This window comes from Narcine bancroftii, chromosome 6 (genome assembly GCF_036971445.1).
Source record: "Narcine bancroftii isolate sNarBan1 chromosome 6, sNarBan1.hap1, whole genome shotgun sequence".
NCBI lineage: Eukaryota > Metazoa > Chordata > Chondrichthyes > Torpediniformes > Narcinidae > Narcine > Narcine bancroftii.
Genome location: NC_091474.1, coordinates 213,399,586 through 213,471,674, shown reverse-complemented (window position 1 = coordinate 213,471,674; position 72,089 = coordinate 213,399,586). Strand labels below are relative to the sequence as shown.

The window sequence follows — 72,089 nt, the reverse complement described above, 5'->3', positions numbered from 1 at the left end:
TCCTGTTTGGAGACAAATCATCAAAAAGTTATTTGGAAATATTAATGCAGAAATGTGGTACAATTATTAATTTAGAATTGATCCCAACACAGTTTCATAAAGTTGTTATGAACTTTTCAATAAAATTTGGTACTTATTATATTTTTACAGATCTAAAAACGAGATCTAGTTCAGTGGCTCTAAACCTTTTTCTTTCCTCTCACGTACCACTTTAAGTAATCCCTGTGCCATCAGTGAACTGTGATCCGTAAGGGATTGCTTAAGGTGGTATTTGAGTGGGAAGGGAAGGTTGAGAATCACTGCTCTAAACTGAATTGTGTCTGAAATATTTAGGTTGAGAAAAATTGTGATTGGCCCATTTCCACTGGAGTTATTGAACCGTGCACATAATGAGTCAATTAGGTACGATTAATACAATGGTTTGAAACTTTTTCTTTACACCCACATACCACCTTAAGCAATCCCTTACTAATCACAGAGCACCGACGGTATAGGGATTACTTAAAGTGGCATGTGAGTGGAAAGAAAAAGGTTGAGAACCACTGACCTAATGTTTCCCAGTTTGGAAATCATTAAAATGCAGAAATAATGTTATTTCCAAGGTAAAAAAAAAAAGAACATATTTAGTTGTTTCTACTGAAATGGTATTATTGAAGATTATATTAAATATTTTTTTTTGATGTGTTGCTTTACGAGACTGACAGGAATCCTAATAACACATTGAAACTGCCTGCTATCACTGGTATGATGTTTGGGAAATGCCTAAAGCACTGTTGAAAATAATGCCTTTGGCACACCTTGACTCTTCCCCTCACCCATTACAACAGATGACAAAATCCACAATTGGAGTCCCACTATCAGCCAACAGCTCAGTCTCTTTGGAGCCAATGAATTAAACAGTAGGTATTTTTTTTCTTCTGTAGGGCAAGCAGACCATTTTAGGAAAGCACTAGAGGATAGTTGGAACTTGGAAGCATGAGGTAATTTAATATTTCATATGCCTTTAGAACATAGAACATCACAGTACAGTACAGGCACTTAAGCCCTAAATATTGTGCCAACATATATTCATACCAAAATAAAAAATGAAACCCTTCCTACCCCATAACCTATTTTTCTTTCATTCATGTGCTTGTCTTCCTTTTTCTCTTTGGCTTGGCTTCGCGGATGAAGATTTATGGAGGGGTAATGTCCACGTCAGCTGCAGGCTCGTTGGTGGCTGACAAGTCCAATGTGGGACAGGCAGACACGGTTGCAGGGGAAAATTGGTGGGTTGGGGTTGGGTGTTGGGTTTTTCCTCCTTTGTCCTTTGTCAGTGAGGTGGGCTCTGCGGTCTTCTTCAAAGGAGGTTGCTGCCCGCCGAACTGTGAGGCGCCAAGATGCACGGTTGGAGGCGAGATCAGCCCACTGGCAGGCACCAAGATATTTCTTTAAGCAGTCCTTGTACCTCTTTGGTGCACCTCTGTCTTGGTGGTCAGTGGAGAGCTCGCCATATAACACGATCCTGGGAAGGTGATGGTCCTCCATTCTAGAGATGTGACCTGCCCAGCGCAGTTGGGTCTTCAGCAGTGTGGATTCGATGCTGTCGGCCTCTGCCATCTCAAGTACTTCGATGTTGGAGATGAAGTCGCTCCAAAGAATGTTGAGGATGGAGCGGAGACAAAGCTGGTGGAAGCGTTCTAGGAGCCGTAGGTGATGCCGGTTGAGGACCCATGATTCGGAGCCGAACAGGAGTGTGGGTATGACAACGGCTCTATATACACAAATCTTTGTGAGGTTTCTCAGTTGGTTGTTTTTCCAGACTCTTTTGTGTAGTCTTCCAAAGGCGCTATTTGCCTTGGCGAGTCTGTTGTCTATCTCGTTGTCGATCCTTGCATCCGATGAAATGGTGCAGCCGAGATAGGTAAAACTCAAACGGCTTGTCTTAAGAGTCTCTTAAATGCTCTAATGTTTCAGCCTCCACTGCCACCCCTGGCAATGCATTCCGAGCCCCCACCACTCTCTGTGAAAAAAAAAACTTATCCCTGATGTTTTCCCTAAACTTTTCTCTCTTTGCTTTGTAGAGAAGTCCCCTGATGTTTGCTCTTCCTGCCCTGGGAAAAAGGTGCTGACTGTCCACCTGACCTGTTTCTCTCAGAATCTTTTAGATCTCTATTAGATCACTCTAATAGAGTGATCCTTCATCACACCAAAGAGAAAAATCCTAGTTTATTTTTCAATCTAGGCAACATGCTGGTAAATCTTCTTTGAACCCCCTCCGTAGCTTCCTAAAATGAGGTGATACCCTTTGTTCATTAAAGTTGACATAATCAATCTGATAAACTCCTAATTACCTGAGACATGGACCTTTTTCAGATTCTCATCCGCAGTCTTTACTTAAACAGACAGTGGCCTTATTACTGCGTGGAATCACTGAATTTATTTGGTGTCTATTATACTGCTCTATCTCTTTGTATAATTGATAAAGAAGAAGGACTCAAATGTTGTAGGTACTTGCAAAGTAATCTCAACTCTCAGCAGAAGCAAAACTCACTATACATGATACTGTTTGAAATGCTTGCAGGGCCCACTGGAGTTTTATCAGAGGGCCAATTACATCGCCTTCACCATATTTCATACTATGAAATATTGTCATTTGGACACAGTCCCTAACTACCTCTGGTGAATAACAAGCATTTTTATGACGTGTTTCTGCACACCACATGCTTCTCCAGATTGCTCAATTTAATTAACCTCCGCCCTAACTTAAATACAATAGCAGTGGATTACCCACCAAAAAAATAATCCAACTATAAGGCAATTGATCAATGTTCCTCGTTCAAGCATAGGAATTTAGAACTTAACTATACTGCAGATCCAACTTTACAACAAAATAATTATCCTGCAGATAAACACATTCTCTTGAGAGGGATGCTCAAACTTTTTTTATAATGGCCTGGCTCAAATGAACGTATGAAAATTGTATTGATAGATTTTTAATCATTAATCTTTAGTGCTAAATTTTCTAACAGAGTGCAACATCCAATCAGAATACAGGACATATGCTTTGAAATTTATCGTTAGCTCTTGAAATTCTGTTCATTCACTGGCAGGCAGACAAAGATTGAGCCATTTCAAATGTGCTTTCTGATTTTTAATAACAGGCCAGCATAACAAATAATCAATCATATTTAATCCTATATACCAATATGTTTTTGCTCTGTCAGATAGGCCACAGCACAGGGCACCCCACCTGAATAAAATTCACCCGTCTCTCTTGATCCGTGGTGGACATCTCGTTTTCATTGGACAGAGCGGATCAGGTAAGAATCAATTATTTCCCCCCCCCCCAAACTCTATTATATTGCCTTAGCCATAAACTTGGGTGGGGGGGAGGGGTGGGGAACACTCTCAGATTGTATTAAATTACAACCCACGTGTTCTGTGCCGTAAAAAAAGAGATAAATCCAACAAGGAAGTTGAATCACGCTGTGTATTCTGTGCCTTGCAGCTGCTTTCAAGCTTACAATGTGAAGTGTGTGCTTTTACTTGCAATTAAAATAGTGCAAAAAATAAATGTGTGTTTCCATGGCGCATTTTAATAGGGAACAGCTGCAAATTCAGCAAAAGACTGAATTAGTAACTGCCATGTGGGCAGGTCCCGACTCAGATTGGCATTGCCTTGTGAGGTAAGGCAGCAATGCTGGGCCCTTGTTGTACACTGATCGACAAAATATGGCTCTCTAACATATTTCAAGGATGCTTTGAGTTTGAAAACGACTTAATGATTATCCAAAGTTTCAACCTAAATTTTCTGCTCTACTGTGGGTCAGAAAAATAATTGAAGAAGGACGAGGTTTAAAATCTTGATATTAATTCCAAATATCAAATCTACAGTTTTTTGTAGTGTTATGGAAACTTTTCTGGGGGCTCTTCTAATTTGTGCAGCGAAATGCCAACATTTATTTGCAAGTTAGACGCTCCAATGCTGGTTGGTACATATGGGGTGTTTGACACATAGCAGTAGTCTTGTCTGCGTCAGGGAACTCCATTAGTCAAATTATAATGGCCATAAATTGTAAATCAGCCGCATCAGTTAGATTAAAAGAAGCATTTTACTGGACTGTTTCCTCAGCAGTGGGTGTGAATATGGCTTAAAGCAGGCCTGTTTCACCCCAGATCACATCCTGCTGAAGTCTTTTTTTCTAATGCTGATTACTTCTTCCCTGTACGTGCCTTCAAGGCTTAGAGGAGGTGATGTTTTCTTTCCATAGCACCTTTCAGGGCTTTAACTCAGGACTGTCTAATAATTGTGCATTTAAAGACGACTGGGTAACTTCACAATACCCATCAGAATTAAACGGAAAGAATTTGTAAATAATAAACTATGTGTGTGTTGGAGATCATCAATGGCTTTCTTTCTTTTTCTTCCCCATGTTTCTCTTCTTCCCCTCTGAAGTCACTTTTGCAAGGCCAGGGTGCCAGCAGTCATCCAGCACCTCACTGAAGTGCTCATTTTTCATCCGTGAGGTCAGACATTGTACTTGGCTCATTTGGTAGCAATCTTGCCTCCAAGTCATTTGGATGTGAGTTCATCTCACTCCAGAGGAATGAATGTACAAGCAAGGCTACAAAACTACAGAAATGAATGAGTTCTGTACTGCAGGAGGCACGGGCTGTCAAATGGCCTGTTACTCAGGTGAATGACCCCCCTGACACAGAATTCAAAGAACATGGAAATCCTATCCAGTCTGAAACTGACCCTTCAAACAGCTTTAATTGAAAAACAAACTATTTGGCCATATTGTGGTTTCTTGGACATTACTAAGTGAAAATTGACTACAGTAGTTCTTACATTATAACAGTGACCGCACTTCCAAATAATTAATTGGCTGTGAAGTGGTTTGCAACATCACGAGCATGCAGATTTTTGTTTTAGCACATTTTTGGACCATGAAAGAAATATTTCATGTCAAAATGTCTCATTGCACTTCATACAGTGAGCTACTTTTGACGTACAAGGATTGTCATTGCTCCGTGCCAACAACATCCCACAAACAGCAATGTGATGAATAGGCTGTTAATCTGTGATATTTTGGTGATATCAGTTGAAGTTGAAATGTTGGCTGGGCACCAGGAAATCTTGGTATTTGGCTTTGTACAGTTTAAATGGCTGGGTATAAAATGAAAGACAAGAGACAATCAGGCTGCAAGAAAGATCAAATTCCCTTCAGCTTATGTAATTGTTAAGATTGATATGCCCTGATCTGTAGGTAGGATAAATTGTTGAAAAAAATTTTGTGTGCTGGGTTCACCTAAAACATATTAATTTTATTAACATTAAGATATTCTGAGATTTGAAAGTGTTAAAATAATGAAATTCACTAGACCAGGGCAACAATTTGCCTGGCATTGCCTAAATTAATTACTCTTGGTTCCCAGTATTGCTGAAGTATAAAAGGCATAGAATTTCTGTTTCCAGTGGTCACAGGAGGCACAATAGCATAATTGAAGTTTATATCTTCTATTGATAAAATCACATCTCAAATAATACAATAGCATCAGAAGAAACACATAAACTGCTGATGCAAGAACCGTGAAAAACAATGAGGTGCTGGCAAAGCTCAGTGGGGAGACAATATTTCAGGTCTGGACTCTTCATCGAGACTAAGTTTCAATAAAGGGTCCTGACTGATGATTTCTATCCACCATTGCTACCAACCCACTGAGTTCACTGGCAGCTCTTTTATTTTGTTCAATACAATACAAACTATGTGGTAAAGGATAGCTCTGTAAAAAAGCTATTAATTCAACATTCTCTAAGTTCTTTTTGTCCACTTAACAGTGACCTTATCGTGGGCACTCAACATCTCTTCACTTGTCAGAAAGCCATAGCAGCAACTGAACTTCCTGAGAAGACTGAAGTGGGCAAGGCTAACAGCCACCATTACATCAACCTTCTATAGGAACTCTGTCGAGAGCATCCTGGCCAGATGCATTACAGTTGTTTCAGAGAAATGGATTAGAGGACCATAAGCATGACAGAGGGGATCAATGGAGTCTCCTTTCCCCCCCCCCCCTCAATCAACATGATCTACCTGGATCGTTGTCTGAAGAAGGGATGAAAAATCATGGGGATCCTTTCCTTGTCACACACAGTATCTTTCAGCTCTTCCCATTGGGAAAGAGATACAGGAGCATCAGAGCCAGCACCACCAGGCTGAGGAACAGTTTCTTCCCACAGGCAGTGAGAATGGTGAATAACCAGAGAATGCTCACACTAACCATCTGAGTCTCTCATATTCGCGAAACAACTTTAGTTATTTGCCTATGTGAATAATTGTCCTGCACATGTATTGTTTGTCTGTATATGTGTTATATCTGGTTGTGCGTGTGCGTCTGTGTGTTTTTCACCAAGACCGGAGAAAGTTTTTTTGTCGGGTTGTACTTGTGCAATCAGATGACAGTATACTTGATTTGATTCCCATTCTATGATATAAACTTTGTGCAGCATTACATTTGCTTGAGCAGTTTTTTTTTGTTTTGTAAATCATTTTCTTATTGTAAATTGACTTAGAATGTATATTTATATAGTGACCTTTACCAACTTGGCCAGGTTTGAAGTGAACATCTTACTGTAAGGACAAATATTAGAACATGGCTGCATTAATTCAAAGGAGCACCATGATTCCACTCAAAAGAGACTTCCCACTCTTATGGAATCTGTCGTCAAGCACACAAAGTAGAAGTGTTAGAAAAGGGACACCAGTGATGTACAAAAACAAGTTAACAAAAGGAACATCCTGATGGATTTTTATGTGGCCAAGCCAAGAGGGACTGAAACCAAGAGAGGGAAAGATCATCTGATTCAGCACTGTTTGCCCATTGAATCTGCACACTCAGGATAGCAGCAATTTCATTTTAATATTAACACTTGGAAATGTTTGACGAGACCTTGAAGTGGCAAACAAGAAATCTGCTGGGGACTACATTCGGGAAACCGGACACAGATTGGAAGATCATTTCATTCAGCACTTTTGTTCTGTCTGCTGCCACAGCAAGGACCTCCCAGTTGCCAACCACTTCAATTCCACATCACAGCGCCACACTGAGATGTCTGTCCATGGCCTCACACGCTGCCCTGCTGAGGCCACTCATAACTTGTATTTTTCTCAGCTGATCATCAATATCAACCTACAAATACTGGCAAACCCCTTCCTGGTGTCTCTTTTGGCCTCATTCCTCCATCTCCCTTCCTCCAGTGCCCCTTCCCTTCCTTCTCCTAGCAGAGAGCTATCTTTCTTAGCCCTCTTCCCTCTCCCCCATCACTTCTCAACTTCCTCTTCCCTCTCCCACCTGTATTCACTTTTATCTGCTAGCTTGTACTCATCCTCTCCCACCACCCCCCCCCCCCCCCATTCTTTTTGTTCAGGCAACTGCCTGATTTCAGCATTCCTGAAGAAGGTCTCAGGCCTGACGACTGCCTTGTCCTTTCTATGGATCCTGGAAGGCTTGCTAACTTTCTCCAGCATCTTTGTTTACTGCACTATTACCTTGAATAATAGTTTTGGTTCTTAATGATTTAATGAAGTCTTTAAATACTACATCATCCCCAGTCAGCCCACTATTTAGAAAATCCCTATGGTTGCCAGGAAGACATGTTGAAATTATTTCTTCATTCTCTGCATTAATATACTTGATTAATCCAATCACATTTGGATGAAGATCAGTGATTCCAAAAAATATGAATTGAGAATTTCCTGTTCATCTCATCAACATTCCTCAAAGAGAATACAAACCACAGATAGCAATGTTCTCACACATCTGTCTGCTGGTTATGTCCTGATTCTGTTAAGACTAGAAGATGGATAAAAAGCTGTCAGATTTATTGTAAAGAAAAGGGATTTAACTTATATTTAAAGATCATTTCCTTTTTAATATCATTTCAAAATTGCTCTAATTCCCCTGCAAATGGTTGACAAATTTGATTTCAGATTTCAAAAACATACTGGGGGCTGTAGATTAATTGCATATAATCAGGCAACACAGGCTCATGGGCCAAAAGTCTAAAAATTACTAAAAATCATTTCTGATTTATTGTCAGGGTACATAAATGATATCATATACAATCCTGAGATCCTGTAGGCGAGGCAGAAATACCACTTACTGATAGTGCTAAACACCGTACTCATCGCACACATGTAAACAAAAAAAGAAATGTAAACAAACTGCAATAGAAAGAGAGAAAACAAATTAATATAGTTCAAAACTAAGAGTCCTTAAATGAGTCCTTGATTGAATTTGTTGTTTAGGAGTCTGATGGTGGAGGGTACCAGCTGTTTCTGAACCCAGTGGGGTACGGCTTGAGGCATCTCTACTTTTTTGATAGCCTCAGCGAGAATGGAGCATGCGCTGGGTACCATGGGAATCCTTGATGATTGCTGCTATCCTGCAGTGGCAATGTTCCCTGCAGATGTACTCAATGGTGGGGAGGGTTATTTGAACTTATTTTGTCATGATCATGTGCTTTCTTTGCTTATTGACATTGAAATATTTTATGCTATTAAATTTGTTGGTGATAGAAGATTAATTTACTTTCAGTTTAAGAGAAAGCAATTGACTTCCCACTATTACTTAAGCTCTCGAGCAGAGCAGCTCTCACCAGAGCAGCAGTTTGAGACCCATGGCAAGTTTCATACTACTTCATTTAAAGTCACTTTCATGGGCTCCCAATACACTTTCTAAATGCACCGACACTAAATGTATATATTATCCTCGTGCTTCCTGCACTTTCTAAATCTTTGGCTTGGCTTCGCGGACGAAGATTTATGGAGGTGGTAAAAGTCCACGTCAGCTGCAGGCTCGTTTGTGGCTGACAAGTCCGATGCGGGACAGGCAGACACGGTTGCAGTGGCTGCAGGGGAAAATTGATTGGTTGGGGTTGGGTGTTGGGTTTTTCCTCCTTTGCCTTTTGTCAGTGAGGTGGGCTCTGCGGTCTTCTTCAAAGGAGGTTGCTGCCCGCCAAACTGTGAGGCGCCAAGATGCACGGTTTGAGGCGATATCAGCCCACTGGCGGTGGTCAATGTGACAGGCACCAAGAGATTTCTTTAGGCAGTCCTTGTACCTTTTCTTTGGTGCATCTCTGTCATGGTGGCCAGTGGAGAGCTCGTCATATAACACGATCTTGGGAAGGCGATGGTCCTCCATTTGCACCGACATTAAATGCATATATTATCCTCATGCTTCCTGCACTTTCTAAATGCACCAACACTACATGTATATATCATCCTCATGCTTCCTGCACTTTCTAAATGCACCGACACTAAATGTATATATTATCCTCATGCTTCCTTTTTAAACACTTGAACCAGAGGAAAATTATGTTCACACCTGCACAGAACTCTTCTCTGGATAGAAAAGTATAAGCATTGGTCAATGCCACAAGACTCATCTATACAATTACTAGTTCCAGTGGAAAAAGTTCAATCGAGTACCATGGGGATTAAAACCTACAGCATCATTGCACAGTTGTGCAGAAGTTCAATAAACCATAACACCATAGTTAAATTGTTTTAAGATATCATGAGGCAGGTTCCAAATTCCAACCGGATTACCACGCGGACAACAAGGAATAACGTTCTTGTTCTGTGCCAATCTTCCATTAAAGTGCAATCTATGGATTTTAACTGTCTGGACCACGACCTGAAATTATTTATTTGGGCGCAATATAATATAGAAATGTCTGCTGGAAGAACCCAGCTCTGCAGGATTCCCCATTTTTAGATTCACAACAATGTATCTCAATTTGTGACATTTACACTGTTGGAAACAAATATTCCTCAGTACAGGGAATAAATGCCAATTCTTTCACATACATCAAACATACCAAGCTTTAAAGGCTCACCGTCAGAAATGTAATCACTTCTGTAATCTTTGACATTTTTACTAGGAAGGCTCCCATTTTAATGTGTATCATAAAAAGTGCACACTTTAGAAGATAACTTTCAATCGCAAAATAAAAAGTAAATTAACAAGCACGTTTAAAGTATATAATATACTTGACAAAATTGCGTTTACTATTCATTCTTAATTCACGACTGCCAAATAAACCCCTCTTTGTGAACAAGCATATATATTCCTCAGCAAAAGAGGAAATGCATTTTTTTATGTACAATGTTTGACTCTTGCTTCGTGGAAATAAGCTTTCAATTGAAAGAAGCGATTCTGCCAAGATTTGGAAATAGTTCCCCTTCAGTCGTTTCCTTTCTTTTCTCATTCTAAGTTTAAATGTGATCATTTTAGTCGATTCAAAATGCATTGCACGATCCTGCCTGAAACCCCGTTTTTCTGGATCGTGCTACATTCATCAAGAAATGGATTCCTGTTTATTTGCCAAACGTTCCATCACTAACAACTATTTAAAGCAGCAGGAGTGGTGGCGATTAAAAGGGAAACTCGGTAAGAATAAATTATTGATCAATTATGTAAGCAATAAAATGAGTTTACGCTGGTTGGTTTATGAAATTCCGGTAGCAACTTTTAGATCCAATTTGATCACATATCTTTGCTGTACAGCGACAATTGCCCGTCTTGTGTATCTAGTTATAAATAATATAACCAAGCTGGTGGCATTTATCTGATGTAAACTTGCAGCGTTGACCGAGAATCTCTTCGGATCCACAAACTGGACTCTCGATGTCTCTTCAGGACATCGAAAGCATTTAATAAAGGCGTCACTTTTCCCGCCGATCCGCTTGCTACCAGTCCCACGATATTTACGGTGGCAATTTTCGTTTCGAATTTTGTACATCTTGTAAGCCTCGACGCAAGAAGTTTTAATATTCGTCGCATTTGATATAAGGTTAGCGTCAGCCCGGATCACTGCATAGATCCTCAGATCATAGAACAAGACATGGCAAAAGATGACCTCTCCGTCAGATTGGTTGCTGAGGTCCGTGGGGAAGCGGACGGCCGCCGTGAGTTAATGTTATCAACTATTTATGTTGTTACATTAGGAATGACTCTACTCTGGATGAGCTTCATGATGTAGCGCCTATCAATAAACGTGTTATTTATAGTGTACGCAGTCCTCGAAATTATCAACAGTTTGTAATGCTCATATCCTTCCAGGAAATGTAAACATAAAAACAAATTCAACAATAAATAAGAATCTAATTACAAACGACGCCTTCCAAAGAGGTACAAAGAGTGCGGCTTTGTGGCGTCTGATTTCCTGGCACGCAACTCGGGTTGCTTCAGTCGCCACGAATTACCTGAAGACAAAAATCGGATCAGTCTTGATTATTCTAAATAAGACCCAGAATACTAAGGTTGGTCGCTGCAACAAATGGATTATAGAGTGACGAACTATTCTCAGTTGATCCACCTGTTTCACTAAATTGCTGGTTATCAGTTGCTAACGAGGACGGTTCACATTTGACAGCATGAGCAGGTTTACATATTCGAGGAGTGTGTAGTTACTAACGGACCCTTCTAACCTACAACAGCTCAAGGCTGAAGTGAAGTTGTTTTCCAAAAAAAGTAACTGGTTCTCCGTGTTCAAATGATTTCTTGAATGTCATTTGGCAAGATTTTGACTTTAAATGCTGAATGTTAAAAATGCCAAGTCAAGTGGTAAGGAAAGGGTGGATTTTTTTTTATTTTTAATGGTAAAGAATCGAAGACATGAAGAAATAAGATTGCCACCTCCATAACAAATGGTGCGATTAAATTTCATTTCTAATGCAATGGATAAATTATCCGCAATAATTCAATTTCCATTTACACAGTGGACACCAAATGTCTTTGTGTTTATGTTCTTCGCGATCAAGTTTAGAATTGTGAGCTATTTCCAGCGAGATTCGGCCCGGAATATGGGCCAAGGGGCCTTTTTATGAAAGGGAAATATAAAATAACTAAATAATTTAATTAGTTTCCATAAATGGATTGAAATGCGGCTCAAATTCTAAGTCGCAATCTCATCAGGTGCATTCTTCTGTAATCCTGGAATTTCTTTTGCCAAATTTTACCCAAACTCTTCGAATTAGATAAGATTGCGTTATATCAAAAGATATCAAAGGTACACCAGGAATCTACCATGGTTGAAGTAAAAACGTAATACTGGAGAAACTCAGCAGGTCGAACTGCATGCTTTATAGAGCAAAGATCACCAACGTTTCGGACTTGAGCCCTTCATCAAGGTATAACAAAATATCGGCTCGAGTTTTAGGTCACTTCGGTTGAAAATTGTTTTGGGGGCTCACGGCAGTACTTGTCCTCACACAAAGTAAAGCACAAAACCCTGCAGACCGTGAGTGAAGTAAAACCTCAAAGCTGGACTAATCCAGCAGGTCAACCAGCGTCCTTTATACAGCAAAGATTAAAAATTAAATCTTAACGTTTCGGGCTCAGCGTTCTTAGTTACTATTTGACTCGTAATATTTCAACTTGCCGAAGGTTTGATAAAACGGTTTTTAAAAAAATGCTCTACATCTCTGACAAAGAGAAGGGAGCAGAGGTTTCATTACGCTGGGAGAGTAGCGATCTCCACCAAGTATCACAGGAGTCTTTTTTTTTTGCTCTACCAATTTCGACCCTACGGTGTAAGAAAACTTGGCAAAAGATGGAATGTGAACAGATAGTAAAATGACGGTATCGGAGAGTCAGCTCCAAAGTACAGTATAAATGATCAACTCCACAAATTATCGAAATTAATAATGCTAAAACATTCCAATTCCTCATTAAGGTTTAAAATTGAGAAAGACCGGGCCCCAATTGTGCATCTTTTGAAAGATTCGTTTCAAGTTTCGTTATTCTATATTAAACAAGGAGTACGGGCTTCATTAAGGTAACTATTAATTTTGCAAACTCTGAGCTGCCGCATGTGGCGAGAGACTAAAATGTAGCCAATATACATAGGTTCCGTACTAAAATGTATCCAGTTGCAATTTCCACCCCCCCCCCCCCCACCCCACCCTCAGTCGAAATTTTCTGGAATAAATTTATTACTTATTTGTGGGGCAAGAAAGCTGGTTAAAGGTCAATGACTGGCCTATGGGTGGACTGATGTCAGAGTAATGCATCAGATCTCAACAAAAGTGGACACTTGTTTCCAGCTCGACTCTGATGGAGCCCTGACACCCTTCCATCACACTGCGCAGAGTAAATTACCGGAACACTCTCATTCATGGACAGCTAATTAAAATGTTGTTTCCCCGCGTAAAAACATACTTGAAAGTTGAAACACTTCAGTAGCACTGATTGCTAAGTCCAAAATTATTACTTTGATATTCAACTACTCCAGTGTTGATTTAATAGGGAAAATTCAGTTTCCTGTCAAGGCAAAGAGGAGTGCCTCGATGTTAACAGTAGATGGCACAATGGCCACTAACCCATTGCAAGCAGCAACTGTGGACATTGCTTCTTTTATTGGATTGATCTGCAGAGGTTGTCAGTTTCGTTGGAATGTCGTTGGTTGGGGGTTTTTTTTCGTTTAGGGAAGCTGTAAAATTGTAATGCCGTGTGGAGATATTAAAACCTGCTGAAAATGTTGGGCACCGCACTACCCAAAGGTGGAAGGTGCTGGAGAAACTCAGCAGATCACGCAACATCGCACCCATGGAATCAGTTTTCTGAAGCTCGTTAATGCCCCTGTCATTTTTATCTCTCCCCAGAGCTCTGTGAAACGTCAAGCAGATGCAATTCCGATTTTATCATAAATTAGAGAATATATTGCCTTTCTGAGAATTCTATTTCAGTAAACTGTTATATCCAAATGTCCATGGAAGGGGGGGGGGGGGGGGGGAAGCAACCGCACGTGGGACTGGAAGAGTTAATCGGACCGACGAACATATCTGGGAATTCTGCAGACTGGCATTGTTAGAACAAGTGGAAAAGGCAATCACGGGACGATACTGAAATGTATCTTTTATACAGTCATTAAAACGAGGCGCGCTAATCGTTGAAAACGTGCTGTCAAGTTGATGCGATTTAAAGTATGATTTTAAATTGGTTTCTTTCGTATTTGAATGTGGCACGATTACGTTTCAGATCTATAGATTTGGATGCAAATTACGTTTCAGATCTATAGATTTGGATGCAAATTACGTTTCAGATCTATAGATTTGGATGCAAATTACGTTTCAGATCTATTGATTTGGATGCAAATACGATAAACACATGCTTCCACTGTTAAGTTTAAATTTCTTTCTTAAAGTAGTTGAACTACTTCCGCACAACAAGTAATATCAACCGTGGACTTTACACAGAAACAGGGCGTGAACGAGAATCTATTGGCAATCACAGTGTGAGGGGAAAGAATAGCCAGAGAGAAGATACAGCTCAGTTTATCCCAAATCTTTTCTGATTTGTGGCTCTTCCATCGAATTATTTCGCCGTGGTTGCTACCCGGGATAAATCTTCCGTTTATCTTTGTGAGATATACACAAGCAAGAATTACTTTCTTGCATGAACATCATCAGTGAGAGCTGCTCTCCGTTGTTCACTTGAATTTACAGATTATCCACCGGTTTCGATTTATTCTAGTAAACCAGATGCTAATTTTCTCCTTTACCCCCAAAATAAAAAGGCTGATGGCATTTTATATGAAGGCTTTGCTTACATAACGAAAATCAGAAAGTCTGTTGTTCGGGTTCCAACTGGCGATAGCGAAATCAATTTAATTAATTGAACCATTATCTACCGCGACACTAAAATAACGCGTATAGGATGAAAATGGATCAGCGACGCGACATTTTGATTGGACAGTTGCGATGGAATAAATAACTGAATTTAATGTTTACGGTTGCAAGGAGTGTGCAATGCAAATCTGGATCATATTCAGTAATGCAGCACAAAGGTATCCCTCGTACTATGCATGATCCTTCATATAGTATATCACATACTATACAATATACTGCATATATAGTCTTTAAATAGACACAATTTAACCAGATTTTCAGTTTTAAAAAATTAACTATTAATTTCTGCGTGTTGATTTAAGGCAAACTCCAAAGTAAATACTCTCAGAGGATGGAGTATATATCCAGCATCTAAATGTTACTCCCCTCTAATGGACTCCGATTGCATCTCCTGCTGCTAAGAAAGGCGGCTAATATACTGAAGGACACACTCTCTTTTCCACAAACCGTTCCCACTCGAAACGCTGACCAACAATTTCTACCCATGGATGCAGTCTGACCAATTGAGTACGTCCAGTAAATTTTTGCTCAAGATTCCAGCATCTGCAACATTTCTGTTTCTCAATTCTCCTTTCTTCCATCTGGGAAAAGGCTTGAGGGTGAAAGCACTCACCAACGAGTTTAAAAACAGCATCTTCCCCCGCAAACATCAGGCTCATGAATGAACCCCATAACAGTGATATCATACTGTCCTTGCTTGGTGCTAGTTGATTTCTTTTTTCATTGCAATCCTTTATTCTGAAATGGTGCTCTTTACACATAGAACAATACAGCACAGTACAGGCCCTTCGGCCCATGATGATGTGCCGAACCCACTTCAATCTCCTCAACAAACTAAACTTTTCCTACCTCAAACCTTTATTATCTTTCTTGCTGTATGGGTGCTAGAGATAACCTACATTTTGTTCGCAGAGGAACATTCTCACCGTACTAGGTATTTTGTCACAAGAAAACCTTAACAGAGGATCTGCATAGCGTGTGGATAAAACTGCAGAAAATGGAGGAGATATTTGGCAACCAATAAAAATAAATCTGATCGTTATTCGCAGACTAAAATCCGGCCATGCATCTCTGTGGCGGATTGTGAATGCTGGGCTATTCCTAATTTACTTAGGTTGGGCGGGAGGGGGTGGTTTTAGTTTGTTGCCTGTCCTGTTTTCACAGAGTTCCACCATCTGGAGCTGACAACGGCCTGGTCGCCGCAGAGGTGTTAACGTCGCTTTGAAGGCTTGGGAAGGTGAGGCAAACTTGAAGGGCTTTGCAATTAGCGAGTGTTGGTGGGGAACAGGAGACCAGAGGTGCTGAGAGAACGAAGGATGGAGGGGGGGGGGGTTGGGGGGAGGGGGTTGGGGGCGAGATAAGGGGGAGGAGAAAATATTGACGGGCAGACGTGTTCACTTTTGCTATTTAACTTTAATGGATTGGCTTTATGCAACTAATTTACAACACCAGCAACGGGCTGTGTCCTTGTCAAATCGCTTTTCAATTTTCAGTCACAGTCTTGAAGTCATAGGCCTTCGTTCCAACCGGTCCATGACGAAATGTTGGCCAGGGACATTTGAGAGGTGGCAGTCAGGGTGGGGATGGATGGGGACAATGTTGCTGAATGTGGAGGTAAGCAAAATAAAAAATAAATAAATACAAAGCAAGAAAAAACGGCAGAAAAAAATAAACTTTATCCAACACTGCGAATCTTGCAAACTCAAACTATTTGGATGAACTTTTATTTGAGAGACTCACAGTAGACTGCAGTTGCTGGAAATCTGAAGCTCAACAGAATCTTGAGGAGAACCCGCGGAATTCTTCTGGGAGATTTTGTTTAACTTTTATTTTAATTTTGCACTTTATCTTGAGTATACAAAAGAAAGAGAGCTGCATCTTATTACAGTTAATTATGTTTGCAAACAGTTATTGGTCTCCAAAAACTGAATTGGAAGAAAACTTTAAAAACACTGTGAAAAAAAAATTGAAAATCAGTTTAATCTGTGTAATGTACATGCTGAGAAATATGCCCCCCACCATTGCGCCTGGAAATCGTATAAAAGGGCAAATATGTTGGAAGTCAGCAAAGATAGGTGGGTCGCAAGGGTCATTAATTTACATGGTACACGACCGGAGTGAGGTGAAAGTTTAGGATGAATATTCTTTGGGTAGAATTCAGAGGACATTGCGGCGGAGACCTCGCGCCTTTTTTTTAAGAGAACTTTTTGAAGTAGTGATATATACTGTGAGGGAGAAGACGGCAGTGAGAGCAGTTTAGCAATGAGCCAGCAAAGGCATCGTGATCATATAGTGTCCGCTGTAAAGTAATCTGGAATATTATTATTAGACAACTGGAAATGTTCACAGACACATTAAGATGTTTTACCCTTATCAAGTTATCGGACCTGAATTAAATTCCGATATGACTGATTTGGAACTCTGTAATATTATCTGAGTCCAGCTGAAGGGGCTTTAAGCATTAAATTATGGGAGCTTCTTGAACAATAGTTCCTGAAATATTTCCAACAAACTGCGGTTATGTTAGGTTGTGTTACAACTGTGACACGGTGAGAATTGTTAGTAATTAAATGGAGTGGATGCAGATTGATTTGGACTCCATATGGATCGGGATTTTGCATTTGCCGTTTGCAGGCTCCATGCACTCAGGACGGCGCGTTGAAAATCAACGGATGCCTTGGCTCACCCCGTGTCTCGTTACTGGTTTTGATTTAGATCACTGCACACATCTATACAAACTCGTCCGCTATCCGCGGAAAACATAAATGCCAATACCAATCATATTGCCGTGCCTGGTGACTTTTTTGTTAATCAGTCTGATTTTTTTTTCCTGATAATTGGTTTGCCACAGACCTTGATTACTCCCCATATTTTGGCGCTATTCCGTAAGGATGGTCCGCTATGCATCTGCCCAGGGATCACGAACGTGCTACTTGATACAGAATGAAATCCTTCTTAATTCTTACCTGGACATTAGTTTCCCCAAATGCCATCGGTATGTATCAATTTAGAAGACTTTGGGGTTGATAACTGGACGAAGCCCCCCCCCCCCCCCTTTGTCCCTAACTTAACCAAAAATCTGTTCTAGTTATTGGATTTACTTCAGTGTAATGTTCGTTTTGTTTACACATATTAAGGAATCAGAGTGTGGCCGCTCCTGTCGGTGACTTAAAGGGAAGTAGAAGCAAAGCTTCTTTAAATTGTTAAAACCATTAGAAAATATCCCCCCACCCCAAATAAAACGGACAGCAGCGGAGCAGAAACTTTTGACTGATGCTTTGCCCCTGTCCCATATTCGGACTGAAGTGCCAAATGATAATTAGGTGGGCGCTGACATTGGTCCATGAGAACAATCGCTGCCAGCTGATAGGGCGCTAACGGTGTGATTGACAGGTCTCCGCCTCCTGCCGCCTGTAACTGACACGCGTGGAGCTGGACGGGTGAAGTATGTCCACCGTTCTCCTGCTTGTAAGTGCTGACAGATCAAGGCAACAAAATTCAATTACCAGCCCTAATTGCGCTCAGAGTCCACCCGCGGCGTGCCTTGTCCATGTCACTCCATCTGGCCCATTGGATGAGACGGAACTCTCATTTCTCTCTCTCTCTCTCTCCACCACTCTGAAAACCCGTTGATATTTTTTTCCAGCAATAATCTTCAAGCTGGATTCCGTCTGGGAGTTTGTGGCAAAGAACTTTCTTTAAGAAAAAGCTGCCTCCCACACACACACCAGAGCGGGGCGTGGAATGGCCGAGAAAAGGAGATCGCCGTCTACGATGAGTTTGAAAGCTCACGCATTTTCAGTGGAAGCGCTGATCGGAACGGAAAAGAAGAGGAAACTGGACGACCGCGGCGTGAATGGTGTTGGGATGAAAGATGGAGCAGCGACCCGGCCTGTGAGCGTGTCCAATAAAGAGAGGAACTCGGACGAGGAAAGAAACTGTGGCACAGACTGCAGCGAAAGATCGGGTGAGTTTTTGCCCTTTGATTAGCTCCCCAAATGTCAAGATTTCCTCATGCCAGTGAAATAAGAAGAAACCCACCCGGTTACACATTGAACTGCAACTTTGGCGCTGAGGTTCGGTTAAGTTTTCATCAAGCAAGACCTGTTTATATTTCACTTTTACAACCACCGGTTTCGGGTTATAAACTGTGTGTCGTGAGACTCCCGTTAGTTACTAATAAATCTTTTTTTTTGTATTATCGTTGTTTCTGTCCCCGGCACGTTGTGCGTGCAAATGCAATATATATGCAGTGAGAACATCCTTTAATAATTAACATTTTACTGCGGCATTTTTTCCCATTTGCACCTCAGTCTAATCTCAAACTGATCATGTGTTTCATATTTGCTCCCCCCCCCCCCCCCCACCCCACCCCGTGCTTCAGGGGACGATGCATTGGAGTGCCCTTCCCCTCCAATAGTCACTAAGACTTATGTCCCGTCCAAGAGCGGCCCTTCTCGAGAGGACATTCACGCCGAACTCCAAGGTGCTGACCTGTGGAAAAGGTTTCACGATATCGGCACGGAGATGATCATTACCAAAGCGGGAAGGTCAGTCTGACAGCGGCTCGCAAAAAGTCGAGATGCACTTGTTATTTTTTTTATTTTTTTGCAAATTAGACGTAAAATGCTGGTCCTGACCTGGTGTTTAAAACGTCAGTGTTAACTCTTCCCCCATCTGTGTACTGATCGTTTCAAATAATTTCGCTGGTTTATGTTATTTATTATGTATCAAGGATACATGTTGCTGAGGGTTATTAAACCCACATGTGCCCGCTTGTAAATGTTTTAAAAGAGCTTCATTGCGGATCGGGGAAGAAAAACTGCAATTTAGTATGAGGGAAGCCCACATGTTAGAAGGTTTTCTTAATCTATTTGTGAAGCTCGATTGCTTTGATGAGCATCCTGCGCAGATAGAAGGGAAGTTGTTATTTTTAAATCAATGTTTTGGGTCTGGTCGCTGCGTTTACATTTTCTTCTTCCCTCATTTAGAATGGCGGGTGATGGTTTTGGTGACTTTTACTCGCTTTCCCCTCTGCAACCCAGGGTTTTATGACAGATCGAGGCTGATCGACACTCTAAACAATTTAAATTTTAAATGTAAATAATGGATAGGTATTTTTATTATTATTACCCCCCCCCCCCCAACCACCACCATCCATTGTTGTTGTTGGTTCTTTTAAACATTCCCTTTCCCTTCCAGACGCATGTTTCCAGCTATGCGGGTGAAGATCTCTGGCCTGGATCCTCATCAACAGTATTATATCGCCATGGACATAATTCCAGTGGACAATAAGCGTTACAGGTAATTACTCGAGATCACTGACTCTGTGTGTGTGTGTGGTTGAGAGAGGGGGGGGGGTGGTTATCTGACGGTACTCGTGCATTTGTGACTCCAGCGCTAATTAGAACTGCCAACTAAAATAGTAAAATGCCCGTTCAACTAACGTAAACATTCTAACTATTTATTATTGTTGTAGTGTCATGAATCTGGTTAGAAGACGCGGTTAAAGATTGCAAGATGGAACCGCACTGAGAGAACCAACATGCGCCAAATTGTCCGTGTGTTGTTGGTTATATATCAGAACGTATTTGCCCAAATTCCCCAAGTTCATAGCTGGCCCATTTGCTCCCCACTCCGGGCCACCCTGTGACGTCCATTATCTTTCTCAAAACGTAACCGAAAGTACAAAATAAATAGCGAGAGATAATTTCCACAATACCAGCCCTTCAGCATCAGGATGCACCTCTCCCGATGTTTCTTCCCACCTCTCAACTGTGCACTCCTCTCATGAGCCACATTTTCCACCATAAGCTTTTCTCGGAGAGTCAACATTGAAGCTATCGACATTGTATCCTTCTAACCTTTAACATAAGACAGTCTACAATATGATGAATCCAAACTGAATCTTGCAATTCAGTAATTAATCTGAGCCTCTCTCGTTGACTGCAACGATCAGCAATAATGAACCTCGCCGTCAGAATCCTAAAAAATAAGCCTTTGCAAATTAAATTACTAAGTTTTTCATTAAAAGCGGAGATGCCAACGAAACCTCGATGACAATTACAGAGTTATCTCTTCGCATAATCTTGAAAGGACTTTTGACTTGGCTTCTCGATTTCCCCCTCCCCCCGAAGATTTCGTGAAGATTTTAATAATCATAAATTGTAACGTCGAAACTACAAATCGGGGAATCGTCTGATCATGTTTGATTTAATTCATTTATCATGGAGCTCAGCTTGGACGTGGTGGGCCGAGGTGGCCTATTTCAATGCTGCTCAGACTCTTGTTCTGGCATCTCTCCTGATGCAGGTATGTGTACCACAGCTCCAAGTGGATGGTAGCTGGGAATGCAGATTCTCCGGTCCCTCCTCGGGTTTACATCCATCCCGACTCTCCAGCCTCGGGAGATACTTGGATGCGACAGGTCATCAGTTTCGACAAGCTGAAGCTCACTAACAACGAACTTGACGACCAGGGTCATGTAAGTGCCCACGCCCCGACATCCCCGCTTCCCTTTACATGTAACCGCGGAACAGATTTGGTTTCTCGTAATTCGCAGATCAGGCCGAAGTTGATTTGCAAATCGATTTAGAAATTCCTGAATCAATAGAGACAAATGTCTCCTTGTATTTTTTAAAGGCAGTAAATAAATCTGTTTGTTGCGCTGTTTCTGACGCCTCCTCTCGGCAGAGTTTATTTAAAACTATCTCGAACTTTATGAGATGGCCCCAGATTAGGTAAAATGTTTATTTAAGCAAGGCCAAGCTCATTAAATTGACATTTTAAAAGGATAAATAACTAATTTTGGATCGACCGCTGCAAACAAAGAAGACGAAACGCAAGCTCCGTAGCAGGCAGGCAAAATCGTGAAGTGTTTGGAAATGTGAGAATTTAATTTAGCACATGAATGATAAATTTACACCAAGCAATCGTCTGCAAATGAGGGATATGCAAATTATTTAATCATTAAAAAAGTGATGTTATATTGCTCTATTAATTAACTATTAGAACTTAATTTATTAGAGAAATGTGCCATTGATACGAACATTATTTATGTATATATATGTATATTTTGGCTCTGACCTTAAAAAAAAGGTTTACCGAAACCGACAAGGGTGGAAACAGTTTTATCTCTATTTTTTAGTAAGTTGGGTCCGTTTTGTGGACTAAAACGCGGACTACGGCTCGCCCTGGCAGCTGGCAGCGGGCGCGACTGAACGGCAGTCTGGAGACGGAGGGGGAGGGGAACACGGGGAAATGCAGATCTAAATACGAGGACATTGTATGACTGAAAGCGGCCTGCTATTCTGATTTATGTAGCAACTTTGAAAATGTATGTATCATTCTGGGAATGCGGGCATCGATGGCGAAAATGGGATTTGCCGCTAATCCGTCGTTATTCTGGGAAGGCGGGGGTGAATCCCTAGATTCCCTCGCCAACAGCTGCAATTCTTTGTAGCAGTTTGATATAACTGTGAGTTTCATAGGCCAATTCAGCGAACCATATGGAGGCCAGACTGAATAAAGGTGGTAGTGTTTCATTCCCAAATTAATATTTTGTTTTTGAAAAGTAATCAGTTTTTCAATGTATACATTTAAATTGAACATTTGTAAATTTAAAAATAAGCTAAATTCAAATTAAAATTCCCAACCTCACGTCTTCTGGTTATTAGACTTGCCTCACGGCTGCAGGATTGCGATCTTTTCAGTGCGAATCTTTTTTCCCCCCCAAATTGTAACATTTTGTTTCGGGCCGTCGTGATGTACGGGAGCTTTGAGAACCAGTTTCTGGAGCTGAGCCTAATACAACGCGAAAGAATCCCTCCAAACGTCTAAAATTCACAATTGTAACCACTGAAAGTTAAGGTTTGCTTGAAGGCGACTGGATAATTTCGTTGGGTATTAAAATCACACGTCGCACTTCGTCACCGGCAAGTGTATCTCAGAATTTAGCCTTGGTTTCGGGTTCTAACCCAGTGTTCGGTTGCTATTTCGCACGCAAAAATACCATCATCGCGTTCAATGCACTGAACACAAATGTTTGTTTGGGGGAAAAAAAAACCACATTGCACTAAATTAAAATATAATTCTTGAGGAGGTTTCGTGCATGAACCGGTAACTCTGGTACAAGGTGAGCGCGAGCAGCGAAAAGATTGTATCGAGCAACAGCAGAATTTAAAGGGACACACAACCCGCGGACGTCACGCTGTTTGTTTCACGTCGATGGAAATTCCAAGTCGGAATTTGTAACAAACTGTCGGCACTAGCCTGACGTGGGCATTACTGGCGTCACCGAATGGGAAAGGTAAATTAAACTGGGATCTTATTTGTAAAAGGCACCCGGTTTACTTCAGAGAAACACGCTGGAGATGGTTTGGTCTAAGCGCAACGTTGAACGAAATCCTTAAATACGAAGCAAACAATTCCCCATTCTTAAAACGTGGACATAGATAATCTGTCTCTCCAGGGATCCTGCTAATGAAAGGGTATCAAGGAAGCACTGAGAACTTTCTTCTTGATCCCACCTGAAATAACCATCTCGTCCTTGTTGGTGAAACAGATTATTTTGCATTCGATGCACAAGTACCAGCCCCGGGTGCATATCATTCGGAAGGAGTGTGGAGAGGAATTGTCTCCCGTCAAGCCCATTCCGAGAGGAGACGGGGTGAAACATTTTTCCTTCTCCGAGACCGTCTTCACCACAGTGACCGCCTACCAAAACCAGCAGGTAAGAGGCGAGCTCCAAATTCCACTCCAACCATCACACCGAATGTTCTCCGGTTCCCTCAGAATCACTCTCTGTTCTCTCTCCATTTAACTTTGCTCATTTCACTCTGTAATTGTTTTCTTTTGACTGCAAATCTTTATCGAGCGACTGTGGTACGAACAGTCCCAGTCCACACTCCCTCTGCCATATTACACGTCTATCCTTATTTTAAAATATCCATTATAATTTATCTTATTTGAATAATTTTTCATCTAGGATTTGTTGTCAATTAGCCCATGATGTATTTCAGATTTTAGGTTTGTTATCACAGTACATACATGACATCACATACAACCCTGAGATTCTTTTCCCTGCGGGAATACCACTTATTGGCAGTGCAAAAAAACCCTCAACGTACACATGTAAACAAATTGACTGGAAAAACAGAGAGAGAGAGCGAGCAAAAAAAATCAATAAAGTGCAAAAGTAAGAGTCCTTAAATAAGTTCCTGATTGAGGAGTCTGATGGTGGAGGGGTGGTAGCTGTTCCTGAACCTGGTGGTGCGAGTCTTGTGGCACCTGCTGTATCTCTTTCCTGATGGTAGCAGCGAGCTGGTCTGGGTGGTGTGGATCCTTGACTGCTGCTGCTCTCCGAAGGCAGCCCAACATGATTCCTTGCCAGTTCATGCGAACAGTTAGAAGCCTATTAAACTAGAGTATTGTTTCTCCTTCCGTCACTACCCCGGATCCCCTTTCCAGACATCCACCCTGCACATGGCCTTCTAAACTCCCCCGCCCCCACTTCACAAATGCATGTTCTCTATTATTTCATAACCAGAAAAAAAAGATTCTGACAATCCATCTTTTCTATGGCACTCAATTTTATTTTAATACAGCAAGAATGCAATTGTGATTTGAACTTATGACTGATATACAGCAATCTACAGCGTCTCTGGTGTCCACTCAGCTTCCATCAGTATTGCTAACTATTAGAGATTGGTCTTCTCGCTAGACGTATTCCAATGTGAATTGAACAGCCACAGAAAAGATTTGGCGGGGGCGGGAACTCAACAGATCAGGCAGCATCTATGGAATCAAACAGTTAGCGTTTCGAGTGGGCCACTGTTTGTCAAAACTGGGGAGGGAGGGTGAGAGAGAGATGCACGTTCTGGGGTGGTGGTCGTACGTTAAAGTGAGCGAATGCAGTCGAAAAATCAAGGCGTCCAAATGTTCTGCTGGTAGTTTGCAGTGGACAGATCGAGCGAAGGCTGATTTTCATTTGTAGAACAGGAATGTAACGTCGCAGTTTGCAAACTGAACCCAAAATGCGTGGTCTTCTAATGCCGATTCCAACTTTGCCTCAGATCACACGGTTGAAGATCGACCGAAATCCGTTTGCAAAAGGGTTCCGCGATTCAGGACGCAACAGGTAAATCATTTTCATTCCCCAGAAGGAGAAGTTATGTGAAACCTCGATGTCGACACACGATAATAAAGGCTGTTGCAGTAAACTTTCAAATTGACCTCAGACTTCCCACGCCTTCCTTAACTCGAAATAATTAGACGTTGCATCAGAAGCCCCCTCCCGAGGGCAGGGCCAGGCGAGCAGAGGCAGAGATTAGCGCTGCAGCCCTTCTTTCAGTCGGATTCCTGCGTCTAAAGTTTAAAATCGAAAGAGAAAAGGGCCAAACTCTGGCCCCTTTGGAAAGTACAGGAAAAGAGGATTTTATCTGTTAAACCAACTCTGCTATTTGATATAGTACAAGCGCGGTAAGTGATAAAACGGGAAAAGTTCAAGACACCTTGTCTAAATTATCGCCTGAGCAACATCTCTCCGGGAGGCGACTTTTATCTCGACGCGAACTGGAACACAAAAACTCCGATTACTTGGGGGAAATAAAGCCTGATTGTTGTGCCTGCGTCCTACCCAATAAACTTTGTTTTAAATTGCAGCTTCCTGCAAAACGCTTACGATCCCCCTAAATCCATCGCCCGCAAACATCACAACCCCTTTCCTGGTTACTTTTCACGTCCGTGAAGTGGTTACACGTGAACTTTAATTTACATCTTTTCGCCAGGGAAATATAGGAAAGTCGCGGTGACCGCGGTAGGGTCTCAACCAGAGCGCCTGGCGGGCTGGGACCAACGCGACTCCCGACCTTGGCCAGTCGTTGAAGTGATGAGATGCGCGGAGTGTCAACTTGCTGGTGATCGCTGAGACCCTCCGTCCATTTGCTAGGCTGCTCGTACCAGGGACATTGGGAATGTTTTCGCAGTCTATCAATCCCGCACTATTAGCGTGGACTGTTGAAGCTGCTGCGGAATCGATGCATCGAGACCTGCTTTGTTCATGAACTCATACAGTGAACTGGTCTTTTACTGAAACACATAAGCACAGACAGAACGTTTTGGAAATACTCAGCAGGTCAAGCAGCGCGAATGGAGAGAGAAACAGACCCATGGTAGCTTAAAAAAACACACAGAAACGCTGAAGGAACTCAGCCGGTCCATAGGAGCTAAAGAGAAATGACCGATTTGGGAGGGGGGGGGGGGGCTGAAGGGCTTTGGCCCGAAACGTCGGTAATATAGCTTTACCCGACTGAGTACCTCCAGCATTTCTGTGTGTGTTTTAACTAAAATCACAGCGTGTTTCCCTCCATGGCGACTCGAAACGTTCATTTCTATTCATTCTTCCATCTGGTGGCAGTGGTGCTGGCGGGGAGGGGCCAATCGGCCCAATTAGAATTACATTAATTTTCTTTATCCCCACATCCTCCCACTGTATACCACTTTTGATCGGTTCTTTGAAAACGGCTGAATGAACATTTGCTGTAAGTCTTCTTTAAAAACAGATTCCTCAGTGCTTGCGGTATTTGAATTCTGTGAGTCATGCTCTGGGTCCTGATTCCTCTGCAATGCAATACTTTCAAGTGAGTTACTATTTAAATGCTATCTGTTTCCATGTTACCCATCAAACCTAGGATATCTTCATCTTGAATTCCAGTTATTATATTTTCATCCATTTGCTTAATATTCCTTCACAGTATCCTTCTGTCCTTCCTTCACTGAACATTGCATTGTCAATATATTACATGCAATTTTCTCATTAGATCTTTGAGATAGATTCTTCTTAGCTGAGATCCAAGCACTGAATCCATGATACTAAGCTGAATGATGACCTCTTTCATTCGATTCACCATTTGCTCTCCATTATATAATCTTTGAATCTTCTTAAAAATTGATACTCTGGCATTCATATTTGGTGATCCTCTTATGTTGCACCGTATCAAAGGATTTATAGATCCAAAAACACATTTACTACTTTCCACTTGCTAATACTGCAAGTGACAACAAAACGGTCAAACAGTATCATGCTTCTTATATAAATGTAAAATTTTCCCAAATAAATTATGATCTTGCAGATGAAAATCAAAAGAGTGCAGATGCTGGAAACCTGAAATAAAAATAAAACATGGTCAGCAGGTCAGGCAGCATTTTGGAAAGGGAAATGTAGCTTCTGTTTCAGGACAAACGCATTTCAAACTGATGAAAGGTCTTCAAACGGAGATGCTAACTCTTTTTCTCTTTCAGAGAACTTATCTATACTGTTAAGTGTTTCTAACATATTTTCTAGATGCTACCATGTGCTAAGCGATGAATTGTAATTTTTTTTTCATTCTGCTACCTGCTTCATGACCGCCTCTTGCTTTCTCTACTTCTTTTCTTGAAAACCAAAGTTACTTTTGTTGTATTCAGATTCATAGGGTACATTCTAAAATTTGGAGGGATGTTAGATTTAACATATCCTTTATCTCTATTCCTACCAGGTTCCTACCAGGTCAAACCTATACAACCAGGTTTATTGTCTTTCAATCTCACTCATATTTTACTTTACTGCCTTCAATTTCTTTAAATTCCAGATTTGTTTAAAAAAACATATGGTTTGCTGTTATTATTTGTCTTTTTTTGCTATGGAGGGGTAAAAAAAAATTGTTTAATGGGTTTGCCATTTATTTATTCCCCAAAATTGGCTCTCTGAACCCTCACTGAACTTGACTATTTAGTTTTACATTCCTTTGGAAATTGTCACAATCTACTTTATGACACAAACTGACAATATCATTTGTTACTTTTATCTTATTCATTTCTGGATATTCCTTTTCTGAATTCTAAAATCGTCCTATTCCTTGGGGTTACTTTACATTTTCTTGTTCAGCACATTTGGCCCACTAAATTTTTGTTAGATCTTACGTGAACATAAGCTCACTGCCAATTTGAATTATTTAAATATTTCTCATGCTTTATTACTCTACAATCACTGTTCATGCTTCTGGTCCTTCTGTCTTAGAGACACAGTTTTGGGATGTGCTATGATGTCCTCTGGCCATTCATTAGAAAATCCAAACAGATTGCCTTTATTTTCTTAGCATCAACATTATATTGTAAATTTGACACTGAACTCATCACCTCTGATGGCTATTTTTTCAGGTTCATTGCGCTCTTCACATATCAGATGAGTTTTCTATCATGTTTTTGCTAACAGCATCATGAAAGTAAAAAATTGAAAGCAGTGCACCAAGGGCAACAGAGGATCAGGTGAGCAATGCTTAATAACGTTGAGAGGCATTAGGACAAATGCTGTTGGCTGAGGCCCATCACCTGCCCTAGTTTCTCACAATCCAGCCTCCAGAATCCTCCTAAATGGAGAATTTCAGAAATTCACCACCTTCACTGAGGGGAAAGAAGCACCATGCACGTAAGTTTTAAAAGACTACCTCCTTATCTTGTCATCTTATCTTCTAATTCGACACTCTCCCATTAGGGGAAACATCACAATATGACCCTATCAGGTTTACTTCAGATTCATCCCACTTCCTTCAGGGGATTGAAGTCACCTGATCAACTATAATCATATTGAATGATGGTGCAAGTTCAAAGGACTGAATAGCCTATTCCGGCATCCATTTTCAATTATTTAAAATCCTCAAAAAATACAAATTTGTTGAGCAAATATAGATACAATAAAATAAATGCACTTTCGTAAAAAATTGAATGGAACTATTGTCACGTGGTGAAAGACAGTGAAAAGATTTGTTTGCATGTATGTAGGCAAATAAACTCATATTTAAGTGTAGCAGATAGTGCAAAGGTGCAGGGGTGTAGTGTTGCAATAAGTAAAAGAGTCCAGGGCATAGTGTGCTGCAAAGATAATATGCATGATATAAAGAAAAGTAGAGTCAAACAGTGCAAGGGCACCAATAACAGGTCCATTTAAGAGACTGATTACAGTAGAAAAGAAGCATCCTGTACAATTGTAACAACACTTTCTGTCTAAACCCTAATACCTTGAAATAAAGGGAAAAGGTACCTGCCTTTCTAACCACCAGCATGGTAATTTTTGTGTTTCAGACACAGGAACCTTTTGATCTCTCTGTAATCCATAAAGTTGCAGCCTCTTCCCATTTGGACTTTTGACAGCTTTTACCGAAGGGCATGACTAGAGACTTTCCCACATTACCCCACCTATGCTAGTGTAGAGTCCAAATATCTTTTTCACAGCATGCCCTCCTAGTAGAAGTGGACGGAATAAATTGGAGAATAATATGATTATTAGCCATGGGCATTACTCATCCCTGACTGCAAGGTGCTGGCTGATTTTTAAAATTATCTGTGTCATTCCAGTATTATTTTTTAATAGCTAAATCTGGCTCAATGTTTAACTACAGAATTTAAACTATTATCAAATGTACAGGAAACTAATTTTAATTTCCACCATAATAGAAAGGGAGCTTGCATCTGTATTAACAGTCAATGCAAACACAAATTTCATTTGAATATCCCAGAGAGATCGGTTCTTTTTGCCCTACTGTAGGATGGACATGATTGCACTGGAGCAGGTGTAGAGAAAATTCAAGAGAGTGTTGCTCAGGATGGAATATTTCAGTTATGAAGAGATAATGTATAGACTGGGTTTGTGTCTTTTGGACCACAGGAGACCGGGGAGAGAGGGCGAGGTCTGATGGAGCTGTACAAAATGATGAGAGACAGGGTAGACAGCAAGGAGCTTTTCTTCATGCTGAAAATATCAAAGATCAGAGCGCTTAAGTTGGAGGCGAGGAGTAAGAGATTTGGAAAGGAATCCAAGGAAGAACCTCTTTCCCCACAAGATAGTTTGAAACTTGGAATGCACAGTCTGAGAAGACGGTGGAGGCAGGTATTCTCATTAAATTTCAGAAGTATCTGAATGAGACTAACTCACCAAAGCATTGGAGGCTAAGGACCATGTGCTAGTATGATACTAAATGGTTGACATGGACATGGTGGGCGACTCACGAAGACCTGTTTCTGTGCTTTATGATATGATGACTGGTTATCATAACAATATTCTAATTTATTTTGTATCTATATATCCACTGTAATTGATCTATTAAAACTAAAACTGGCTTATACTAATTTATTTTTCTGTTCAAAATCTGGACAAGAAAATGAGACCTTAATAAAAAGAAAAAAGTAAAAGAAGATGTAATTGTTTACATTTATTTTGTCCAGCTAACCTTACTGGGGATACTTCTTCATATTTCATTATTGTTCCTGACATATCCAGAAACTAGCGGCCTCTCATTCCTATGCTTGCAAGCAGTCAGAGTCCGAAGGAAACTGAAACTAATGGAAACAACCCGTCTCCTCCGCCCAGCCCAACGACAGTACAGATCAACTTGGGACCTTCCTCCAACCCTCAAGCCAAACCAACTTTCTAAAAGTCATCGGCAAAGGGAGCTTCGGAGAGGTCCTGCTTGCTGAACGCAGATCTTCTGATGACCTTGCTCAGTTTCAGCGCTTGAACGCTTTCTTCTTCTTCTTCTGCTCGCCACGAGTGTCAGACGTCAACTCTCTAGTTTGGCAAGCTCTAGCCCAATGGCCCTTCCTCCCGCAGTTGGTGCAGGTATCTTGCCGTGTAGGGCACCGGTTGTGGGCATGTAGTGTCAAGCCACAGAAGTAGCACTTTGGGGACCGGCTTTTGCGTCGCAGTTTCATAATGCTCAGTAGCGAATCTTCACTACGGGTCGGTCTGAGGGGTACCGCTTCTGCACTTCTCCCTTGCTCGAATGCTTTCGCTCCTTGTAGCCCAGTTACAAGCATCTTCGCTTGTTGCAGAGCCTCATTAAAGGTCAAGCCCGGAGTCTCCAGTAGATGTTGTCTAACATATCCTGATTCCAGACCGCTTATGAATGCGTCTAACATCAGGAACTCACGGTGGGCTTCAGCCACGATGGCAGCACAGGCACAGTCCCTAGATAGCCCTTTCAGGGTGACCACAAAGACATCTACGCTCTCACCTGCTTGTTGCTTCCGAATGTGAAGCTGGTGTCTTGCGAACAGGGTGTTCTGAGGCCTATCATAATAGGCTTTAAGGAGATTCACTGCGTTCTGATAGTCAGCTACCTCTCTGACCACGGAGTAGGAGACGTCTCCGAGGAGAGCCACGAAATGGTTCATTTTCTCAGCGTCTTGCACGACATTGTTCTTTCACATGTATGCTTCAAAACACTGGAGCCAGTGGTGGAACTTTTCTCCGGCTCGGGTGGCATCTTGATCTATCTCGAGTCTTCCAGGTTTCAGGAAAGTATTCATAATTTTCTTCTGTTAATAAAATTGATACGCCATAAGCAAGGACCAGTCTTGCATCATATTATAGGCTTTTATTAACAGAAGAAGCCACCTCTCCTGACCAGCAGGATAAGTTGCACCATCTGTTATACCAGTAGGGTGGAGCCAATCTATAGTCATAAACAATAGCAAGCCGTCAGCATAATACATTGCATCACTACATCACTATAATCCTTCATTTACCACTTTTAGTAACTGAACTATGAAGGGGCATTACAGATTAGGATGTTCTTTTTAAAATCCAGTGCAGTATCTGAAAAGTTTGCACATTATTTAAATATAATGTTTAAACCATTCATATAACATTGCATTAAGGGTGCCTGATGGATATGAAATTACCAGAATGGAATGGAAAAAAATTGAAAGTGATCCATTCGCATTTCAGAAAATCTAAATGATTCTGTTCCACTGTAACTTCAATAGACAGACGTGGTGCCTCAAAGGCTGGATTTCATCCACACATTAGGAGGAAGCATGCAATTATTTCATTGAATGACTTCATTCAAAGCTAAGCCTGGGTGAAATAGTAAGATGTTGAAACATGCTGAAATTTTAAGAACTTGTAAAAATTAAATTTTACAGTTTTACATTAAATATATCTCTACCTATTAACCAAGAGGCAAAGATAACTTTAAATATTAAAAATAATTTCTTTAAATCCCATACTTCATTCATCCAAATCTAGAATCAATCAGAGCCCTAAATAACCATCCTTATTATGAACATATTTTAAAATAACTGTCCTTATTTGAACCAATCAGACTTTTGAATGGAGCAATTTATTTAACAATCATTCAATAACAAATCACTGATTAATTATTGAAATTTCTTTCCCCCCCCCCCTTCTCATATTTATATTTGAAACTTATAAACATGATTTATTCCAAATGTGTGGCCATTTTGCAAGTTTACTTTGCACATAAAGTTATTGATTAACCTATATACCACTGATTAAATAGGAATTTTATTTTGTGCACCACCTTAATTGCATTAAGCAATATCTTGTACAAAATGAGGCATCATTAATCAAGCTGAGAGTTGAGAACCAATCTTCATCTGAAAAAGTTGTGTCAAGTGTCTTCCCCAATTTCTTTTCATCCTAACCATTGGGACTGAACCTAAGTCCAGTAAATTATGATAAATATGCTATTAATCCACCATGAAAATAAAATTGTATATTAAAAAAACAAGTTAAGAGCCTTAGTGTCAGAAATTCGTGGAAAATCTGAAATGCCTAATTTGTAAATAACTGAAAAAATGCTTATGGAAAGATTAAATTTGCCTGATAATTGTTGAAAAGAGGCAACATTATTTTGAATAAAGAATTACTCGAAACTTTGAATGCCTTTTCTATGACATTCCTTGAAACCTGCATCCAACAAAGACGGTTGAAAAAAATGGTTATCTATAATTGGACCAGCCAGTGAAATTCCAAAGAATTTCCTAAACTGAGCCCAAATTCTCAATCTTTTTCTCATCAATCGATTATTTGTTAATTTGTAAAAGGAAATGGTAAAAAGGATCCTAGAATTGCCAATATAGAGGATTTATTGGTAAACTGCAATTCCATCAGAAAGGGCGATTTGCTGATTTATCTAAATGTATTTATAAAAGTAAATTACATATATTAATCACACAATAGAATAATCTAAAATCTTGGAGTGATGATCCTCCATTTAATGTGGTCTTTGAAGATAGGCTTTGTTTATATGTGCTGTTTTTCCCCCCTGCCAAATCTATGTAGAAATAGCTGAAACCAGTGAGCTAAAAAATAGAGATTTGGGGATAAAAATTGAAAAAGATACAAATATTGATGTAAAATGTTCACTTTAATCAAATTGTAATAGATAAGGGAGAACAGCCCGATAATGATTGTTTAATCCTATCCATCAATACACAAAAATTCTCTTTCCGTACCTTTTTATAATTATTCACCATTGTAATTCAGAAATATTGAAAAGTTTTGAAAAAATAACATGTCCTGGGGTTGGCACTAAACTATGCAGCTCCAACCTGTGGAATTGATACTCATACAACAATAGCTCGGATCAGGATTTTTATTCCATCATTGGAATTACTCATGTTTGAATGTTAAAAATTAGTTTCAAATAATGGAAGAATAAAGTTTTCCATACTCTGAAACTTATTTAAATTCATCATACATAAATGATCAAACATGATTTTCTTGATTATAGAATGGGGTTAGAAGCCATTGTGGAATCCTATGCATTCTGGAGACCCTCTTTGCGGACCCTCAGCTTTGAAGACATACCTGGAATTCAGAAACAAGGTATTTTGACTTTTCCCTGCAATCGTTCTCTCTATCAATAATAATCAAAGTAGATCTCTATAAAAAACAATAGGCAGATGGAAGGTATTTCAACATTGGGAAATACAGGACAGTGTGCCTCACATCTGTGGTTAGTAAGTTACTAGAGGGAAAAGATTTACATGCATTTGGATGGACAAAGGCAGATTAAGGATATTTAGCACAGTTTTTATTTGGGCGGTCATGTATCACAAATCCAATCGAATATTATATATATGATTTCAGCAAGGCCTTTGATAACGTTTCACGCAGTAGGCTGCTCTGCAGGTCAGGTCGCATGGGATCCAAGGTGAGATCGCAGGTTTGATAGAACATTGGCTTCATGGGAAAGCAGAGGGTCATGGCAGAAGGGTGTGTTTTGGAGTGGCCTGTAACTAGTGGTGTGCCACAAGGACCCAATGTGCAGGGACCATTGCTGTTTGTCAATTATACCAATTATTTAAATGAAAATGTAAATGGCATTATGAGCAAGTTTGCAGATGACACTAAAGTTTCTGGTATTATAGATAGTTTAGATGATTGCCAAAGATTGCAGCAGGGTGTTGATCAGGTGGACAGAGAGGAGGTGTTGCATTTTGGGAAGTGTAACGTTTGAAGGACCGACACAGTGAATGGCAGGGATTGGGAGAGTGTTTTACGGCAGAAGGATCTAGGGATACAGGTATATAGTACATTGAAAGCACCATCACAGGTAGATTGAGAGGTCATAAAGGGTTTTTAGCACATTGGTCTTCATCATTCAGAGTACTGAGGATAGAAGTTTGGAGGTCATGTTGAACAAGACCCGTTTGGAGTATTGTGCTTATTTTTGGTCACCGTGCTGCAGGAAACATGTTGTCAAGCTAGAGAGGGTGTAGAGAAGATTTACGAGAATGTAGCTGTGTGTGTGTGTGTGTGTGTGTGTGTGTGTGTGTGTGTGTGTGTGTGTGTGTGTGTGTGTGTGTGTGTGTGTGTGTGTGTGTGTGTGTGTGGCAGGGGGGTTGATTTTACAGGAACCATCTTTTTCACACAAAGGATGATGAGTATATGGGCAAGTTGCTGGAGGAGAAGGCTGAGACAGGTACTATTGGAACATGTAAGAAAAAAATGATGGATACATGAATAGGACAGACTTGGAGGGATATGGCCCAAATGCAGGCAGGGGGTATCAACATGCATGGCATATTTTGATCAACATGAGCAATTTTGACTGAAGAACTTGTATTAAAGGTACAATATTTTATATTATACCAATTGCACTAGAAATCACAAAACTAATAGAAACATTTTAGTGGGGCCAATAATTCTCTAAATTAATTTCACTTTGTCATGCAAGATCGCTGTCCACTTTAACATATGTAATTTGTCACTTATTAATTTTGTCTTTCATGCCATGTCCAAGTAATTTTAGGATGTAACTGTTCCTTAAAATCAGCTGAACAACCTACCATCTTCTCAAAATTAAAGGTGTGTCTGCACATTGAGAGAATTGAATGTACAACATCAAGCATGAATTAAAACTATTATGCCTAGTACTGGCTAGAAATTCTAAAGGCTGATCAGGTATGAAACCTTGCTGACCAACCAAACTGTGCATCTGGCTGAGGGAGGTGATGCCTGGTTATGCCCGTCAACAATAACAGGATTATAGGATGGCATTGGCATGTCTTAAATCAAACAGAAGTATGAATAAATTTAACAGGATATGCAAAACATTAAACTGTGATGTTCTTAATACTCTTGATTCTGAGCACGCTTATAGATTTGGTAGTTTTCTACATTTGCTGAAGGGACAAATTCTTGTTGGGGTACAAGACTGTAGGTCTTAGTCATCCTTCATTGAATGGGGTGAATTATAAGAGCTACCACACTTACTTGATGTCAACTTTACCATCATCTATTGCTGCAAAGACTCAGAATGTGGCCATTGTCCATGGCCTGAGTTTGGATTGCGGGGTTGGATAATTGGTGCTGGGAAGGGGGGGGGTCGAAGCAGGAGTATAGAGCAGCAGAGGCTGTTGCGGTAACAGATAGGATCCTCTTTGCCTGTAAAACCCAATTGTTCACTGATAAAATCATTAATTTGATGAGAGTGCAGTTATAACTGATGTGTGTCTCTGAACAATGATTGTTAGCATTGTACACGTCATACCATCGTGTAAAACCATTTAAAAAAAAAGATCTAAAGTAGCCATGTGAGACAACCTAAAGACAGCATTTGTCACTTTAATTTTCATAAACTGAGTTATTCAAATTTTCCCATATTCAATGACGTTTAAAGGATGTTTACCATAAGGAACTTTGCAAAGAGACTGTGCTTTTCTTAATAGGTTGTACAATGCCTTCGTCTGCCCACCAGAGTCCAGGGAACAGTGCTCCAACACATCGTCTGCCTGGCTCTTCCTGTTCCTCTCCAGCTTTCCACCTGGCACAAAATAGTAGCCAGCTCTGCAACCTGAGCCCAGCAGACTTCACAACCTGCAACCGCACAGGCCTAGCTTTTAACAGATACAGCAGCAGTCTTGCTGAAACCTATAACCGTTTGACCAGTCCGGCCAGTGAAACGTTTGCAACCCAGAGGACACCTCCCTACATTGGTGTGGCTAACGCAGCAAGTGTAAATATGTCAATATCAGGCAACGACGGAGAAGCATTCAACTGCCATCAGACTGGGTTGCCGGTGCCGATCTCTGGCATAACATCTCCTCAGCTCCAATACATCATGCCTTCACCATCAAATAATGCGTTCACTGCCAATCAGACCCACCAGGGTTCCTACAGTAGTTTCAGACTACATAGCCCATATGGCTTATATGGATATAATTTTTCCACTTCTCCCAGACTGGCAGCCAGCCCTGAGAAAATCATTTCTTCCCAAGGAGGTTTCTTGGGTTCATCTCCCAGTGGTACCATGACTGATCGACAGGTCTTGCCCACTGTGGATGGGATGCACATTCTTAACAGCAGCCAGCAAAACATGTTTGACACAAGGTCTTTAGGGAGTCTGACAGCTTCACCATCCCAGATTCCAGCACATTTAGTTTGACATACTAGCTGGGCTGGGTAAAACACATGTTGTAACAGCATGAAATGTTCCTGGAGATTCTTCCACATGATGAAATATGTGTCCCATCAGTTCAACTCCTAGGTGTATCGGTGATAAGGAGTCTCCAATTGTGTTTCCAGAAGAGATTCAAAGGACAAAGAAACAGTTGGAGTGGAAAAAGAAACCAGTTGCTTTCAAAAGTTATAATTGACTGTGACCCTTGTATATTGATGCCAACTTTTGAGTTGGCAAAGGAATTCACTAACTGTGGCAGATAGTGAAAGGACTTGGTTACAATGTGAAGTCGATCAAGACACTTGGATGCAAATATGTGATGTACAATAATGAATCTGTTTCAACATTCAACCTCACATAAATCATTATTTGGCCCATTTTATGGCCTTTTCTCTGCTTTGCCTTCAATGTTCAACTTCGCAGCTCTGGGATTGTTGCTCTGTTATTTCATATGATCTCAAGTGCTTTGGATTCAGTTCTTGGCCCAGTAGGCTTTTTTTCTCTCATGAGTCAAAACTGTGATAGTTCAAAGCTGATCTGTCCGAACCTGATAACCGCACAGGTGCACTTTTCACAGGATTACTTCCGTGATGCATGTATGCAAGTAATATTACATGGATAATCTTCCCTTTTATGGAACATTGAGTGCAATGGTCTGATCCCCGGGGCTGGCCATTAAGATCAAGTTTCAAGATTCAAGGTTCCTTTATTGTCATGTACATAAATAGACAAAACTTGTTTACTTTTGTTTGCCCATAAAGGCACACGGATGTGCTACTAGTTCAGCACCCTTACTAAGAGGATAAAAAGAAGCAAAAGCAAATCCCTTTGGAGACTTTGAGTGTCCCTGGATCCCGCCACCTCCTCTGATCCCAAAGCCCCCTGTGCTCCTGACACCTCTGCGGCCACACAGCCTCATGTCTGATCCAGTGGTGAACCCAGGCTCCAGGCATCCGTGTCACTCTCTTTTGGCACCTGATTTGAAAGCCCTGATACAATTAGGAAGCTGTTGATACCTGAGGCCCTTTGGGAGCCCTGCTCACCATGAGCACCCTCACAGACCCCATCCCGATACTTGGGTCTCACGAGGCACTTAACACAGAGAGGAGGTTTTTCCACAATCTTCTTGGACTAATCTTTACAATATCTATCCCATTAAGCTATTTATTTTTCATATTTTTAACATTATATTTTGTTTCAAAAAGACAGCCTGTTTAACATTAAAAGATGATGATCAACCTGCCAATTTACAAAGCCAAAACCAAACCAGTGGTTTGCTTTAATAAATATGCAATATGGAAAAGCCCAGAATATAGAAATAAAATTAAAAGTACAGGAATATAAGAAGATACTTACATTTTTATGGCAGCCAACTAACATTGTGTTTATTTAATTTTTATTCAAAGTGAAATAATATAAAAATATTAATTATTTCATACAATTAACTATCCTTTCATTTCTATTTGAGCTTTGAGGACAATAATAGAGATACTATTTTCTGAGATCTATCCCATAGTATTGAACAGGAATACAGATTCTTATGATACTATCCAAATGTCTGACCACAAAAAAGGAATCCCACTTTGCTCCAACATCTGGAAGATTGCCTTGAAGATTGTGTTTAGTAGAAATGTGAAAGGTAATTGGAGATGTCTTCAAATATATACTTAGTAGAGGGTGGCAATGTTTGCAAATCACAGATCACATGTGCTGAATTAATATTACATGAAAATCATACAAGATGCTCCCCTTCCATATTCGAAGACAAAACAATTCATGAAATTATCAACAGTGGATATGTTCCTGAAAGACACTTTCAAAATATATTCCTATACTTACACATTTTGTTGAAATTGATTCTGAATAAGACGTTTAGGCTGCTGCTCACAAACTAATTATTGCCCCCTTTCAGGAAACTGCTAAAGTACAAAATAAAGATTTTCAGCTTAACTCTAATGTCTTAATAAATGGTTCCTGTGCATCACATTTAGTAGTGCCTTGTAAATATAACAATGCCCCTTATTAAAAAAAAGCACTTGAAATGACTACAAAACAACAATTTATAAAGAATATATCTGCAAAATATCTCCCATTTGGGAAGACTTTTTTTTATTCTCAAGTATCTTGGGGTTATATATGCAATGGAATTAAGATATCATTCAAGATTGTTTGACGTTGCTTTATCTGCTTTGGAAATAAACATACATATATTTACAAGATTCTGGTGTTTGAAGCAATTTTGCCAGTTTAAGAGTTGCATGATACGATATTTATAGTAACTGATGTAATTTGGATAAGATGTATCCATAGAGAACATGGCCAGCATCAAATCACAAGACCAACAGTGTCTCATTTCATTTTTGAATTGCACCAGACCATAAGTGCCAAATTTTCTTCTCTTGTTACTCAAAAGTGAGGAATTATTTCTAAATTATCAATCGTAAATGCCTTTGTCAGATATCGTTAAAATAACCTTTACTTTAAACTGTAAATATGTAACTATGATACCACAAAGTTTTACTGACAATAAAAAATGTAGACTTACATAAAAATGCATGACTAAAGAGTCCTTTATTTAAGTTATACATTTTGAGGTATTAATTAATAAAGCCAAGCCAATTCCACTCCATCTAGGAAATATTTATTCTGATTTCTACAATGAAGCAATATAGCTATTGAATCCTGTTGTTTTAATACAGGGTATTAACAATAATATGGACATTTTACACTTTCCAGAAAGGGAGTAATATGTTTAATAGTTCATGGTTGCTAAATGGAAATGAGGTCCACTTTGGATTTTACAGTGCAGTTGTCCAATAGAACTGCAAGAAAGAAAGTTACTGATATAGTCCAATCAGCACTCATACGTCTTTACCAAGTGATTAGCTAGTTGAAAAGGCAGAAAGACAAAGGCCTTTGTTTTGATGCATTTTATCAGCAGTTTCACATGGATTCTGGCATCCTGAATGCCGGCGACAGTTCTTGGTAATTGTGGGAAGAAGGTCTCGGTGTGGGATGTAACTGGGATGTTAGGGGGTGAGTTCCTGTACTTTTAATTTTCCCAGAGAAACAAAATCAAACTGCTTGATTTGTCAAACTGGGAAAATTCTGGGTGACGAAGGCCATAGAGCTGAATACTGACATTTTCTTCACAGGGAATCTCCAAAAGAATTTGGACTCCTAATTTAGATATTTAAAGTGGCTCACACCTATTCAAAATGCCTAAAAAAAAACACCCTTATGATTACCAGTGGAATTAATGTCAGTGCAAATTGGAAGCAGGCCATCCCAGTGGTAAATTGGTAGGCTTTAGACCTGGTGTAAGTCCCAAAAGCAGGTACATAGCATTCCAATTTATGCATTGTTCATTTCTGGACAGAGAGAGACTGCAGTTTATTCAGTTATGTCCTTCTCCATGTTGCTCAGAAATGGAATAAAATGTAAGGAAACTATCCATGGGCACACATGCAGCTTAATTTTATACTAAGTAGCAGGCAAATAGTCAAATTGTGTATTTCTCAGCAGAAATTCTCTCAGAATTTGCATGACGTGACAGCACTTTACACTGGTGAGATCTGAAAAAGGGTCTCTGAGCTGAAACATTAACCCTGTTTCTTTTCCCTCTGATGCAGCCTGACCTGCTGAAAGTTGCTGGCATTTTGATTTTTTTTGCACATTATATTCATTCAATGTCATTTCACTATAATGAAAACTGGCAGCTGAGGACAAAGTATCAGATCACGTTGCCAAAAAATCTAAGATGTTTTGAAATTCGGAATAAATGTGAGGACGATATTATCAGAATTGTGCAGCCAGCAAGTGAATACTGCTGGACTGTTCTGTATGTTAATTAATTGTCCATAAGCTAGAATTTATTTAGTTTAGACATACAGTACGGTAACAGGCGCACAAGCCCATGCTGCCAAATTACCCCAATTAACCTGCAACCCCCGTGAAATACAATAGGCTACAGATGCTGTTGTTATGAGCCCAGAGGACCCCAAAACCCAGCAGCAATAGAAATTCACCAAGACAAATGGTTACTTCAACAAAAGTGGCTTTTAATTTTCTTTTAACATAAAAACAAGATCAAACTTTAACTTATTACTATTAATTAAATTAACCCCCTTCTAATTCTAAGCGCACATGTATATATTCAGGAAAGTTCTTTGATTCACTGTCCAATCTCTTTTCTCTCACTCATCTAGGTATAATTTAATTTCATTTGGAACACACCTTTTAATTTCCTCTATTAATATCAATTCTCTTAATCTGTCAAAATCATTATTCCTTTCAAGGTGCACCAATGGTCAAAGCATACAGATTTTCTCATAGCAAAATCTATATAAGGTTGGTTCCATGTTTTCACCAAACTCCTAAATTTTTGTTTATATGCTTCTAGAACCAACTCATAAGCTTTCATTACTGCTTGTTTAAGAGTCTTATAATTTGCCACTTGCTCTGTAGTCAAACTAGAAGATGCAATTTGTGCTTTTCCCTTAAATACTCTTTGGAGCATAAGAGACCATTTTTCTTTTGGCCATCTTGATCTCTCAGCAGCCTTTTCAAAAAGCTTAAAATATGTAGTTATATCTCCCTCATCAAAATGAGGAACTAGATTGACCTCTCTTCTAGCCAAAAGCCTCTCCCCATGAATTACAGCCTCAATTCTCTTACCTCCCTCCATCTCAATTTTTAACTTCTCTAATTAAAACCGTCTACCTCTTTCAATTTCCTCCCTCCATTTTTCAGCTCCCTCTAACTCATATTTCCTCCCTTTTTCAATTTCCTCTGCCTCTTATATCATCCATTTTTATCCTCCTCTCTTTGTTTTTCAGCTTCACCTGCACCATATTTTTGTCTCTGCAATTCAAACTCCTCTTTTTCTCTTTCTTTTACCACCCTCCATTTCTCCAATTCCAATTGCAATTCAACAGATCTATCCTCTGGAAAATTGTTTGTCTTTCTCAATACATTTTCCCTCAGCTATATAATATTTCACTTTAATGATCTGTATTTGTTTTTTTCTTCATCTAGTGCTTGACTTCAGCCAGCTTTAATTCCTAAGCAATGATCATCAGTTCCTCTTTTCTTTTCTCTACAGCTCCGCAGGTGATTGGTGTAACAAAAATGTACCAAAATCAATTGTTGCTGTTTTTCTGCACACATAAGCTTTAAATTAGTTTGGAAAAACCAATTAACTAATACACTAAAAAAAACTCCAAAAGTTTAAGATCCCAAAACTCCAAATATTTCAATCTGAAAAGACAAGTCCCCAATTTGTTATGAATCCAGAGCACCCCAAAACCCAGCAGCTATAGAAATTCACCAAGAAAAATGGTTACTTAAACCAAAGTTGCTTTTAATTTTCTTTAAACATAAAAATATGATATTATTACTATTAACTTAACTTAACCCCCTTCTAATTCTAAGCGCATGTGTATATAATGTGTATTGTTACAGAGTCCAGAGGACCCCAAAACCCAGTAGCAGTAGATATGCACCACAACACAGGGTTACTTAATCAAAAGTTATTTTTAATTATATTTGAACAAGATAACAGAATTAAACTTCAACTTATTACTTAACCTACCTATCTACTTAATTCCGCCCCCCCCCTCCCCTTTAATACTAAGCGCAGGTGTGTGTAATGTATATTTAAGATTAGAAAAGTTCTTTGGATCACAGTCCAATCTCATTGGTTGCAGGCAATCTTTGGTGCTTAACAGGCAAATGGTTACCACTCAGGAGGGTTTTGTTGGTTTTCAGAGAGAGATTCCTTTTCCAGGACATCCACAACTGATTCTTTCTCAATCAGTCTTGCTGATTAAACTTGCCCCCTTCAGTGTTCTCCTCTTTCTTTCAGGTCACTTTTCAGACCGCCTTTGACCAGGCAGCCTTCCAGAGTTTGCCACCTTGTCCTTCTGGAAATGATTTCTGTGTCTCTCCCCTCTGTTTCACTCCCTCTCTGTCTGAGAACAAAATTCTTCTCCTCTGCCTGCAAAGATCACATGCTCTCCCCGGCAAACTGCTGTCGATACTTTGTTGCCTCCTGCAAAAAAACTTTCTGCAGAAGTCCCGCAAATATTCTGTTTTAAAATGTGTGTGTGCAAGCTGCTCTAACAATTCCTCCCAAACCACTTCTAAATACTCTATCAAACCTTCCCCCTTTAAAGGGAACTTTAACACTTGAGTTAAAATTCAGTTATAACGAAGCAAAATCACTAAAGAGCTAACAATACACAATATATAACATGTAATAAAGTAATACAGTAATACAGTAATTCAATTTTGAGAATATTTCTATAAATGATCAATTTTAACATTAGAGGATTGTGGTCAGTGAATATAACAATTGGTTCATGAGAGGTACCAAGATACACGTCAAAATTCTGAAGAGCAAATATGATAGCTAACAGTTCTTTTTCAATAGTGGAATAGTTCTTTTGATGAACATTGATTTTTTTTTGAAAAGTAGGCAACTGGATGGTAAATTTCATTATGTTTTTGCAATAAAACTGCACCTGCTGATCCCTCACTGGGATCCTACAGAAAATGGTCTGTCAAAATCAGGAGATTTTAACACAGGGCAATGGCATAGCATCTCCTTTAAATTTTCTAAAGCCGTCTGACAATCTTTAGTCCACACAAATTTTCCCCCTTTGTTCAAAAGATTGGTTAAAGGAAGAGCAACCTGAGCAAAATTTCCTGTAATATCCTGCCATTCCTAAAAACTTCTTACTGCTTTCTTGCCATTGGGAATAGGAAACTCAGAAATTGCATTCACCTTAGCTTGAATAGGTGCAACTTTGCCATAGCCAATTACATAACCCAAGTATGTTACTGTGGCATTTGCAAATGGACTTTTTGCTAAATTATCAGTTAAGTTTGCTTTGGATAATCTTGAAAACAATTTGTCCAATTGCTTAGATGTTCTTCCCATGTGTCACTCTTTGTGACCAAGTCATCAATATAAGCATCTGTATGAGTTAACCCTTGGATTACTGAATTAATCATCCTTTGGAATGTTGCAGAGGCATTTTTCATGCCAAAAGGTAACACATTATACTCGTATAAATCGCATGGAATTACAAAAGCTGAAATATTCTTTCCACTCTCAGTTAAAGGCACATGCCAGTAACCCTTCAACAAATCCAACTTAGTAAGAAATTTAGCTTTGCCAGTTTTATCAATACAGCCATCTATTCTTGGAATAGGATAAGCATCTGTTTTAGTTACTGAATTAACTTTCCTATAATCCGTACAGAACCTAACGGTTCCATCTGGTTTGGGTACAAGGAGAACTCCAATCTGAGTTCGAAGGTCTAATAATGTCATTGTTTAATATATATTCCACCTCCTGATTCATAATTTTACTCTTTTGAATATTTATTCTATATTGGTGCTGTTTTATGGATTTGCTTCTCCAGCATCTACATCATGGTAAATCACTAATGTCAGGGAATATCAGGGAACAAATTTGTGAATTTCAAAAGTAATTCTTTCAATTGCATCTGCTCTTGTAACTTAAGATGCCTTACCTTTTCATCCAAATTTTCCAAAATTGTTGAGTAAGGTTACCCTCACAAGATTCTGTTCCTCCACTCTGTCAACAGCCAACACCTCTGATACAGATTGTTCTGTACTACCCTTACTTTCGTAATAAGTTTCAACATATTTATGTGACAAACTTGAATTTTATGCCTTCTATCTGGAGTGTTAACAACATAGTTAACATCATTCAGTTTTGATTTAGTTGTGTATGGTCCAGAAAATCTAGCTTTCAAAGGATTGTCATGTGTTGGAAACAAAATCAAAACTTTACTTCCTGTCTTAAAATTTCTCACCTGAGCTTTCCTGTCAAATAAATGCTTCATTTTACCCTGAGCCATTTCTAAATTCTCTTGAGCCAAAGTCCACACTTTATGTAATTCTTTCAAAACCTGTCCTTAAATTTAGAAACATAATCCAGAAAATTCAACTGTACATCCTCATTAACCCACTGTTCTTCTATCAACATTAAAGTCCTCTAACTTGATGTCCAAACACAATTTCAAAGGGGCTGAAACCTAATGACTCCTGCACAGCCTCCCAATCTTTTCCATTCTCTGTACAGTAAAATCTCATCATATTTTTAAGAGTAGAATTAAATCTTTCCAAAGTTCCCTGAGTTTCACGATGATACGCAGATGAAGAGATCTATTTTATTCCCAACTCATAAACTAACTGTTGAAGTAACCCAGACGTAAATTTAGATCCTTGATCACCCTGGATCTCTTTTGGTAGTCCAAACACTTTGAAAAATCTTTCCAGAGCCCTTACCACCATTTTGGCTTTAATATTTCTCAGTGGTATAGCCTCTGGAAATCTTGACTCTGGACACATAATTATTAATAAGTACTGGTTACCAGACTTAGTTTTCAGCAGGGGATCTACACAATCTACAATAACCCTAGTAAAAGGTTCCCCAACAACAGGAATAGGTTGTAATGGAGCCACTGGAGGACCTTGGTTAGGTTTCAGGAAGTTTCTTTGATTCACTGTCCGATCTCACTTCTCACTTCTCCAAGTTCACCAGTATCAGGCAATTCTTATACTGTGCACAGAATTTAACATTTATGAATTTTAACCAGGTTCTGGTGCTTAAAGGTAAATGGTTACCACTCAGGAAGGCCCTAGTTGGTTTCAGAGAGAGACTTTCTGCTTGTTGGACACAAACAAACTGATCTCCCACGATCACTCACTTCAATGTCTTGTCGAAGAAACTTGCCCCATCATGGTTTTTTCAAAATGATAACCTCTTCTTCCAGGTCTTTTTGTTTCCCTTGTTTCAGGAGAAACGCTCTAGCCAGCCATTTCCTCTTGTAAGGACTACAAGGGGTTTTCAACAGGCTGAACTCAGAACTCACAAAGCATCTTCAAAATAGGGTTTTAACAAGCTTGCCATGTTACAACTTCCAAAAGTCACTGCATAACTGTCTTCTCTATTTCTCTCTTAGAGAAAGCCTTTATGGTCTTTTCTCTCTCTCTCTGCTTGCAAAACCACATGACCCTTCTTCAAACAGCAAACTGCAACCAGACAGATTGCTGGCACGGGAATCAGTTTCTGCCTGGCCATCTGTTGCTTTAAAGACAATAGTCCATTTACTCCACAGCATCAGTCCAATTAACATCCACTTATGAAGTCTCCATGGGCATTCTTCAAAGTTTCGGTAAAGTCACTGTGGACATGAAGTTTCTCTTTCAGCAAACTCTTGGATTTTAAGGGAGATGTCTTTTGTGAAATAATAATGTCTGTTCGTGGTGACCTATACTAAACCTCCACAATCTATCTCTTTTAAAAACATATTATTAATATATAATATAAAATATAATGTACCCCATAACACTGTGATTGTAGTAAAGAATGCTGGAGGAACTCAGCTGGCTTTTTTGGCATCTTTTCCTAGGAGGGAAAGATATATTGCCAACATTTTGGGCCTGACTCCTTCAAGGGAAAATTGGAAAAGGCAGAAACAGGATATATCAGAAAGTCTCAGAATTCAAACAATGGGATAGGAATCCAGACCAACAAAAGGGTGTTAATTGGATGTGATAGGGACTAGGAGGAATTTATCATGTCTGTGAGAAAGGAGACAAGGAGTGGAGAGACAATGGGAGAAGAAGGGGTGGGGGGGGGGTTTCTTAATGATAGCCAGAGAAGTAGATATTAGTGCCATTCAGTTGAAGGGTGCCCAGTCAGAAGATGAGGTGTTGTTCCTCCAATTTATGTGTGGTCTCAGCCTGGCAGTATATACGACCATGGACAGACATGTCCATAAGGGAATGGGATGAAGTATTGAAATGGATGGCCACTGGGAGATCCATACTATTATGGTGGAAAGAGCCAAGGTTGATGGAGAATTGAAATGGATGGTCCTGGTGTTTTAACTTACAACCCCTGTACGTTTTGAAGGGTGGGAGAAACAGGAGGTCCCAGAGGAAACCTACGCAGATATGGGGACAATGTACAAACTCCTTTCAGACAGCATGGATTTGAAACTGGGTCGCTTGTAATGTTGTTACACTAACCACTACACTAACCGTGCAACCCAGATGACCCAAGCAAACATGAGGTAAGGAGAAGTGATGCATGGAGAATAGGAGGGAAAATCTGTAAAAGTTGCTTCTTCAGAGTTTTTTGACTGATCACAAATTGATGTTAATTATCAACAAAGCAAACCAGGCAAAAAACCTTCTGGAGTGAAGGGAACAAAAAACTTATAAAGCCTGGTATTGGTTGCTCTGTTAAAGTTCAGCTGTTTGCATGAAACTGCATATATTTTTAAAAATCTATGCGAGTTTTCAAGTTTTGAGACATTATGTAAGTATAATGAACTTCTTGATTAGATTTAAAATGCCACAATGTTTACCTAAATAGAATAAAAAAACAATCTGAGGATTGATAAGGCAAATCTTTGGAAGAAATTTAATTTCAATATAAAGTAAAAAACATTTCTGTGAATCATTCTCTCATTAAGCACACTGACCAGTTTTCTTTTCCAAGAAAATAAGCTTGCTGAGAGTAGAGTGCACAGCCAGTCTGCAGGTAACATATTATAGCCATCCCTTACTTCCAGACATGATAGATTTCCACTGCTGCATCCACCCCTAACCTTATCCCAACCTTCACAAGACTCAATGCATTTGCAATTCCAGTCACTTTCAAAATCACTGGGGAAAAAAATCCCCTTCCTTCGGACAACTGCCTCAGCAAATCATTCCGGGTTTCATTCCTTCCATGTTAAATTTAGCTAAGTCTTTAACTGCATATACTCTCTGTCGTTTGAAGGCAAGGTCCATGACAAATGAGCAGCACATGAATATTCCACTCCTGATAGCAAGGGAAGGAAATTTTAATTTGAGAACAAAAATATGAAAAGACTGTGGTGCTGACTGGCAAGTGATGAGCCCACGGCTGCTTTGAATCTTGATATGAGCTCAAATGATGTGTCTGCCATTATTATCAGCAGATCTTGAGACATTAACACTTGCTTATTACTAAGTGCAGATGCCAAAGATATACCAGAGAGCTGAAGCTTGGAGCTAAAAGAGTACATGATCACTTTATATGCAAACCATTTACCAGATGCCAGAGTGGACTCAATAACATTAGGCAGAACCCTGAATGATATTCTTAGTGAAGTATGAGCAAAAATCATGGAATAAAAGGGTGGTTGAAGGGAGGGGGATGGGAAGGGGGCAGAGGAGGAACATTGGCTAACAGGTAAGAGGTGGATGCAGGTGTTTTTGGCGCCTGCATGTCTTTTGCATGATAAGGGGTGGGGTCTGAAAAGTTGGTTGCTCTTCATTTCCTATGGTTGCTGTGCGACTGGCAGAGTTTCTCCAGTACATTTATGTATTTATGTTTAACTGAAATTCTTAGACAGGTTTTCATGTTAGTCTTGACATTTAAATTGGCTGCATCTCTTTTTCCTTCCTCCTGTGCAACCTGCGCTTTCACCCATTAGATTCATTTAAAAGCCAATCCATCACTGCTAAGTTTTATTGCTCTCATTCCCAATATGTTTTTCATCTGGCCAGTCTCATTACAAATGTAAGGAGAAGATCCAGCCCAAGATATTTGGGGCCTAAATGCCATAACCTGCTACAAAACAAAATCCAGTGTAGTAGGAGAGGGCAAAGCTTCATTCCCTGGTATACTCAATGCCTTCTGGGCCTGTTTCGACCACAAGAACAAGAAAGAACCATCGCTGCATACCCCATGTCCCCTGATAATCATCTCCTGTCCATATCCGAGGATGACGTGTGGGCTGCCTTCGGGAGGGAGAATCTGAGGAAAGCATCTGGTTCAGACGGAATACCTGGCCAAGTATTAAAACTGAGGTGAACAACTTACCAAACAGATTCATAGATATCTTCAACATCTCACTCTGCAGGGCTTTGTACCCACCTGTTTCAAACAGGTACCTAAAAAGAAGGTGGTAACCTACCTAAATGACTATCAAACAGGGATCCTCACATCAACAGTAATGAAGCATTTTGAAAGGCTTATGTTGCGGAATATCGGTTCCTATCTGAGCAGCAATATGAATCCATTCTAATTTGCCTATCGCAGCAACAGGTCTACGCAGATCCCATCTCACTGGCTCTACATAAAGCCTTGGAACACCTGGAGAGCAAAGATGCATACATCAGGATGCTCTTTATCAAATACAATTCAGCATTTAAAACCATTATCCCCTCATAACTGATCAGCAAACTCCAGCACATGGGACTCAACACCCCACCATGTATTTGGATCATGGATTTCCTTGCTACAAACTACAATCAGTACATCTCCTCCACTATCTCCATCAGTACCAGAGAACCAACAGGGCTGTGTTCTTAGCTCCCTGCTCTACTTGCTTTACACCTACGCCTGTGTAACTCAGTACAATAACAACATCTTCTACAAATTCACTGATGATCCCACTGTAGTCGGTTGTGTAAAAAGGGGTGATGAGTCAGCGTACAGGAGGGAGATTGAAAATTGGGCTGAATGGTGCACCAACAACAACCTCACATTCAAAGTCACCAAAATCAATGAGCTGATAGTTGACTTCAGGAAGGGAAAACCAGAGGTATATGATCCAGTGATCATTGGGGGATCAGAGGTGGAGAGGGTGAGCAAATTTAATTTTTGGGACTCACTATCTTGGAGGTTCTTTCCTAGACCCAACACACTAATGGCATAGTAAAGAAAGCACGTCAGTGCCTCTCCTTTCTCGGGAGTTTGCAGAGGTTTGGTATGACATCAGAAACCGTGGCAAATTTTTTACGTGTTATGGAAAGGTAGTGGACACAGCCCAGGGCTTTACAGGCAATCCCCTTCCCACTATCGAGAACATCGACAGGAAATGCTGCTGTCAGAGAGCAGCAGCAATCATCAAGGTTCCACAGCACCCAGCATACTCTCAGTTCTCACTGCTACCATCAAGAAAGTCTCGCACCACGAGGTTCAGGATCAGCTGCTAACCTTCCACCATCAGACACCTCAGCAACAAATTCAATCAGGGACTCATTTAAGGACTTTTACTTGTGCGCTTTGCTGTTTATTTTTAAATTCTCCTCTCTGTATTGCAGTCAGTTTTTTACATCTGTATATTTGTGTACATGTGTATATTGTGTATAATTTTATTTTAAGTGGTAAATTCAGCTTGGCCCATAGGACAAAGAATCTCAGGGTTGTATGTGATGACATGACAGTAAATCTAAAATCTGTAATCTGCACCTAAGGTCATGGCAACAATTGATACGCCCTTCTTTTCTTAAAGGAACTCCCCCATTGGATTCCATGGAGGAGAAGCGCCAACCTATAACTCATTAAGATGGCTTTGTAATCCTAGCCACATTGACCTGCATCCTTCATTTTATTCCTGGCTTGTCGGTGCTGGCTGTCATATTGAGTATTCACCACTGCTCTTTTGTGTTTAGTTCAGATTTACTACCTTGCTGCTGGAGAAAACATTTGTAACTTCGCATGTTGACTTCAATGTGTCATAACCATATAGAACCTAGAATATCGGCTTTAATTCTGTGCTACTTATTCAAGAGTATTTTTATATGGAGACCGTGATTAAAGAAATCCTCTTGTGAATTGGTTCCTGGAATGCAGAATGTTTTTTTCTCATGAATCGAGATTCAGGCTTGGGATAAGAGGGCCAGAGTAAGTAAAATATGATTAGAAAGTTAGATGCTGGGTATGGTGACCTTGCAAGGATGCTGACATTGGTCTACCGATCTTGAATTTCAAAGTTCAAAGTTCAGATTTATTGTCAGAGTGCATAGATGAGTCAGCGGAAAAGATTATTGGGGCTCTCTCCCTACCATGAAGGACACTCGATGCAGGTGGAAGGCAATAAACATCGTGAATGACTCCACACACCCCTCACGTAAACAGTTCTCCCTTCTGTCATTTGGTAGGAGGCATTGTAGCACTCGGGACCCTTACATCCAGATTTGGAAACTGCTTCTTCCCCTAAGCCATCAGGCTCCTGAATTCCCAGAACATATGTGGATAATGTACTGTGGACCTTTACTGTATATGTCTTAATATTTTAATATTTTATTGTGTTTAATTTCTATTCTTATTTTTATGCAAATATGCTCCATGGTCCTGGAAAAATGCTATCTCATCTTTACCGTGTGAGCATGGTATGAACAATAAATAAAGGTGACTTGACTTGACATATTACCCCGAGATTCTTTTTGCCGCGGGCCAGAATTACCACTTATTGGTAGTGCAAAAAGAACTATATGCAACATACATATCTAAACAAATAAAGAAGTGTAAACAAACTGATAGTGCAATTTAGAGAGGGAAAAAATCAATAAAGTGCAAAAGCAAGAGCCCTTAAATGAGTCCCTGATTGAGTTTGTTGTTAAGGAGTCTGATGGTCGAGGGATAGCAGCTCTTGCAGAACCAGGTGGTGTGAGTCGTGTGGATCTTTGATTGCTGCTCCTCTCTGATGGCAGCATTCCAAGTAGATGTTCTCAATGGTGGGGATGATTTTGCCTGTGATGTCCTGGGCTGTGTCCATAACCATTTGCAGAGCTTTACACCCAAGGGTATTGGTGTCCCCATACCAGACCATGATGCAGCCGGTCGGCACACTTTCCACCACATATCTGTAAGAATTTGCCAGGATTTTTGGTGTCATACCTAAGGAACTCCTAAGGAAGTAGAGATGCTGACGTGCTTTCTTCATGATGCCATGAGGGTGTTGGATCCAAAAATTTAAATTTAGTCACTTCTGATTCCCCAATGATCCCTGGATCATAGTCCTTTGATATTTCCTTTCCTGGTCAATAATCAGCTCCTTGTTGTTGGTGACATCGAGTGTGAGGTTGTTGTTGGTGCATCATTCAGCCAAATTTTCAATCTCCCATCCATACGCTGACTCATCTCCTCTTTTCACACAACCCACTACTGTGGTATCATCAGCGAATTTGTAGATGGTTCTATTTTCGTACTGGACCACACAGTCATAGGTGTAAAGTAAGTAGAGCAGGGAGCTAAGAACTCAGCCCTGTGGTGCTCCAGTACTGATGAAGATGGTGGAGGGTCTGGAATTGAGGATTTAAAGGATTATATGGTGACACCAGTGACTGTAGTGGTGACTGTGGTTTGAGGTATAGAGTTTCCCAAGAGGGGAGAATTATTGCAATCACTAGACCAATGGTTTTCAAACTGCGACTTTAAGCAATCCCTATGCCATAATTTCTCTGTGTTTGGTAAGGGATTGCTTTAGGTGGCATGTGAGTGGGAAGGGAAGGTTGAGAACCACTGCTCTAGACCATATTGTTACTGAAATATTTTGCTTGAGAAAAATTGTCATTGGCCCATTTCCTTTGGAGTTATGAAACCGTGCACATAATGAGTCAATTAGGTACGATTAAAATGGTGGTTTTCAAAGTTTTTCTTTCCATTCACATACCACCTTAAGCAATCCCTTGCTAATCACAGAGCACCTATGGCATAGGGATTGCTTAAGGTGGAATGTAAGTCTAGGGAGGCAGTTTGAAAACCACTGCACTAGACCATGCACTTAGTGCTACAACTGAGGTCTTGATCTGTCAACGCCCTTTATCAAAATCAGTTGAACTGGGTACTAGGGCTTTGGGGGCCAGGGTAATTCTTGTCATTGATACCTGTTTTCACTGAAAGGTAATTACTGGAAGAGGATCCACATCTTATAACATAGAACATAGAACAATACAGCACAGTGCAGGCCCTTTGGCCTTCAATCTTCAGTATTTCTCCATGGAATCTTGATTATCAGGGAGCACATTAATGCAATGGAGGCAGATTACTGGTGATATTTTCTTTCTGATGTTTAGTGCAGGGCCTATACTTTTGAAGGTTTTAATGGAAGTGTTAACAATGTCCTGGAGCTCAGTCTTCTAATTCACAGCAATGAAATTACAAAATCAATTTTCCAACCACTGAAGCAATAATTGATGGACAAAGTTTGTAATTTGGGGAGAAAAATAATTTTACTCTTATTGACTGAGAAACCTGATTTAAATATAGGGTTTGATTTTTAAATTTCGCTACGGCTCGAGTGCAAATGAGGTAGAGGTATCAAAAGCAGAGAGAATGACAGAAATCATTTGCATTTGTACAGTGCTTTGCACCAACCTGATACAACGTTCCAACCAAGTTACCTTGTTATATCCCATGAATATGTAAAAGGACCAGGTGATTTTTTTTGATGCTCTTAGGTGAAGGATAACTGTTGGTCATAATTCAGGGAGAACATTCCCTTACTTTAGGTTGGCTTCATGGTGGGCCAAACCCGCTCTGCTCCTTGGTTCAAGAACATCTATTGAGGATAGAATTGTGCGCAAGAGTGATATTGATCATTAACTACAGGAATAAAACCAGTCATCTTTCAGTCAGCTCTCTTCCACCTTAAGGAAAATCAAGAAACTCACTAGACTGGAAGAAGAAGGAATTGTCTTACTTCTCAGTCTCTGTAAGTCATTGTGGTCAATGACAGCCTTAATGCTCCACTTACAATGGTTAAATAAGCTCCTGTGAGTCCTCCACTGGATTGAAAGCAGACAAATGAAACAGGTGCCATGCCACTTCTACTTCATTACTCATGTGTTTGCTCCTTGCATGAAAGGAACAAAGGTGCAATCGAGGGAGCAAGGCTCATTCATCCTTTAGTGCAACTTTCCTACCTCTTTACACAATTTTGCTGCTTCTTCTTCCTGCAAATTATCTCATTTACAATATTTTGTTGTCCTAATTTCCATATTGTACTTGGAAATGTAACTTAAGGTGTGAATGTTTATCCTTCCACACTGCCTCAATTAGTTACATTTTTCACCAAGATGAATTTTGCCTTAATCTGTCCCTGTCTCAGCTCTATGGCACAGATAAATTGCTCCAATGACGTTCAATTTGAACAGACGGCTAACTGCTATAGTCTCGACCTGTTTGACGGAGTAAAGCTGGCTGCAATGTCCTGAATTAAATGGCAATAAAAGGTTCCATAAAAATGACCCCATCAATACCAGAAATTGCACTTGTTCTGAAAAAAACCCACCCTCAACCCAAATATTAGCTCAATGTATTTTTTGTTTCCTTCTGGGATTAATTGGATGTACCACTTTTGAAATGTACTCCAAATGAATTGAAAATCAGCTCAATGATCCACGTGGCAGTGAACTTGAGAATGATCTTGTGGGCAGACTTGATCTATGGAAAACATTGGTTATGAGCTTTGTGGATGTGGGTTGGGAGGAGCCGTTAACACATCGAATCCATTCAACAGCCTTCTTGAAATGAGAGTTGTATTGAAAAATGCTGGATGGCTACCTGCCAAGTAATTTCATGGGGTCCATAAAATATTCACAGACTATAATCTCCAACATTTCATGAAAACTTATGTGAATATTTTCAGCGATACGCTGTGCCGAGCAATTCCATTCTTGCCTCGAATTCTTGCAGGGCTTTGATATTATTCAATCTTTGGAGGTTAGCAGACAGGATGCAAACAACAAAATAAACAGAGAATCAGTCAGAAAAGTGCTAATCTATTTCTTCAAGCTTTATATCGCGATCTGAAAAAAAATCTACGTTTTCTGAGTTATTCTGAATTCTGGCGAATTGACATATAGGTTATTGTAATATGATCACTGTACAAGTGTGACTGGTTAACCTTTATCGCCACTAAATGTTTTCCTTTATGTAAGTCCAAAAATATTTCTAATGGAGCTATCCCAAAGAAAAAAAATATGGCAATATCAGCATCCTTACAAAGTTTATTCAGACAACTCTGATGTTAGAATTGCTGTAAAGTTCCATTCAACCTCCTTTCTTTTTAAAATTTCACATTATAAATGCACAGGAAATTAACTTTGCAGATGTTATATATTAGAAAACATGTGCACATTTTGGAAGATGCAAAGGACATTCAGTACTCAAAGGGTTCCAATATGTGCTTGATGGCTTCATCCTCCATTTTCAACCCACTCCCCTCCACATTTGGATAGAATCAGAGTTTCTCTCTTGAAGTTGTGACACCAAGCAATGCAGGAAGAGGGTCACTCTGTGTGTTGGTTAAATCACATAACAATTCTGGCAGAGATGGAGCGAAGTTATAAGATAGTCAAGCCAACATTAATGGCCATATTCTAAAATGCAGCATACTAACCTCTTCTCATGTTTCTTTGTTAATTAAGTCTCATCACTGAGCAAGTGTTATGAGGTGGTTCATGGCTGAAGTTAGGCTGTTACCATTGCCTGCGGGCAGTTTATAATAAAAAGTCTAAAGCAACTTCCTAAGCTTCCCTTTTTATCTCCATTGTTGTTCTGGTTCCCTTTCCTTGTTGCTTCCCTTGTAAAGCTAGTTCTTCTGATGCAGTTGGTGAGGAAGTTCATTTTCCCTGATACCATTAATAGTTTGCAGTGATGGAAGAGGGGTGGAGGCAGAACACTTTGGGAAGGGCAAGAAGTCAGAATTGCTTACTTTCCTCAAACAATTCTTTTGTATTTTGAGCACCAAACCATCCATTGATACTTGTGCCAGGCACAAGGGAAATGAAAGAAGTTGAGTATTATTAATAAGTGTCATTCCGTGTGATAATGGGAAAGGATAAATCCAACACATTCCTGTACTTTCCACATGTACTTAAGCTGCTGCTGGCCACTTACTGCCATTTTAAGTTAATAATTCCTTCCTTGAATTATGCAGGACAAATGACTAATTACTGTGGTGATGTCAGCAGAAATGATCATTGCAGACGATCTGGATAATTATTATCCTTAATGGAACATTGGGCCACATGGTTAGCGCAATGTTATCACAGTGCCAGTAATCCGAGTTCGAATCTGGCGTTGTCCGCAAGGAATTTATATGTTCTCCCCGTGTCTGTGTGGGTTTCCTCCGAGTGCTCCAGTTTCCCCCCAACATGTGCGGGAGTTGGAGATTAATTGGGTGTAATTGGGTGGCACGGGCTCGTGGGCTAGAAGGCTGCATGTCTAAAAAAAATGATAGTCCTAAACAAAGTCAGCTCCATGCTCCAGGCCCTGGCTCTCAGCACACCTTCTGCAATTGGATCCTTGACTTCCTAACCCGAAGACTGCAATCAATGAGGATTAGTGACAGGACCCCCTCCACAATAATCCTTAAAAATGATGCTCTGCAAAGCTGTGTTCTCAGCCCTTTATTATCTTCCCTATATGTTGGGGGATAATCTCAAACAATGCAAAAATGGAGTGCAGGAAAGAGAAAGAAAATCTGGTGGCATGGTGTCAAGACAACAATTTCTCTGTTAATGCCAGCAAAATAAAAGAATTGATCTCCACTTCAGAAAGTGGGGTAGAAGGCACACCCCTCTCTGCATTAATAGTGCTGAAGTGGAGACAGCGAATCACATTTGCATTTTAGGTGTAAATAAGGAAATTCAACATATCCCCAGTGACCCTCACCAACATTTATAGATGCACCACAGAAAGTATTCTGTCAAAATGCAGTACACCTTCATATAGAAACTGCTCTGCCCAAAACTACACGAAACTGCAGAGATTTGTGAATGCAGCTCATGTCATCACATCAACCAACTGCTGCTCCCCTCAACTGCATTTTAATCTCCTTCTGCGTTGGGACAGTAGCCAGCAGCATACTAAAGAATTCCCCACTCTGGTCACACTCTCTTCACTCTACTCCTCCACCTCTATCAGCCAGAAGTTTGCCAATACGTACCGCATTCAAAGATTTCTTTCATTCTGTCATCAAATTCTTGAACGAATCTCTCAGTTGTAATAGACGACAAGGTTTGAGATTATTTTCTTCTCTTCAATGCTATATTTAAACTTTTGTTTTTTTTTCCTTTTATATTTGTTACAGGCTAACTTGTCTGGTGATCACTGAATATAATATTCTCACTGTGTCTCGGTAAATACAACAATAAACACTTCAATTCCATTCAAAACATATTTCAAGAGAGAATACTATGGCTTTCAGTACATTCCAGGATTTCAGTACATGAACCTAAGCAAAATTTTACTTGAAACTGGGAACACTCTCAGCAAGATTTTCTTGCTCCTGTACACTACAATAAAGGCCATCATGCCATTGACTTATGAATGATTTGCTCTACCCACATGACATTTTTAATTGCAATTACTAGTTTTCACTCTTCTGAAATCAAAGCAAAAATGTCATGGCTACAAACAAATTAAAATCAAAAAGAAATCCTTTGTTACTATCAAGGGAAGGAAATTTTGCTGAAGCTTTGGACTACTCTCATTGGGGCACAACTGGAATGTGCTGTGAAAAGGATTTTTTGAATGCTATTTCAAAGATATTTTGCAGAACAGGCTAGTTTAGATGTGGTTTTGTGCAGTTCACTGACAACCTGGAATTCCATTTGTTAAGGAGAAAATTTATATTTTATGGTAGGTTAATGAAGATTATGTTATAAGGAAACAATAGACCAAATCTGAAGGGTTGATTGGCCTGATCATCCTTTTCCTCATATTTTGTAAGATTATCCAACTATGACCATGTCATAGCTCAGTGGTTCTCAATCTTTTTCTTTCCACTCACATACCACTTTAAATATTTCCGATGCCATAGGTGCTCTGTGATTGCTTAAGGTGGTATGTGGGTAGGAAGAAAAAAATTTGAAAAGCACTGTTTTAATCATACCTCATTGACTCATTATGTGCACGGTTTCATAACTCCAAAGGAAATGGGCCAATAACAATTTTTCTCAAGCAAAATATTTCAGTAACAATTGGGTCTAGAGCAGTGATTCTCAGCCTTCACCTCCGACTCACATACCACCTTAAGCAATCCCTTACTAATCACAGAGCACCGATGGCATAGGGATTACTTAAAGTGGTACGTGAGTGGAACGAAAAAGGTTGCGAACCACTATCATAGACATTAGAAAGTAAAAAGAAGCCTATACAAGTTTGGCAAGAGCTCATTTGGAGCTTTGCTTTCCAAACCCAATGTAGAAAATGTTTTCCATGGAGTCAGTGCAGTGGATTGATTCATGAGTTGAGAAGGTTGTTCAATAAAGAAGGATCAAGAATGCCTTGAACTCACTGAAGTTTAAACTAAGTGATCTTACTGAGATCCAAGATTCCAAGAGGGAACAACAGGGTAGATGTCAAGAGATAGTTTCCTTGAGATGATCAATTTATAACTGTTGGTAATTAGTCTCAGGTCAAATGATCAGCAGTTCAGAAATAAGGTGAGGAGAAATTTCTTTCTGTAGATGGTCCTAAAGCTTACAGTTTTTCACTTCAGAGGGCTGAAACTGTTCAAGGCTGAGATCAATAGATTTTTGGACCCAAGAAAATCAGAGGCAGGGCTGAAAGTATGGTTCAACCATATTCTCACTGGTACACACCACTGTTCCTTACGATTTCACTCTCACTTTTGGCAATGGGTAAAAACCAAGAAAACCCAGATCAGGCAACGTTTGCATAAAAGGAAGGTCTCTAGGGGTGGAAGGCAGAGATTGATTGTCAAAAGGGATACACAGTATCAGTGAAACAAGTAAGAATGTTAACGTGGGTCTATAGGAGGTTTGAAAGGAAGACGCAGAATCTTTGCATGAAATGAGTAAAAGAAAATACCCATCAATATTGGAAATTTAAAATAATAATGATGGAAACATTGATCACCCGGCAAATTGGAATAGATACATTTAGCCTGCTCCTGTTTATACTTCTTACATAAGAAAGAAGAGAGTCAAAGAGGAGCATGTGCCAATAAACAGTGCTAATAATTCAGGGCTAATTTTTCATACTTTTATCTGACTTCCCAATTTTACCAGTTAATTTAGTTCCCATCAATGATCAAATCAAGCAGCAGCAGTGAATTTACCAACTTGGGTTGACAGATTAAACAGCTGGGCTAAAGAAACGTGGAGATAATAGCTGCACGGATTCGAATCCCGCGCTGTCTGTAAGGAGTTTTCCGTGTGTCTGTGTGGGTTTTCCCCAGGGGTTCCGTTTTCCTCCCACTGTTCGAAATGCACCGGGGGGGGGGGGGGGGGAGGCGGGGGGCTGTAGGTTAGTTGGGTGTAAATTAGGCAGGACAGACTTGTTTAAAGGAAGAAAGAAACTAATGATGAAAATTAGAATGATAATAGGATCTTGGAAATACTCAGCAGATGATGCTATTATATCTGCAGACCTCCTTTGAAGAAGACCGCAGAGCCCACCTCACTGACAAAAGGCAAAGGAGGAAAAACCCAACACCCAACCCCAACCCACCAATTTTCCCCTGCAACCGCTGCAACCGTGTCTGCCTGTCCCGCATCGGACTTGTCAGCCACAAACGAGCCTGCAGCTGACGTGGACTTTTTACCCCCTCCATAAATCTTCGTCCGCGAAGCCAAGCCAAAGAAGATGCAACAGATACTATTTCAGACCAATGAACTTTCTTCACATTGAATTATTCTGATATTTATGATCACAAAGGTTTGAATGGAATACTGAAACGATCTGGCGGCATGTGACTGGGATCTTCATTTGCATCAATTTACATAAGGTTTGTATTGCAAAGAACTGTGGCGTGCAGGAGAATTGTGTTTGGCCTATTAGATAAAGAGGCTGTGGAGTATTTAGCAATAGTAAAAGGGATTTCTTCTGTGAGTGTGCAGTAGCAATTATTATTCAGACCATTATAGCTCAGGATTTCATTGGGGAAGATTTTTGGGAGTTATGCAAAAAAAATCTCACAGAGAAAAGATAATTTGATATCAACACCTGCCATGAATTCCCTCAGAAACAAGTGCAAATTTTCAGAATGCTGCCTTAACACGATTTTAACAAACAGATGGGCATTTGACCCTCCTCAGAGCAACCCAATCCATACAGCAAGATCTGACTGTAATGGTAGCTATGTATTCCCATCTACCCATGCCAGCCATGGCCTGTGGGGGATTCCTAGCAATGCAATTTTTGAGATCTTAATGTTTTTCATTCGATGAATATTAAATCATTTTTCCATAGAAATGGTTTAGAAAGAGTTACTTTTATTTTTTTTAAATTACATTGGGTTCCCACAAAAGAAGAAAAAATGTAAAAAAAAAGCAAGGTCAAATTCCTGGACTATGAACAGAAACCACAGAAAAATTAAGTCATTGAGAAATGCGCCATTTTTCCTGGATCTCCATGGGTGGTTCTTCTGCTAAATGTACAGCAGATGAGCAGGAAGATCCCGAAGGAAATTCAACCCCTCACCCTTACTTTTTTTTCTCATAGACTGTAAACAATGAGGAGTCTCTGTAACATATAAACAATTCGCCCTCAGATGTCCTTGTTTCTTGTCTGATCTTCAGGGGAACATAAATTGGAAACAGATACCAGCAGGTACTAAGGTCCAGCAGTGGCTACTAAATGGTTAGAAAAGGTAAGGGTTGTTCAGAGTTATTTTGTTTTACTTAAGCAAAAAGACCCACTGCTGTGCGGAAGCATTTCATTTTCAATATTTAATATAATAATGACAAGACAGGCTTGTCTAAATCACTGAATCGGTTCATAATCATTAATGTCCATATTCATATCATGAAAGAAAACTACAAACAATGTGCATATAAATTCTTTACCAAACGTTTTCTTAGCTTGTCATTGAAAAGACTACTTTCTTTGGAAAGGCATATGCAAAAGATATTTATATTCAGTTCATTGCTAAAGGTTATATTATTGTTAACTTTGTTATCTAGGGACTATGAGAATTTAGTTAATTTATTTAAAGATATAGGAAGTGAGGATCCAAGAAGAGAGATGAGAGAAAATTTTGTTACAGAATTAGATTCCAAAGAGACCCATATTGGACAATCTTCATGGTTAATATAGTATTTCCAGAATGTAAAGTTTCGTATATTGACTGCCCAATAACAAAACCTAAAGTTTGGCAAGGCTAAACGTCCATTCTTCTTATGTTTTTGTAAATGGACTTTATTTAGGTGAGGATGTTTATTCTTCCATACATAAGAAGATAATATTGAGTCAAGGTAATCAAAAAAAGAATTAGGAATAAAAACAGGGAAAGCCTAAAAAAGGTATAAAAATTTAGGTAATATATTCATTTTAATAGAGTTGATTCAATCAAACAACAATAAAGAAAGGGGAGATCAATTTACTAGCACGTCTTTCACATGTTTGATTAACCATATAACATATAACCATTTAACAATTACAGCATGGAAACAGGCCAATTTGGCCCTTCTAGTCTGCACTGATCCAAGTACCCTCCTCTAATCCCACTTGCCAGCACTCTGTACATATCCCTCCATCCCCCTCCCATCCATATACTTATCCAACTCTTTCTTAAATGACAAAATTGACTCTGCCTCCACCACCTTTCCTGGAAGCCCATTCCACACAGTAACTACTCTTTGAGCAAAGAAGATCCCCCTCATGTTATTCCTAAACCTTTGCCCATCAACTCTCAACCCATGACCTCTTGTATCCATCTCTCCTACTCTCAATGGGAAAAGCCATTCCACATCAACTCTATCTATCCCTCTCATTATCTTAAACACCTCAATCAAATCCCCTCTCAGCCTTCTACGTTCCAAGGAATAAAGACCTAATTTGCTCAATCTCTCCTTGTATTCCAGATGCTGAAACCCAGGCAACATTTTTGTAAATCTTCTCTGCTCTCTCTCTTTGTTGTTAATATCCTTCCTATAAATCGGTGACCAGAACTGCACACAGTCCGCTAAATTTGGCCTCACCAATGCCTTGTACAGTTTCATCATTACTTCCCAACCCCTATATTCTATGCACTGATTTATATAGGCAAGCATACTAAAGGCCTTCTTCACCACCCTATCCACATGAACTCCTACCTTCAGGGAACAATGCACCGTTATTCCTAGATCTTTCTGCTCCACTGCATTCTTCAATGCCCTCCCATTTACCACGTATGCTTTGCTTTGATTATTCTTTCCAAAATGAAGCACCTTACACTTATCAGCATTAAACTCCATCTGCTATCTTTCTGCCCACTCCTCTAAGCAGTTTAAATCCCTCTGCAATCTTTCAAAACCTTCTTCATTATCCTCAATTCCCCCTATTTTAGTATCATCTGTATATTTACTAATCCAATTTACCGCCTCATCCTCCAGATCATTAAGGTGAGAACATTTTCTTTGACTATGTTTTTATGTTTTTTTTAGCAATTTGTTACACCAAAATAGGTAAATTGATTTCTTACGATTTTAAAAGGAAAGTTAATATTTATTGGTTCCAAATTATTCAAAGGTAAATGTTCACTCTTACGAAGATTTAACTTGTAACCTGAAAATTGACTGAAATGAGAAATTAAAGAAAAGCATAGAAGGCAATGAAGTCTGAAGATTAGAAATAAAACATAATAAATCATCAACATAAAGTAAAACTTTGTGGCCAGTGCCCTTCCTTAAAATGTTAGGTCCTGATGGATTTCCTGGAGAATTTCATAAGGCTTTTTATCTATGTTCTGTTCTTTCTGGTTATTTTAAACTTGGCAAGTTCCCACAGTCTTTTTATGAGGCTTCCATCTCGCTAATTCTTAAAAAGAATAAAAATCTAGCCGAATGCTCCCCTTATAGCCAATTACTTTACTCAACTAAAATTCTATTTAAAGTTTTGGCTCATAGACTTGAAAATATTTTACCACTATTATATCTGATGATCAGACTGGATATATTCCCATTTCAATATATGTCATTTACTAAATATTATATACTCTCCTTCTAAGGAGGTTTTGGAATCTGTAATATTTCTGGATGTGGAGAAGGTGAATGACTGTGTAGAATCAAATTATTTATTTAATATTTTATAAAAATTTAATTTTGGGGCTGACTTTATTCAATGGATTAAGTTACTATATTTATTCCCTTCTGCTTGTGTTCTTATTAATTTTCAGATTTCTAAATCAGACAAAGACACCTTTTAAGTCCACTGCTTTTTTACTTGGCTTTAGAACCTTTAGCTATTGTGACAGAAAATAGATATGTTTTTGGGAGGCATATGGGGCCTCAGAGCTTTTGCAAGAGCTTTGAAGAGAGTTCAAGGAACTTCACTAATGCATTGTTGTTGACAAAGCCAACAGATGAAAGAGTTTGTCAGAGCGGTTTCTGTCTGGAGCAGTTGTAAGAGGGTCATGTGATTTTGCAAGCAGAGAGAGTCAAACAGGCTTTTTTCTCTGTGTGTGAGAGAGAGAGAGAAAGAGAGAGAGAGACAGAGACGGAGACAGAGACAGAGACAGAGACAGAGACAGAGACAGAGACAGAGACAAAGAGACAGAGATCATTTGTACAGTGTTACAGCCAGTAGAAGCAGCTGGGACTTGAACAGGACAAGCTGGCAAGCTTATGGAAAACCCATTTTGTAAGACAGCAAATCCCTTGTGATTCATGCAAGAGGAGAAGACTAGCTGTCTAATATTTCACTTGGAACAAGAGAAACAAAAAGGAACTCTGTGGTGACATGAAAGAAATAGGTTATCATTTGGAGAACCCTGAAGGGCAAGTTTCATTAGCAAGATGCTGGAGTGACTGATGGAGTTGTGGATATCCTGGAACAACAAATCTCTCTATGAAAGCTGACAAGAACCTTCCTCAGTGGTAACTTTTTACCTTTCAAGCACCAAAGCCTGGTGAACTTTATAAATATTAAATTCTGTGCACAGAATAAGAATTGCCTGCAACCAGTGAACTTGGAGGAATGAGAAGTGAGATTGGACTATGAACCAAAGAACTTTTCTGAACTTACACACACATTATATACATATGCACATAGAATTAGAAGGAGGTTAAGTTAGGTTAAGTCAATAGCGATAAGCTAAAGTTTGATTCTATTTTCATATTTAAGATAACTACAAGCAACTTTTGTTTAAGTAACCATTTGTCCTGGTGAATATCTATTGCTGCTGGGTTTTGGGGTCCTCTGGGCTCATGAGAGTATTGCTTTTTGAGAATCTAATTCTATTACAGGCATTTTAAGGAAGTATGAGAATTTGAATTATATTTTTTAAATATTAACTTATTTGTCTTGAAGCATTTTTGAAATTCCTAAATTTACTATAATCTGGAAGTTTTTTTTTGCTTTATTAATTTTGCTTTTGAATATACCCAGATTGGTTAGTAGGTTAACTGGGCACTGTGTATTACCACCAGTAGAGGTGGGTGGTAGTAGAATGGGAGTGGAAGGGCAGAATTGATGGATATGTGACTGCTCAGAAGGCCATCATAGAATGAATGGGCTAATTAGCCTTCTGCACTATTAAGAAAATAAAAACTATAAGTATGAGACCAAAGTAAAATGTCTGAATCAGCCACCTCCGCAGAATGATTCTGGCATTTTCATGTTCTACCTGAGCCCTTTCAAAGCCTTTTCTGTGCTACTGCATAATGAACCACTGACCTTCTTTATAGTAGGAGAAGTTTCTGGTTGGTCAGTAGTGTGCAAGAATTGTACCCACCACCATGTATTTAATGTCACTGAGTCCAAATGAACAGAAGGTAAGCACAGCTGATGCCTAACACTTCAGACATTTAATGCTAGTAAAGACCATTGTCTCCACCATCCCTCTTCCTCTTTATTACCATCATGTCAGAAAACAGTATATTTTGTGCCATAGACCTGTGTCTACAAGGATAGCTAATGAAAATTATCATACTCATTTGAAAAGTGCACATCATGAGAGAAAGTGGGGATCTGCTTTCACAAAAAGACCTTAAAAAAAATCTCCTATCTGGTTTGCTGCTTTCCTGAAAACTATCGCTTCAGCTACAGAAACTTTTGATTTGTTTTAGCTGTCCTTTGTCACCCACTCCACAGCAATAAGACTCTGAAATATAGAGGATGCCACAGAGGAATCCCCTATGGTCATAGAAAGGCCCAATATGGAAACAAGCCCTTTAGCCCACCAGGACGATGCTGATTGTGAACCATCTTAGATCCTCCAACTTTGATCTATGAATCCTAATCAGAAATTGAATTTCCTTTGGAGTTTTATTCAGTGTTTAGCCAATGCTCAGTGATAAGTCTACTCACCCGGCTGAGATCTACTGCACCAGATTGTGTCGGGGAATAAACCTGCTGGGTTCCTTAGTTGCATGGTTTGGCAGCACACGTTGATTCTGCACTCACCCATTAAAACCACTACATGTGAGCAGCCTTCCTCAGTGTGGCTCCAAATCACTGACACCAAATCACTGTAAGGAAAATTGCTGGTTGAATCCTTGCTGTGATAAACAAATTCACTTAACCAAGAGCCCTGGTAAGAAACCTATATTTGGCCACAGGAACACCAGTAACTGAATATCGGAAATCTTCCGATGCCAGAACTCTGAAAATACAAACAGAAAATGCTGCAAATGTGCTGCAGGTCAGGACACATTCATGGAAAGAGAAAGAATGAAAAAGTTTCAGGTCCTCGGTTGAGTTCAATTTTCAGTAGCTGAGGAAAAAAGGGGAGAGGGAGAGGTAGAACAAACTAAATATATCTGATAAAATGAGACCAATTGGGCTAATATAGTAGGTTAAAAAAAATTATGATTCTTTGTGAATTTCTGTGAATGTCTTCCTAATTCCATGGCTGAGGACCATTCCCAGCAGGCCAGGCAAAGTTAATAGCAGGAAAAAAAACTACAAATCAGAAATGTCCAGTTCTTTTTTTATTCAAAATTTAATTCATCATTTGCATCAATGCAAACATTAACTCAATGTATATAGATAATACATTATAATAAATGTCCAGTTCTAATAAAAATAAATAAGTTAACTAACGACGGAGAATTAGACATTGATGGGAGGGGTTTTGTTTTATGGCCTTGCTTTTAACAATGCAGGAGGTCATGGACAGATAGCTCAGACTGGGAATGGGATGGAGAATGAAAGTTGCTGGCAACAGGGAACTCAGTCAGTCAGGCAGACTGAACATACTGTAGGTGCTCTGAAAATCACCACCAATCTTTACTTGGTTTCTCTGTGTGGAGGAGGCCATTTTGTGAACACCTAATGCAGAACACCAGATTGGAAGAAGTGCAAGCGAATAGCTGGAAAGACTGTTTGGGTCCCTGGATGGTGGCAAAGGAAGAGGTGAAAGGACAGGTGCTCCATGACCTGCGGTTGCATGGAAACCAGGCTGGCAAAGTATATCAGAAAGGGCAGGAGTTTTCCATCAGCTGCCAACTTTCTGTTCACCCCCGCCATTCTGTGTGCTCCAACCTTTTGTGTGCTGCTTCAGAAAGAAGCAGCTTAATGAATGCCCTCGCTTGGACAATGTGTCCGATTGTGGCCTGAGCATGGGGAACAGTGTCCTCGCAATGGTGAATGTCTTCACCAGAATACCACATGACCCTATAGTTGAACATATGGGAGAAGCTGACTGCTTCTCCCTGATCCACAGCAATGCTGGTCACAGGGGCTTGTCAGCCGTTGTCCTCTGATGCCCCAGAGCAGATGTCTCTTTCACATTTTTAAAAATACATGACAGAGTGTTATTTCTAATGGTCCATCTGTTGGGGGAGGTGGGTGGTAGTCAAACTCTGGGACAGCTTCAGTAAGCCTCCTTGATAGTTGGCAGGGTATTTGATGATAGTTGCAAGAATTTGACACGCAGCGGTGTCCTTTACAGCGCTTTAAACTTTGTCATCAAATCCTCCAGTAACAGAGATTTATGAACGATCATGATCTTGTTTTGAAAGTTGTATATTTGGCAGCCATGAACTTTGATCTATGTTAGGCTGCAGAAGTCAGTGTGAAATAATTCTTTCCTGTAATCCCTCCAAAAAAATAAATAGCAAAGATTCTAGGAGTTGAAATTTGATGCTTTTTGTGCCTGTTCAATCACGTAGTGACTAAAATATATGTAAAAACTCAATTTGAGTACCAGGCCTGAGTTGAGTTATTGGTCATGTAACTTCTAGTGATGTCAAGCCTGATGCAGCAAAATAAGGTACAGTGATCAATCAGCATTAGCCCTGAGCTGCTGACATGTCCGACATGATCACTATTCCTGCTGAAGAGACAACAATGAGGACAGCCAGAAAAAGAGAGCAGCAAGCCATTCCTGCCAAAGCTTGGGAGTGAAGGGTTAGCAATTATCTAAATTCAGAAGGAAGAAAATCTTGCATTGATACCATACCTCTCTCAACCTCAGAATGTCCCAAAGTGTTTTGCAGTCAATTAAGGACTTTTGAACTGTCCTGGTTGTAATGCAGGAAATGCAGCGGAACACTTTGCACGCAGCTAGGTCTCGCGACGTGATAATGACCAGATAATCTGGCCCCTTTGATGTTGATCGAGATGATAAGTATTAACCTGGACTCCAGTGAGAACTCCCTTGCCCTTCTTTGAAACAGTGCTCTGGGACATTTTATGGGCACTGAAAAAGTGCAGCACACACTCAGCACTGCATGAGAAGCAGCAAACAAGATTTTGTGCTTGCATCTTCAAAATGGCTCTAAAACCCACAACCATGTGGCTCAGAAGAAAGTGCTAGCAGATAGGCTCTTTTAAACTGCAGCCCCTGGGTAGCCATCCTGGGACCCAGGTACAATTACTGGGGCAAAGGTGTTGGAAGCACCTTTTAAACTGCAGGGGGATCATTGACCCATTAAATTTAAGGGGGGATCCCACCCCCATGATGACCCCGGTAAATGACGTGTCCTGCACTCACGGGAACTATCGGTAAGTCTCCCCACCCCCTCCCCACTGGCCATCAGTCGCCACCCCCATCAGTCACCCCCCTCAGTTAGTCTCATGGTCAATTGCCTCCCCCCAGTCAATCATACTCCCCCCATCAGTCGCCACCCCCACCATCCATCGGCCCCACTCTGTCAATTGCACGACCCCCCACCCCCCCTCAGCAAAGTCCCATGTTCGCAGCAGCGGCATTTCGCGGCCCCTCTACTCTCCCCTCCCTCGGCAGTGACCCCTCGATCATGGTAGTATGACCCCTCTCTCCCCCTGATCACTTCAGCCAGGGGTTTCCCTGTGACGCCAGCGAGCAAGCCATTTTCCTGTTCAAGTAGCCAAAGGATACGTCTGCCTAAGTTTAACTGGGTTCCCTGACAACCTCTGAGATGGGTCAGGGATCCATTTGGACTAGGACCACGGTGACCGGGTTGAATCCTTTCAAGTTGCCGCGTGAGTGGAATGCTAGGGCCTACTGTAACCTATTAAAATGAACATGCAGTCAGTGAGAAGGATTTCAGATTATATTTTGGTTATTTTTAAATGGCTAAAATCCATTTTTGTTTAACACTAAAATCCTTTCTTCCTCATGCTCCTGTGCTTTGTGAAAATGCCTGGATGAGAAAATAATTATTAGCAAATCAAATGTTAGAAATCAAACAGTTCATTCCTATCCTTTCTTACACAGCAGAAAAAAAAGGTGCCAACATAATGGGAACTCTAACTGTGGTGATAAGACTGTGATCCCTTCACAGCTAGACAGACAGAAAACATAAACAGAGACCCAGAGCTGCCAGAAGGGTCCAAAAGAGATGGCTGTGAGATAGGGAAGAAACACAAATAAAAAAAGCAGCTGCAATTCGGTAACTGAATTCTCTGTGTCACATATCCCTAAACAAGGATACAGAAGGAAGAGAAGGGCAGCATAAAAAGACAAACTTCAGCCTTAGAAAGGACATACAGTTCACGACAAATTCTTCAGGAAGTCATAGCTGCTGCTTCGCGAATGGATAATTAATTAAAATGCCTGCTCCACTTCTCAGTATTTACAGTTTGAATTGTAGCGCTAGCTAGGACTCATGGAATGAGCCAGAGCTATTTTTCTACTTACTGAGTCATGCAGATAGAATGTTTTAGCCCAAAGGAAGGAATTGTGTTTTATGATGAATTTATAAATCAATGTGCTTCTTAATTTCAATGAATTTGCCAATTTTTTGTCTGACAGGCTCCTCTGAAGCGCCCCAGGATAATTTTCTGAGTCTGTTGTGGTTGAGAAAGCAGATCTATCATTACATATGCAGGTTTCAGGGAACTCTGTGTAACTGCACTCTCCAAGTCTTGGGTTGTTCACAACGTTAGTCCTCTGTGTCCAAGGGCAGCATTTGAAACACAATTTGAGACCCACCATCTCTGACCCATTAACTACCCACCAGTCCTCACACACTTCCCACAACAATTCTCTCCTTTTAGCCACTAGAGTTCATGAATAGTCAACACTAACATAGAAGATTTCACCCCAATACCAAGTACATTCTGACAGTACACAGCAAAGGAGGGATTCTTGATCATTAATGGAAACACAATGCTGGAGAAGCTCTGCAAGTGAAACAATGTTCTTTATATAGCGAAGCTGAAGATAACCAACATTTCAAGCCTGAGTCTTTCATCATGAGCAAAATGAGGGTCGGAGCCTAAAATATCTTTTACATTTCTTTAGGTGTTATAAATTAGATCTTTTTTTTACTGAATAGTGACTGTATGACATATGTCATCATCTGAGGTGAAATTAAAGGGATGGGTCCAGTAAGCTTAATCATAGAAAATCGACGAAGGAAAGGAAACATACTAAGCTTATTGTGTCTGTTGTAGCTGAGACAGAGCTCTCCAACATGATTCTACTTTCCCACGCTAGGCCCGTAACCCTGCGTGCCAAATTTGAACAAGTCCACATCTAAGAATCATTTAATCTGATGCTGATTTCTGATTCTACTTCCCTTTCAAGCAGTGAGTTCCAGCTTCCTACACTCCTGAGGGTACAACATTTTATATAACCATAACCATATAACAATTACAACACAGAAACAGGCCAATTTGGCCCTTCTAGTCCATGCTGAACACCTTCTCCCACCTAGTCGCATTGATCCTCACCCAGCCCAGAACCCTCCATACCTCTCTCGTCCATATACCTATTCAACTTTTCCTTATATATTAAAATCGAGCCGCATCTACTACTTTGGCCGAAAGCCCATTCCATACCTCCACTACCCTCTGAGTGAAGAAATTCCCCTTCGTGTTTCCTCAAAACTCTTCTTTAAATTTATGCCCTCTGTTTGTTGATCCCACTGGATCATAAGTAGTGATCAGAAACAAAAAGAAAACTTGTTTCATCAACATATTCAAATTTCCGCACACAACACCCACCTAAATCACAACAAAACGGGAAGAATTTTAGGAATATGTAGAAAATTCATTCCATGACTTCGCTAGCATTATTTTACAGTTTATAATTTTTTTTAATGCTGGCAGTTGGGAACCCTAGTGACAGATTACACTAACATTTTTTGTAATGGGATAAACTGTCACATGGGTTGTTGTGAAGTCAGTAATAAGTAACCCAGTAGGGACCTCTGATACATGCAGCAGGCAACATTTTTTTGTTAGAGGTTTGATAACTTGGATAGTTGCCTATTTTAGGCTCAAATTAAATCAAGCACAACTGTTTGACTACATGAAGCATTAAGCATCTTGAGGTTAAGTGACACATGGCCAGGACATGTGTTGTTTGTGTTCAGTAATCATGTCTGACATGAAGTACTTCAATAATACTGAATATACCAGTAAGATAGTATATACAAGAGCTGAGGCAAAGGCTATTTGTTGATCCCTGAGAGCTCTCCATTAAACTTTTTAAAACATGCAGATTATTTTTCTGATCTTACAATTGTTTGCATCTGGATACTACAATGTCTTTTGTTTTAGCAGTAGTCGAGATGTTTTCTTCTCCTTGTTTAGCTATGTATTTCTGAACTGTGGCACAGTGAATTGACTATTTTATTTTTCTTTCAATCAACATGGGTGGCTAGCACTGTGCACTAGTGATCCAAGTTCGAATCTGGCGCAGGGAATAATGAGCTTGTACGTTCTCTCCGTGTCTGTGTGGGTTTCCTCCGGGTGCTCCGGTTTCCTCCCACCTTTCAAAAATATATGAGGATTGTTGTTTAATTGGTGCTGCTTCATTATTAATTACCAATAATATAACACCTTATCTAACTTATCTATTCTTAACTTATCTAAGTTAACCCCCACTATGCGCAAATATACGTGTGTGTGTATGTGTGTGTGTCTGTGTGTGTGTGTGTGTGTGTGTGTGTGTGTGTGTGTGTGTGTGTGTGTGTGTGTGTGTGTGTGTGTGTGCATGTGTGTGTGTGTGTGTGTGTGCGTGTGTGTGTGTGTGTGTGTGTGTAAATACCCCAAGCTTAATTCTGGAATGTCAGTTCAAAGTTCAATATCAGAAATCCAGTGTTGACATGTAGACTCTTAAATTGATCAAAGAAATAATCACTGAGTGGTGGGAAAGACCGGGGTGACAGACTGTTGAAAATTCACAAATTCCTTGTCAAGATGCTTCCAGAGAAATGTCCTTTACAGAAAAGTAAAAACCATAAATCCCCTTTTCCTGGCGTAGGGGAAACATAACAAGTGATTTTCACAAAGCTTCCAGAACCCTTTCGTGGTCATCAGAAATGCAGTATTTCTTCTGCTTCCAAAACACTTTCGTGGGTCTTCCATTCAAAGTGACTTTCTTTAGTCATGGTCCCTTTCAAAAGTGACCTTCCCTTTTGGGTCACAGTGTGGTACAATAATCCCCCTTCAAAAGTGATCATTCCTTTAGCCATGTGGGATATACTCATTCTCCTTGCAGAGAGAAATCAGACCAATCGTCTATTACCACACAAGGCCACTTCAGCATAATATTCCTTCAAAGAGATGTTTCTCCAAGTGCTGCTTCCTTAAAATGGCCCCTGATCAAACAGTCCACTGTGTCTTTAATATGTTGGTGACACAGTCTCTGCACCTGTGTTTTCCAGGACCAATTCCCCTCTCTTCAGAAGCAGCAAATTTGAGTACACGCTGTCCGAGCCGGTCAGCTCACAGTCAATCTTCCATAGCTTTCAGGGCTTGCAGCTTGATTTCTTCTCTTAAAGTGACAGTCCCACTCAAATGAAAATGATCTGGGAGCATGAAATAGTGTATTTTGGAGGGCACAGACTTGTGGGCCAGAAGGACCGGGTACCATCTTTCATCTCTAAATTTATATTTAAAAGTGTTTTGTCTGTTTCAATAAAAAGCAAGAGATGTCAAGAGTACAGTCTAATGCCATCACTTGTTTAACACTAATCCATCATTAAAGTCACACACAGGATCTATTTTTAATTTAAAAAAAAATTAAATTTAGACATACAGCAAGGTGACAGGCCCTTCCAGCCACCAGCCCATGCTATCCAATTATATCCAAATGACCTACAACCTCGGTGCATTTTGAATGGTGGGAAGACACTGGAGCCTCTTGGGAAAACCCATGCAGACACAGGGAGTACGTACAAACTCCTTACAGACAGTGCAGTATTCAATCCCAATCGCTGGTGCTGTAACAGCATTATGCTAACTGCAACACTACCTGCGCCACCCTGTTGTTGGTCAGGAGGCCAGGGACAAGGGACAAATAGGAAAGCACTTGATTGCTAGAGGAAGAATGAAGTCCATCCTATTTATTTAGGAAGGCTATTGTATTACAAGAGCTGACTCTGTGGTGACTGGAATGGGCAACATATATTTCAATTCTCATTTGTAAAAATAAACTTGTAACTTTGGAATCAGTTCAGTTCACTAAATTTTACTTATTTCTTCCTGGTCGTAAATCTAAATGTCAAAAGGAGCAGCTACTAATTA

The 72,089-nt window shown here is 39.9% G+C and overlaps 1 protein-coding gene and 1 long non-coding RNA gene across 10 annotated transcripts; one reads left to right on the top strand and one right to left on the bottom strand.

Moving 5' to 3' along the window:
* Positions 1-16,071: 16,071 nt before the first annotated feature.
* On the bottom strand, positions 16,072-22,662 carry LOC138737034 (uncharacterized). 2 transcript variants are annotated; one of them, XR_011340721.1, is made up of 3 exons: positions 22,334-22,662; positions 16,419-16,526; positions 16,072-16,280 (listed from the first exon to the last, which is right to left on the bottom strand). It is a non-coding gene; the product is annotated as an uncharacterized lncRNA (long non-coding RNA). The 2 variants fall into 2 exon arrangements; XR_011340720.1 differs by lacking the exon at positions 22,334-22,662 and adding an exon at positions 17,645-17,990.
* tbx18 (T-box transcription factor 18) lies at positions 18,050-49,816 on the top strand. Of its 8 annotated transcripts, none has more exons than XM_069887437.1 (9): positions 18,050-18,146; positions 18,325-18,645; positions 19,063-19,228; positions 19,881-19,982; positions 20,991-21,162; positions 23,242-23,409; positions 24,752-24,816; positions 33,251-33,345; positions 35,694-38,955. In XM_069887437.1, exons 2-9 carry the CDS (start codon positions 18,423-18,425, stop codon positions 36,407-36,409), a joined length of 1,707 nt encoding a protein of 568 aa, XP_069743538.1. In that variant the 5' UTR covers positions 18,050-18,146; positions 18,325-18,422; the 3' UTR covers positions 36,410-38,955. The 8 variants fall into 8 exon arrangements, with proteins under 8 accessions (XP_069743538.1, XP_069743537.1, XP_069743540.1 ...); XM_069887439.1 differs by adding an exon at positions 34,766-34,926 and having other exon boundaries at positions 18,070-18,645; positions 35,694-35,709; XM_069887436.1 differs by having other exon boundaries at positions 18,069-18,645.
* Positions 49,817-72,089: the final 22,273 nt, after the last annotated feature.

Bases quoted from the DNA above. Each gene is read 5' to 3' on its own strand.
- tbx18 (XM_069887437.1), top strand. From the start codon at position 18,423: ATGGCCGAGAAAAGGAGATCGCCGTCTACGATGAGTTTGAAAGCTCAC. The intron at 19,983-20,990 runs GTAATTACTCGA...CTCCTGATGCAG, and splicing joins GTGGACAATAAGCGTTACAG to GTATGTGTACCACAGCTCCA. The intron at 23,410-24,751 runs GTAAGAGGCGAG...ACTTTGCCTCAG, and splicing joins CCGCCTACCAAAACCAGCAG to ATCACACGGTTGAAGATCGA.